This window comes from Sphaerodactylus townsendi, linkage group LG01 (genome assembly GCF_021028975.2).
Source record: "Sphaerodactylus townsendi isolate TG3544 linkage group LG01, MPM_Stown_v2.3, whole genome shotgun sequence".
NCBI classification, from domain to species: domain Eukaryota; kingdom Metazoa; phylum Chordata; class Lepidosauria; order Squamata; family Sphaerodactylidae; genus Sphaerodactylus; species Sphaerodactylus townsendi.
Window position 1 is genome coordinate 55,607,642 of NC_059425.1, and position 71,933 is coordinate 55,679,574.

At 43.3% G+C, this 71,933-nt stretch overlaps 1 protein-coding gene across 2 annotated transcripts; it reads right to left on the reverse strand.

Moving 5' to 3' along the window:
• Nucleotides 1–45,098: 45,098 nt before the first annotated feature.
• NEK2 (NIMA related kinase 2) lies at nucleotides 45,099–59,002 on the reverse strand. Of its 2 annotated transcripts, XM_048486822.1 has the most exons (9): nucleotides 58,826–59,002; nucleotides 57,220–57,437; nucleotides 54,032–54,272; nucleotides 51,503–51,585; nucleotides 51,215–51,341; nucleotides 50,372–50,600; nucleotides 49,767–49,821; nucleotides 49,623–49,693; nucleotides 45,099–45,454 (listed from the first exon to the last, which is right to left on the reverse strand). In XM_048486822.1, the coding sequence occupies exons 1-9, from the start codon at nucleotides 58,919–58,921 to the stop codon at nucleotides 45,219–45,221; spliced, it is 1,356 nt and encodes a 451-aa protein (XP_048342779.1). In that variant the 5' UTR covers nucleotides 58,922–59,002; the 3' UTR covers nucleotides 45,099–45,218. The 2 variants fall into 2 exon arrangements, with proteins under 2 accessions (XP_048342779.1, XP_048342869.1); XM_048486912.1 differs by lacking the exon at nucleotides 49,623–49,693 and having other exon boundaries at nucleotides 45,336–45,454.
• Between the last annotated feature and the right edge of the window lie 12,931 nt (nucleotides 59,003–71,933).

The window sequence follows — 71,933 nt, forward strand, 5'->3', positions numbered from 1 at the left end:
GATTGCATGATGGGAGAAATTTTTAAAAGAATGAACATTCCGTCAGCAGCAGTTAAGGCAGTTAAGCTGAGCCCTCAGACTAAGCAGGTGGAAAGAGAAGTCTCTCTATATACTTGCATGTATTTAGTTCAGTGGGGGTTGTTCACTGTTTAGCCAGAACTTGAATGTGAAACAAATGAACTGAAAGTAAAAGAGTTACTTAGTTTAATGTACATTGTAACCAACATAAGCTTCAGATACAGTATTTTTATTTTTATTGTTTCTTGAGGAATATTTTACCTCACAATAAATGATTTTTTAAAAAATTGGCTCTGAGTGCTTTACATTAACCAAATCAGAATCCATGCAGAAGCAGAGAGTTCCTCTTGCTCTACAACATCTCTCTGATTTCACACTTTAATGTCTAAAAAAGTAGAAGACAAAACAAAACAAAACATGCATTTGCATTTACTAGCAAAGTATACCACTCATTTTGCAAATAGTTTGGTGGCTTTGAGATGGGACTGGGAGGTAGGACTGGGAGGTAGGCAATTTGGCTACATTGTCTATCAGGAATGTGAGCTCAGTGTTCAGACAAGCTGTCAGCCAAATTATTGGTCTGACTGCTACACTACACCTTGATTAAATTTGCACAACAGTCAGGACAAGAATGGCAGATCCATGCATGGCAGTCAATGGAACAAAGGGTTGCCAACTTCCAGAAGGAGCCTGGAGATCCCCTGGAATTACAGCTGATCTTCAGACTACAGAGGTCAGTTGCCCTGGAGAAAATGCCAGAGTGGACTATGGTATTAAACCCAGTTGATGTCTCTCTGACCTCATCCCAAATCCTGTAATCCTAGACTCCACTCCCCAAATCTCCATGAATTTAATTACCTAAAAGTGGAAATCCTATTAAATATTCAAAATACTCTGGCTCTGGTATTATTGTGTTGGAAGGAAAAAGTGGCTAGGCCAGGTTTGATGCCCAAGGCAATTACTCTTGTTGCCAGACTCCTTCCATTCTAGAAGCATTCATAGAGGCATTGTCACCTTCACTCAGTACAGAATGAACACTGATTGCCTTCTGATCACAAGTTCTAATACTAACAGGCTGAAGATACCTTTGGCCATGTATGGTTTCCAACCTCCTGCTGATCCCTGCAGTTCTCTCAGAATTACAAATGTGCCACAGACTACACAGATCAGTTCACGCAGAGAAAACTGCAGCTTTGGAGGGTACTTTATAACATCAGGTTCCTGCTGAGCCCCCTCTCCTCTCCAAATTCCATTCTCCCCAGGCTTTGCCCCTCCACATCTCTAGGAATTTTCCAGCAGAGAATTAGCAACTTTACATGAGCAAGACTGCAGCCTGTATAGACATTCCAAGTCTACTTAAAACTTCTGTAAGCAAAGTTACAATCTTCAGGTGGTAGAGAAATATATAAAAAATACACCATGTAAAATAAACCTGGGTTCCTGCCTTAGAACCAGTTTCCAAAGTGCCCTGCGGAGAGTGAATATATTAAGCCAGTTTAAGACTGTAAGGCAAAAAAAACTTCAATAGATTAAAAAAAAGAGAGATGAGGATTGTCACTTTAAATATTACCCGTATGTCATTCAACAGCTACAGCAGAGGCATGACTTCAAAGTGAGTTCCACAGTCACATGGTAAGTTCCCAGGGTTTCATTGTTGCTGATTGAACTGCAATTCAGTGCAATGCCAACAGGGTTTCCACGTGATGGATTTCCTTGCATTTTCCCTGACCCAGGCCCACCACAATGCCTATTTGAAAGAATGGGGAGAAACACAAGATATAGATAAAGCTAATTAATTTATAGCAAATTTGTCAAGTTATTTGAAGTGCAATTGTAACATTGCATCCTTTTTATTTGGAAACAAATTACTTCATCATGCCTGCTAATAGTTGATCCTGAGGTCACAAGATCACTAAATGGATTACCTGTTCCAGTTGCACCTTAGAAGACTAATAGGAATCTTTCTGTTCACCACTTGTTAACCACCTTCTCATAAGCATGAAGACTAATTAAAGTACATTAAGGGATAACCGTTCATATAATTGTTACTGCTGCTGCTCGGGGACTTGACTACATGCTGGTGCCGAAACCCGGGAATCTCCAACCTCCGCCCACTTACTGTCACCTGGAATAGGCCCCCTCGGTGCACCGTCATCCGCTGGATCTGCTCATTATCCTTCGACTCCGCCTGCTCTAGGACCTCTCTCTCGTCCCACGAACCACCAGTAAAGTATGGGAGCTTTTGCCAAAGCACTGTCGTTATGCATAAGTAATGGCTCCACGAAGCTGAAAACGCTTTTGATCTAAAAGCACCAGAGTCCCAGTAAAGAAAAGGGATCTGCGCAAATTGGTTGGGGAGATTGATAGGCAATGTCCATGGTACCCAGAAAGGGGGACATTGAATCTTAAGGACTGGGAAAGCATCGGGCGCACTCTGCACGAGGAGCCTCGTGCGCCGATGCCACTGCTACTGACGTGGAGGCAATGCTATGTCGCCATCAGTCTGCAGGTCTGTGGTCTCTCTGCCATAGATGTCCCTCCTTTTGACCCTTCACCTACAATTTCACCCCCGGAATACTCACTCTCTACTAAGCCTGATGCCTGTCCTCCTCTTGTTTCGCTTGCTACCTTGCCTCATTCAAACTCTCCCGCTCGCACTCTCGCAGCCCGGCCGCCTCCTCCTCTTGCTCCGCCTTCTGCTCCGCTTCCCCCTTCCACTTCTGAAGCCACCGTGCCTCCGTCAGCGCCACGTAATGGCGTGAGTTTCAAAAGTCTAGCAGAGCGCATTAACCACGATCTGCTGAGGAAGGAAACACTGACGGAAGACGATGCCGACCTCCTCGCTCTGTGCCCCGTCCACTTCACTGATCATGTTGATGGCGATGGCAACATCCAGTGGGTTGTCGAGTATCGCCCCATAGGCTATAATGTTCTCACCAAACTCCGTAAAGCAATACGGGACGTGGGGATTACGAGCCTCTACGTGAGAGGCATGCTGGAAGCGGTCATGCGGAATCACCTAATGGTTCCAGAGGATTGGAAAACAACCTTCCACATGCTCTTGAACCCTGCGCAATATGTAGTCTGGGAAAGTCAGTTCCACCAGCAGTGCATAAGCAAGGGAGCAGCCGAAGCCTGCATCGCAAACACCCCGACCCTCTAATGGTATCTCTCTCACTTGCACCCAACCCCGTTCTCTCAGATTCCCCCACTAAATCCTCGTCACTCCAACTCAGTACAGCGACCCCATCCCCTCAGAAGCCGTTGGATTGGTCTTGCCTAAGGCCTCCGCCGCTGAGCAGGGGTTGTTTGTTATTCCAGGGGTCATTGACTCCACACACCAGGGAGCCATTCACATCCAGGTGTGGACAAACATCCCAAAGGAACTGCCCAGCGGAATCAGCTGCGCACAGCTGATCCTCTTGCCCCACGCACTGCCTGCTGCCGACTCAATAAAGGCCACGAGCCCAGGTAACCATCACAGCGCAGCCGGCACCACTGCAGTTTAGCTACTGTGGAGACGCTTCTATCGGTAGCTCCTGGCCCATATCTGGAGAGCTCACCATAGAAGGGATGTCCATTCAAGGGGCTAGTGGGACACAGGGCGCTCGTAAGCGTAACCATCATCAGAGCAGCCGAAAGTGGCCTGATCAGTGGCCAACCAAGCTTGCCCAAGAGACTCCTCTGGGATGGGGGAAAGCAGACCGCGGAGACGAAGCATCCGGCCCGCCACGGGTCAGCAGCGCCCAGGACTTGAGTGGCAGCTCACAGTCCGCCCCATTATCTTGGATATCCACGTTAACTTGTGGGGAAGGGATCTTATGAGCCAGGTCAAAACGACCTTAGTTTGGGATGGATAAGCCCACTCCCACCGCCCTTCCTCTCACATGGATCACCGAGACCCCCGTTTGGGTGGAACAATGGCCGCTGCCCAGAGAAAAGCTGGCTGCCATGCACCAGCTTGTAGGAGAACAGCTAGCAGCTGGCCACATTGAGATCTCCACCTCTGTCTTGGAGCTCTTGCTCCAAGATCCTCTTCTCTTTCCTCCTTCTTTCTCCTCCTAATGTTCAACCAGCAAAGGCGGGTGGGCCAGCTGGCTGGCTAGCCCTCCCTGGATTAAAATCTGGGCCCGTCTTGGTACCGCAGCACTTCCAAGACAGGCCCCAGGTTAAAAAGGGGCTGCTGCCATTATGCCCCTAATAACCAAACCTGTTTGGGTTATGGCTGCCCAGTGCATGGCAACTGTACCAGTACCATGTCTGAGGCCAGGCGCTTAGCCGAAACCACCCCTTAAGGAGTGGTTTCTGCGGGCGGCATTTCCCCAAGATGCTCAACTGCGATTCCAACATCTGAGCACCACCTTCAGGTCAGCCTCTGCAGTCACGGTAAGTACACCTGCCCTACGACGAAACTTCTTCCTGCCTTTTGTTCTAAGTACTGACCCCCATCTATGTAATTGCCTTCCCTAACAAATGCGTTTCCTACTGTACAAATGCCTCCAAAGTTCATTGTTCCGCAGAAATTAAGTATGCATACCCACAACCCCTTGAGGGCCCGCCTGCCCTCCCCGGGGGCTCGGACCATTGCCCTGGCGCGTCTTTATGACGTTCCTGAAGCCAACTCTCCATAGGAGTTGATTGCCCTTCGCCCTTCCTGTTCTTCAACTCTAGTGCTCTCAATAAATCAGCCAAAATCAAGCTAAGCGTTTATCGTTGAACGAGCCAACCGCGACCTTCAAGCAGAAATCCTAGTTTCAAAACAAACTAAAGAAAGGGGAGTAGGTGGCCCCCCCAACTTAGGTCTCCATCCAGCAGACCATAATCCAAAGTAATTATTCCACTATCAATCATTTAAACTTCGTTTCTCGCCTCTACCCTTCTGGCAAGGCAACAGGTCACCCCTGCGTGGAGAGGCACTTCAGGCAATCAGTAGCCTTCCCCATCACGCCTAGTGTCTATTGCCACCGCCTAGCTCCCAGACAGAGGCCTGGAAGGGCCCGCCCACCTCATAACCTGGGAAGGGGGTATGTTTCAGTCCTTCTCCCCTACAGGTCCCCTGTGGATTCCCAGCTCATCATAACCGCCAGCCTCCAAGGAGTGGCATCAGAAGGAAACCAACCTCCTATCCCTGAGATAGAGCGGATCTGCCTGGAGTGGACTCCTGCCCTGGCTGCCTCGGGACGGAATCTAAGCTGCCAGCGTACCAGAACGGGTCCGAGGACCCGGATGACCTTGGGGACGCTAAGGCAATGACCAGCCAGGCTCGGGAGTTGCTGTATCAGCTGGGCATGCCCCGAGACACCCGAGGATCTCATGCCATCTTGTGGTTATTACTTCGCAAAATTCCACAGTCACAATCATCTGCTTGCTTTTGCTGCTCTCCTTCTGCCGGTGACAATCGGTCACCCCTTCTACTGGATCTTTAATTCAAGCCAACATCTGGGGAGCGGTTCGCTGCAGCTGCCAACGCCTCGGCCCCTTCTGCTTGGGCCAGTATCTGGGGGTAGGAAGTTTGCTGAGTTCCTGCCTGCTTCCTGTCTGCAAAGCCCCCCTGGAGACTTCTAGAGGAGTCTTCGGCTCCTGGAGCTCCCTTCATGAATGCCTTCATCCATCAGGTATTCTATGCAGCTGCTGACTGGGGACCCGTTGTCTGACTCCCTCGCAGGCGCTCTCTCCCTCATCACCAAGCACTGTTGCCAACCACAGAAGTCCACCACTTTGTGCCCGCATCATCGACGCTTTTGGCGCGGAAAGAACAATTGCCGCCCGAGCCCCCTCTCACCGCTCGGCCAATTGAAACTGCACACACACGGAGGACATTCCCCTGCGTGTATGGGGAACATCCTGCTCCCCTAAAGGTTGGTTCTGGACTTGCGTAGGAAAGAACCTTCACAACTACATAACCCCTGCTTATCTTTCTGCCAGACTCTTTGCTGTCTTTAGCCTCTACCATCGCTCTTCTACCTCAGGCTCCACCTCCGAGCCTAAGCAAGAGCCACTCCTCTCGAATTCAAGCTTGCCGATGAGCGACTGCTGCCCTCTCCAAAGCAGAGTATCGCCTCCCTCGCTGACTTCCCTTGTGGGAGTCCCCTGACTTGCTTCCTACAACGCTAAGAGACTATCGGCCGCTTGGCCTACCTTTTAAGTCCATTAATTCCACCTCAGTTGCTCTGGATGCTCTAGCCTCCGAGCAGCAGGAACTCCGTCAAGCGACCTTAGATAATCGTGCCGCTATAGATTACTTGTTGTTATTATATCACCAAGGTTGTGAGAATGTAAATAATATGTGCTGTTTTAATCTTTCTGATAATTCCCATTTGATTCATATCAAAGTGCATGAGTTGCAAGATATTGTATCTAATCTGAAATATGATGTGTTGCCCCATTGGTGGTCAGCCCTTTGGAGCTGGCTGCCAGGGGGATGGTTAAGTACTATTGTACAATTCTTCATTGGTTTTGTTGTATGCCTTATTGTTGGATCTTGCTTTGTTCAATGTATATCTACCTTTGCTTGTAATGTGTGCAAGAAACCCTTTGACCTCCCCCTGCGTAGAAACCAGGTTCTTATGTTGCATAAACAGCTCAACCAGATTTAGCGAGTTCCTGAGGAGGTAAACACTCCCCTATATTGCCCCAGCTAATTCGGTCCCCGCTCTAAAACGTTAGAAATGGGGAGATGTAGGGGTGAGCCCCGCGAACCCAGCAGAACTCCTTGTAGAAAGGAGCTGCATGGAATGCCTCCCGGTGCCGGCATCTGTGTCCTTCTGGGCTTAGCACACTCCCCCCATCCTCCCAGTGACTCCCCACAAGGCAAGTGAGCTCAAGGCAGGTCATGAACTAGCCTGGACTCCACAGTCACCAGGTGTCCCAGACAAAGGGACAAAGGGGCTCTTGCCCCCAGGTATGGGATTAGACTCCAGGACGCTGAAGCGTTTCCTCCCAAAGCACGTAGGGCAACCCCATGATGTCATGTATCATAATGATATTCTCCCCACTCTCCCGCCTTCTCTCTCCCCGGCTCACACTGCCCCCCCCCTGGCTTTATTGTAAACCCTAATAAAAGGTGCCAGGGCCCAGCGCACGGCAGAGTTGCTGGATCCAAGGACCGCGCTTCCTGCTGCTGGCTCTCTCCACCGGATGATATCACCGCATCTCGCCTCTTCCTTGCGACCCCTGCGGGCCGACTTCACAGGTAACATTAAGTGATCTCAGCCTGTGGTGCCCAGTATGGCCGTGTTCTTCGAAAACAGAATATCTTTGTTCAAAAGTGGTTGCTACAACTCAGGCAGGGGATTGTGCTGCCGTAGCCGAGCACAGCACCTTTTATACATGAACATCAAAAGAGGGCACGGGGGCAGGTAAGGGGGCAGGTGAGGTGGTAGGCCCTTTACCTTGCAACAATAAAGAAACATCAACACATAAAAGAAAGGTACAGTTACAACTTTGTGAATCGAACCATGAGATCTCGCGATCAAGCGTCTTCCCACGAGACTTTACAAGAGCACAGAAACAGGGAGCGGAGAGTGTCCATTCATAAAACTGGGTGAGGCTGTTAACGCACCCAGGAATCTGGTTATCAGATGCGTGGCTTCCCTGGGTTATGCCTTGAGGCTCCCGCGCTTCAGTCCTACAACAAAAGAAAGTTCAAATGGTCCAATGATGGTCGTGGCACGTTCTTCAACGGCTGGGACATCTGGGGTGCTGTCATCAGACTCAATTTGTAATTCCAAAAGGGTCTTTGTTTTTGCTAGAGAGATTTACCAGGTGTTGGTCCAAACCGAAGTTCAGGACTAACTTCCTTGAGTCTTAATATCAGCTGCTACAAGCTATTGCTTTTACTAACAGATACAAATATCTAAAGTAACATTTCTAATTTAAACATTAGATGCAATCCTAAAGAACTTACAACATAATAAAGAGCACCCAGGAAGAAAACCATGTGAAAAATTGGCACAATCACATATACATGTCCTTTCCAGACCCTGTGGAGACTTCCGAGTAACACTGGTCTCTGCTCTGGTGCTTAGCCAGTGCAGTCTAGCGATAGGCTTAGGAAAATATTTTTATATTTTGCTGGCAGTAACATAATGAAACATTAATTATCACAAATACTCAACATAATCCATTGAGCTGTATGGTGTCTCACTAGAGCCAAATAAATTCCTGTTGGGGTGCTCCCTAGAGTTGCAAGAATAAAGGGTTTTTCAAGCTACAATACATTGCTGGAGGGCTGAGGGCTCCATTTTTTTTTGATGAGTCAAAAGTTGTACACACTTGATTTAGATAGCACCAGTCATTTATTCCTTCTCATTTAAGAGTGTATGGGTGTTCTCTCAAGTCTCAGTCCCACAAATCAACCCATGGAAGGTATAGAACTAATTATATGATACAAAATGGAAAATGTCAGGTTCAGAGCTCAGGAAATCAGAGCCCATAGAACTTTGCTTGAAGTGATTGAGGCAGTTCTTCACAACTCCGATTGTATTTTATTGATGTACAAATTATATTTTCCCTTTTCATGACCCCCATAGCCAGAAATTTTATAGTGAAGGGCCACAAGTACACAGGGTGTGGGAAAATTAATGTTGCCAGAACATCCAAAATCTAGAGACTCGTTGGGCAGGGCATAAGAATGGCATGGGCCCTTTTCGCACGGGCGGAATATGGCGGCCAGGGAACGCCAAAAATGCCGTCCCCAGGCCGCCATTCATACAGGGGGCACAGCTGCTGCGCAGCCGCGCTGCCCTCGCGCCGCCCGACCGGTGCGAAGCCGGCGTTTCCAAACCACGCTTCCCCAGCGTGGTTTTCTGGAAACGCCGGCTTGGAGCCGCTGCCGTGCGAACGGGGCCTGTCACCCCGTTCGCAGTCGTGCAGGGCAGGGGAGGCGTGTCCCCAGGCCCCAGCGACGCACCGGATGGCCACAGGAACGGTAAGTCGACTGGGCGACGGCCCCCAGCGGTGCCATCTTCCCAGTTCTTTCTGGGACCGTTCATGCAAACGGTCCCAGTGGCATCGGGTCGGCGTGGACTACGCCGACCCGGCCACTTCCGCCTCCATGCGGAAGCGGCCATGGTGTGGGAACTAATGACTTCAAATTTAAGTGTTGTATTATTACTAATACTTCTATATAAATCTACAAATAAACCACCAAGCATCTATCTGTAGGTATAGAACTAATTACTCATGGGCATGCAGTGGGCATAGATGCATGTAAAGTGCTGTCAAGTCACAGCTGACTTAGAGCAACTCCTGATGGGGATTTCAATGCAAATCATTAAGCAGAAGTGGTTTGCCATTGCCTTCCTCTGCAGAGTCTTCCTTGGAAGTTTTCCATCTGAGTACTTACCTGGCTTAACTTCCAAGATCTGATTAGATTGGGCAATAGCATTTCATATCCACAGAAGACATATACTGCTCTTAACTATATGATGTATTTCTGTACATAGAAGGATATCTGATCTGAGGGCAGAATACAGAGCTTGCATTGCTTTTTACCTAACTCATCTCTTGTGGTCGACGTTTTCACTTCTCCTACAAACCACTATGGCACATATACCTACAAACTAGGTATCCAGTGGCTTATTGCCCTATGTTGCTGCAGGAGAAAAAAGAACAGAAAGGGGTGAAGCAGAAACTGTGCAAATGGTTCAGAGGAAAACTCTGAGAGTTTCATTTAGAACTGAGCCCACTCTAACCAGTACCTAAAGAAAGAAGACAGCAGGATCTAGCTGGAACTATATTTAATTGGGCAGATATTATTGACCCTTTGTGTGACCCTTTTTTCTGACCAAAGAATATATTTTATGTTATTTAGCACAAAGTTTGTATTTTCTTCTAAGTCCTATCATTTTTGCTTTTCAGATAGCAAAAATTATGGTATGCTGGCTAAAGTAGAATCGGGTGGTTTTCTCTTAAGCACTAGGTATATTTGAATTTTTCTAAATATATTTCTAAATATTTGAATTTAGAAAACAGGGAGCCCATCCATGGAGCAGGGGGTAGTTTCTCCACAGTGTACCTCTGCTGCCCCCAAAGAGGTTCCCAGCATCACACACTGGAAGAAAACAGGGGGAAATGGAGGAAATCCCTCAACTGGACTGTAAGACCACTATGCAGCACTATGGACTGTGCCTCACTTTTAGCTGGCGTAAATCACCATAAGCACGAGGGGGCATTCCTGGGCTGAAAACCCTCAGGAAGTTGGCTTCACTCTGGAAACATCCTGGGACTACTTCCATTAGTGCTGGTGCAGCCTCCTGTGGCAGAGGAGCTCTGATGCACCAGCAGCATTTGTGCGTGGAGTTGTCCAGTACCCCAGCACTGATGTTAGTGTCCGTCTTGCTGTTGTAGGTGTCACTTACACTGTCTGGACTGGCAATGACACTGGGCCAGGGTCAAACTGATTCCACAGTCCTTTTGTCCCACCTTCCACAGATTGCACTGTTAAACATTTATAACTCTTAAATTGCATAAATATTTCAATTTTATATGCTAAGTAAGTTATAATGATGCCTTTTCTGCTGTTAAAGCAGTAAAAGAATAAAACCACATTAAGGGTCAAAATATTCAATTATGAAAAATATATAAATAATAAAAATTATACTGTAGAATATATTTTAGCTTTAAACATAACATCTTTTCTTTCATAAACTGTAATTGAAACCTACAATATATGAATAGGTCCTGCTGTTATTTATGATTAATCTGGCAGTTAAGTTGTTCGTTGTAATTTGAAAAAGTCTTTTCTGCATATTTAATTCATATATATTCTTATTTTTGAAAGTCAATCCATAATAGTCATAAAACAGTCTGGAACTTAAACATGCTTAGTTTTTGATCACTGAGGAAGGCCATTTGGTCGAAATGCACTTGTTCAGGGTTGAAAACTGTATGTTCATTTGTGTTCTATTTGTGTGGAAATGTGAGAATTCAGCCATAGTGTCCACCCTTCAGAACAGCCATTTGTGTAGAGCAGGGGTCCTCAAACTTTTTAAACAGGGGGCTAGTTCACTGTCCCTCAGACCGTTGGAGGGCCGGACTATAGTTTTAAAAAAACTATTAACAAATTCCTATACACACTGCACATATCTTATTTTGAAGTAAAAAAACAAAACGGGAACAAATACAATATTTAAAACAAAGAACAAGTAAAAATGTTTCTATGCATGTTTCAATGCATGTTTTTGCATAGGATCAGACTGTATTCTTTTCTAAGTGATCATGCATAAGATCACATAATATTGGCAACTTTCCATCAACAAACAACTTTCCATCAACAAACACTACAACCTTTCCTGTGAATAAGATTATTTCTTTAAAAATGAATTCTATGAACTATCAGTGAAAATACATATAATAGTATACAAGGACCACCCCCACCCACCCCAGTCCTGCCTACTCTCTAAATGCATTTGGGGGGTCCCAGAAAAGGTATCATGAGTATTATGGTATCTGTGGGGACCCCCTGCCATAGGCAAAGCCGTTCTCATTTGCAGGGTCTTACTTTGAAAGCACAAGCCATTCCAGACCCAGAACACTGAGGTCCCTTCCGCACACGCAAAATAATGCGTTTTCAAACCACTTTCACAACTGTTTGCAAGTGGATTTTGCCATTCCGCACAGCTTCAAAGAGCACTGAAAGCAGTTTGAAAGTGCATTATTCTGCATGTGCGGAATGAGCCAGATACTAAGGCCACAGTCTCTTGTTTCCCTTTGCGGGCTGGCATTGCAAACCCCCAGCAGTTGAGCTGACTGGTCCCAGAGGCCACCATTCCACACTGGGGGCTGTCACGCCAGGCAAAAAACAGGTTTCTCCAAATTTGTTCTGCATTTTCTTTTGTGTGCTGTAATGTCTTCAATGAAGCCCATGCAAGTCTACTGGCATTCCTGGGTTCCATTGCATCCAATGGGAATCTCTGTTGTTCGTTTTAACACATCTTTCCCGTGCCAGCTTGCCCCCCCTTTGCGCCCATGTGAGCTTTCAAGGGGCTTCCTCTCGAGCAAGCGCGTGCACTTGCAGCCTTGGAGACCTCGGTGCATGCAAATCTTTGTAAGGATCCTCTCAACTGCGAGCCCCACTGGAGGCGAGAGGTCTCTGTTCCTGGGGGGCTGCAATGCCCAGCACGCAGGAGGCAGCCCCCTGACATGGCAACTCCTGCAACCAGGTGCCTTGAAGGCGGCAGGCGGGTACACCCACCAGGTGATCCTCGCCAACCATAGCTGCAGCCATGACTACTGACCCTGCTCACTGTCGTCGTGTGCCGCTCCCAGCCTCAGTCATCCTGTCTGGCTTCAGTGTCCTCATTTGCCGCCTGCCAGTACCCAAAGCAGGGAGCAAAGGCCCCTGCCACCGGCCTCTCCCCGTCTCGCTCGCTCGCTCGGCTTGGACTGCGAACGTGCAACCCCTGTACGAGCGGTACAACTCATGCAAGCAGTCCAAGCCAAGCAAGCCCTTGCCTTAACCCTAACCCTAACTTATTATTTTTATTTAATTTATTCAGTCACAAATTGTTCCCAAAATTGTAACAAAAAACCAAAACATAAAACTGACCATAGCACTATTCTCGGACTGTGCCCTAGAACTCAACGTAACACTAAGGCAAGCTTGAGCCCCTGCCCTTTCCTTAACCCTAACCCTAACCAATTTTTTTAAATTTAATTTCTTTTTTGTTCCAATTTTGGGAACAATTTATGACTGAATAAATTAAATAAAAATAATAAGTTCAGGTTAGGTTTAAGACAAGGGCAGGGGCTCTGGCTTGCTTTAGTGTTATATTGAGTTCTAGGGCGCACTCCGAGAATAGGGTTATGGTCAGTTTCAGGGTTTTGCCGTAACCCTTGCCCGTGCTGGAAGCCCAACCCTAACTTATTATTTTTATTTAATTTATTCAGCCAAAAATTGTTCCCAAAATTAGAACAACAACCCTAAACCTAAAACTGACCATAGCACTATTCTCGGACTGCGCCCCTGAACTCAATGTAACACAAAGGCAAGCCTGAGCCCCTGCCCTTGTCTTAACCCTAATCCTAATTTATTATTTTTATTTAATTTATTCAGTCAAAAATTGTTCCACAAAAAAAGGAAAGAACCCAAAACCTAAAACTGACCATCGCGCTAATATTGGACTCCATCCTAGAACTCAACATAACACTAAGGCAAGACTGAGTCGCTCCCCTTGCCTTAACACCAACCCTTATAATGGCGTTACAACGGCGTTGTCACAGCATTGTCACAGCGTTGTAACAGCATTGTAATGGCGTTGTAACGGCATTTTAGCGGCATTATAACGGCGTTACAAAAACCCGAAACATAAAACTGACCATAGCCCTACCTTGCCTTAACCCTAACCCTTATAATGGCGTTGCAACGGCGTTGCCACGTCGTTACAACGGCGTTGCAACGGCGTTACAAAAACACAAAACATAAAACTGACCATAGCCCTATTCTCGTACAATGCCGCAGAACTCAACGTAACACTAAGGCAATCCTGAACCGCTGCCCTTGCCTTAACCCTAACTAATTATTTTTATTTAATTTATTCAGTCATAAATTGTTCCCAAAATTGTAACAAATCCCTGAAACGTGAAACTGGCCATAGCACTATTCTCGGACAGTGCCCTAGAACTCCAGGTGCCTTAACCCTAACTTTTATAACGGCGTTACAACGGCATTACAAAATCCTGTATTTTTATTTAATTCATTCAGTCAAAAATTGTTCCACAAAAAAAGGAAAGAACCCGAAACCTAAAACAGACCATCGCGCTAATATTGGACTCCGCCTTAGAACTCAACGTAACACTAAGGCAAGCCTGAGCCGCTCCCCTTGCCTTAACCCTAACCCTTATAACGGCGTTGTAACGGCATTGTAACAGTGTTGTAATGGCGTTGTAACAGCGTTGTAACGACTTTACAATTGGCATTATAATGGCGTTGCAACAGCGGTACAAAAACCCGAAACATAAAACTGACCATAGCCCTATTCTCGGACAATGCCGTAGAACTCAACGTAACACTAATGCAATCCTGAACCGCTGCCCTTGCCTTAACCATAACCCTAACTCATTATTTTTATTAATTTATTCAGTCATAAATTCTTCCCAAAAGTGTAACAAATCCCTGAAACGTGAAACTGACCATAGCCCTATTCTCAGACTGCGCCCTAGAACTCCAGGTACAACAAAGAATGAGCACCTGCCCTTGCCTTAACCCTAACTCTTATACCGGCCTTAACCCTAACTTTTATACCGGCGTTACAACAGTGCTGTAACGGAGTTGTAACGATGTTACAATGGGGTTGAAACAATGTTACAACAACGTTACAAAATCCCGAAACCTAAAACTAACAATAGCCCCATTCTCGGACTGCACCCTAGAACTATACGTAACACTAAGGCAATAGTGACCCGCTGCCCTTGCCTTAACCCTAACCCTAACTGATTATTTTTATTTAATTTATTCAGTCATAAATTGTTCCCAAAATTGTAACAAAACCCTGAAATGTGAAACTGACCATAGCCCCATTCTCGGACTGCGCCCTAGAACTATACGTAACACTAAGGCAATACTGACCCGCTGCCCTTGCCTTAACCCTAACCCTAACTTATTATTTTTATTTAATTTATTCAGTCACAAATTGTTCCCAAAATTGTAATTAAATCCCGAAACAAGAAACTGACCATAGCCCTATTCTCTGATTGCGCCCTAGAACTTCACATAACACTAAGGTAAGCCTGAGCCCATGCCCTTGCCTTAACCCTAACCCTAACCAATTTTTTATTTAATTTCTTTTTGTTCCAATTTTGGGAACAATTTATGACTGAATAAATTAAATAAAAATAATAAGTTCAGGTTAGGTTTAAGACAAGGACAGGGGATCTAGCTTGCTTTAGTGTTATATTGAGTTCTAGGGCGCACTCCAAGAATAGGGTTATGGTCAGTTTCAGGGTTTTGTCATAACCCTTGACCTTGCTTGAAGCCCAACCCTAACTTATTATTTTTATTTAATTTATTCAGCCAAAAATTGTTCCCAAAATTAGAACAACAACCCTAAACCTAAAACTGACCATAGCACTATTCTCGGACTGCGCCCCTGAACTCAATGTAACACAAAGGCAAGCCTGAGCCCCTGCCCTTGTCTTAACCCTAATCCTAATTTATTATTTTTATTTAATTTATTCAGTCAAAAATTGTTCCACAAAAAAAGGAAAGAACCCAAAACCTAAAACTGACCATCGCGCTAATATTGGACTCCATCCTAGAACTCAACATAACACTAAGGCAAGACTGAGTCGCTCCCCTTGCCTTAACACCAACCCTTATAATGGCGTTACAACGGCGTTGTCACAGCATTGTCACAGCGTTGTAACAGCATTGTAATGGCGTTGTAATGGCATTTTAGCGGCATTATAACGGCGTTACAAAAACCCGAAACATAAAACTGACCATAGCCCTATTCTCGAACTGCGCCCTAGAACTCAACGTAACACTAAGGAAAGCCTGAGCCTCTCCTCATGCCTTAACCCTAACTTTTATAATGCCGTTGTAACGCCGTTACAATGCCGTTACAACACCATTAAACACCATTACAATGCCGTTACAACGCTGTTTCAACGCCATTACAACGGTGTTGCAACGTCGTTACAAAAACCCGAAACATAAAACTAACCCTGATTACTTTTTATTTAATTTATTCAGTCATAAATTGTTCCCAAAATTGTAACCAAAACCCAAAACATGAAACTGACCACAGCCCTATTCTCGGACTGCGCCCTAGAACTCCACGTAACACTAAGGCAAGCCTGAGCCCCTGCCCTTGCCTTAACCCTAACCCTAACTTATTTATTTTTTAAAATTTATTCAGTCAAAAATTGTTCCCCAAAAAAGGAATGAACCTGAAACCTAAAACTGACCATCACGCTAATATTGGACTCTGCCCTAGTGTGCAACATAACACTAGTGTGCAACATAACACCATCGTATCTTCGAGACCGCATCACCCCGTACGTCCCTACGCGGCCTCTCCGATCGGCGGAGGCCAATTTACTGGTGGTCCCTGGCCCCTTGGCGATGCAGCTGGCCTCCACACGGGCCAGGACCTTTACGGCCTTGGCCCCGGCCTGGTGGAATGCTCTTCCTCCAGCTGTCCGGGCCCTGCGGGACCTTGGAGAGTTCTGCAGGGCCTGTAAGACGGAGCTGTTCCGCCGGGCCTTTGGAGGAACCAGCCGCTAATGGTGCCCCTTCCTTGGCCCTTAACATCTGGGCCGCTAATCACCTAATGAGACTCGCCATGCCTCCCTTTACCGTGGGGAGGGAGGGATTTTATATTATTGGAATGCTGGACGCCACCTTATATCTTGAATTTAAATTTAAATTTAAGCCTTGAGTTATATATTTGGTAAACGCATTGGGAAATTTTATCGCTGCTTTTAAATGTTTATTTAACTATATTGTATTTTAAATGTTGTACACCACCCAGAGCCCTTCGGGGATGGGGCAGTATAATAATAATAATAATAATAATAATAATAATAATAATAATAATAATGAAAGCCTGAGCCGCTCGCCTTGCCTTAACCCTAACCCTTATAACTACGTTACAGCGGCATTACAACGGCGTTACAAAAACCCGAAACATAAAACTGACCATAGTCCTATTCTCGGACTGCGCCCTAGAACTCAATGTAACACTAAGGAAATCCTGAATCGCTGCCCTTGCCTTAACCCTAACCCAGTTTATTATTTTTATTTAATTAATTCAGTCATAAAATGTTCCCAAAATTGTAACAAAAACCCGAAATGTGAAACTGACCATACCCCATTCTTGGACTCTGTCCTAGAACTCTACGTAACACTGTAGGGGAATGGATATTTCTAGTCTGGAGATCAGTTTCATTTCCAAGAGAACTCCAGCCCCCACCTGGAGGTTGACAAACCTACATTGATCCCTGTTAGAAAAGCCAGCTTGCTTCTTACTGATGACTATGCTTAACAGGAATTTATCCCAATGACACATTTCTAAAAAATCAAAGACCTGACAATACCACTTAGGTCACTCTGGCTGAAGTCATGCAACTCTGGCCCAACCATCATTTAGCCTGGGTGTGGGACACAGGGCAGAAACTGAGATCAGGGCTGGGACAGGGTTTAGCTTCTTGACTAAGTCCAATACTATGGCAGAGTTACTTTTGTATTGGACTGTCCATCTTCCCTATTTTGGTAAATTGCATAATGGTTCCACAATGTTTTCACTACACTTTGAAAGTGGAGTTGCCAAAAAATTGTCAGCAGAAAGGGCTGGGTACTAAGTCAGTAAGCTGGCTAGGAAGTAATTTCTGAAAAAGAATCATTTAGTGTGAAACGCAGAGGGAGGGCTGTATGGGTGTTAAGTCCTAATCCTAATGGCCAAGGCAGACATGGTGGTTGTTGCCAGGAGTTAGCTGAGAGAGTGTTACACAGAAGGACTTTAAATAAATCTGAGGAGATCCTGTGCTAAGCTGTTTGTTTATTTTTGCTGCAAAAAGGGGCTTACTAACGATTTAGCAGCTGCAATTCCCTGGAGGTCCTTCTTTAAAAATTGTATAATAAAGTGAAAACTTAGCACGGATAAATTTGGATTAAAGCTCTAGAAGGGAGAGTAGCTCATTAGAAATATATCCTACATTTCCCAAAAAGCTTTGCAGTTTGACTTAATAAAGTCACACTGAAAGTCACCTTTGATTTCTGCTGAGTCATGTTGCTGATCAAGGCTGGCAGGAGACTAGAAAAGGGCCCCTAAGGCAGATGCAAATACCACATCCTACCATTTTAACATACCAGCCAACATGGATCTGCACTTTTCCTCCATATCTCTTTTGTCATTACTAGCAGCAAAGCCCATTGCGGGGGAGGTGCAATGGACCCTAGCAAAGACTGGGGGAGAAAGTATTTCCCTCTGCAGTGGACTTTAGTGGGACCATAGCAGCCACCAGCACCACCCCTCTCCCAGCACACCACCTGCCACCTACCTTGTGTTGGGTCTGTGGCTTGGAGGTGGGAGAGGTTGGAAAGGTGTGGGTTGGGGCAGTGGCGTAGCTAGGGAAAATGGAGCCCGGGGCAAATCTGAGTTTTGCGCTCCCCATATGGGGCAGCGTCCCTCCCGCATCACGACCAAACAACATTTTTTGCACCAGGTCATCTCAAAGTCACCATCACATTATAGAACATGCCCCAACACACAAATCTGAACACACCCAGGGCTCCCTAGTTTAAACAACATTGAAAGTGATGCTGTTTTGGGGTAGATTCCCCACCCACCCGCCAAACAGCATCATTTTCAATGTTGGTTATTGTGGGTTTTCTGGGCTGCATGGCTGTGGTCTGGTAGATCTTGTTCCTAATGTTTCACCTGCATCTGTGGCTGGTATCTTCAGAGGTGTATCACAGAGAGAAATCTGTTATACACTGTGTCCAGACTTCTCTTATAACAGACTTTTCTCTGTGATACACCTCTGAAGATGCCAGCCACAGATGCAGGTGAAATGTTAGGAACAAGATCTACCAGACCACAGCCACACAGCCTGTAAAACACACAACAACCAGTTGAATCTGATTGTGAAAGTCTTCAACAATACTTTCAGGGTTTTTTTAATCTAGGGAGCCCAGATTCTCCCTTTAAATCCACTCCAAAGGGGGTGGATTTAAAGAAAGAACCTGGGGAAAATTTGAGGGTGCCTGTCAGGGGAGCGATGTTTAAGCTAACAGTACCAAAATTTTAGGCTATCTTCAGGAGACTCTCCTGATGAAACCACCCAGGTTTAGTGAGGTTTGGTTCAGGGGGTCCAAAGTTATGGACCCTCAAAAGGATAGCCCCATAACTTTGGACCCCCTGAACCAACCTTCACCAAACCTGGGTGATATCAGCAGGAGACTACCCTGATGATACCACCTAGTTTTAGTGAAGTTTGATTCAGAGGGTCCAAAGTTGTGGACCCTCAAAATGGTAGCCCCATCTTCTATTAGCTCCCATTGGAAACAATAGAGGATGGGGTCACCCCCTTTGGAGGTCCCCAACTTTGGACCCCCTGAACCAAACTTCACCAAACTTGGCTGGTATCATCAGGAGAGTCACCTGATGATTCCCTGAAATTTTGATGCTGCTAGCCTAAAAAATGCACCCCCTGCAGACAGGCCAAAAATGAAAAAAAAACACTAAAAATAGAAAAACCCACAAATGAACCTGCAATTTTTGCACCCACCACAAGGTGGCGCCCGGGCACTTGTCCCCGGATGTCCCCATAGTAGCTACACCTCTGGGTTGGGGTAAGTGGGGATGGTCAGGATTGGGGGAGGACGGAAAGGAGCACTTTGGGGTTGGGGAGGGAGGAAAGGTGAGGCTTGGGATGCAGGAGGGTGTGGACAAATGAGGCTTGTGGTGAGGAAGGGTGGAAAGGTGAGGTCAGAGGTGGGACCCAACTAGTTCTCACCACTTCTCTAGAAGTGGTAACTATTTTTTTCTGAGTGCTGAGAAGGGGTTACTAAAGCAACCTCCCTACCCAATAGGGACTGGAGGTGCGTGTGGGCGGCGGCGCCACTGTTTGAATCCCACCACCATCGGAACCTGTTATTAAAATTTTTGGATCCCACCACTGGGTGAGGCTTAGGGTTGGAAGGTGGGACTTGGGGTGGGTAGAAGGGGAAAAGAGGAGGCTTGAAGTGGGGAATGTAGTGGAAAGGTGATGGTTGGGTGGGGGAGTATGAATTGGGGAAGGTTGGGGTGGAGGGAGGGTTGAAAGGGTGACTTGGGGTATGGGGAGGGTTGGAAAGTAATGATTGGGCTCGGGGAGAGTTGGAAGGTAAGTATTGGGGTGGGGGAGTATGGAAAGGTGAGATTTGGGGTGGGAGAGGGTAGAATAGGGATGCTTGTGTTTGGGGATGCGGGGTAGGAGAGGTGGTTGTCTTAACTCTGCCCATTAACTCACTCTTAAAGGCACACATCTCATCATACCCAGTACTCACAAGATCACTAGCTTTCTTAAAACCCTTTAAACTGCTGTTGTATCAATACTGCTGTTATTGCTGTTATATCTATATTGTAGCCCATTTCCAAAACTAATGTGCTCAAAATAAAAAAGGCAAAGCAGTTCCCTGGGCCATACTCTGTTGAAGAAGGGGAACCTGTCCTAGAACTGATATTCTTTCTCCCCATCCCCCCACGCCCCCCCCCACATATACTGCTGCTGCCGCGGGAGGAGAGACAGACTTGTTATTGCAATATTCCTGCATCAGATCTATCATTATTTCAATATATCTAATATGGCACAAATGCTTGAAGTTGAAATAAAGTTTTTAAAAGCCCTCCCAATCATTGGGGAGGGTGCAAGTACAGCTGGGGAGGTGGGATGGAGTAAAAAAAAGCCTGAAACAAATAATAACTCAGGGCCATTTGTTTCCTCTTCCCTGTAAAGCAGGGGAGAAGGTTGCTTTTTGCCCACTCTCACAAACAGCAGAGATTATGTGATCTGCTCCACAGTGAATGTGAGGGGTGGGGGAGGTGTCCGTTGCTGAAGCTCTGCCCTACGAAGAATCTTCCTTCATTGTGGGGCAGAGCACCCGTGTATAATCGACCTGAGATTTGGAGCATCACTGCTCTAATCCTGGGCCTCAAGGACCAAAGGTCTGATTCACCTTCATATTGCATAATATTTGTCTGCCACAAATGTGAGCTCTTCCCCTGTTATAACTTCAACTACCTCCAATAAAAACAGTACAGGGCCAGCTCTTCACAGACTTGTGATTCTTGAGGGTCCGGGATGACTTATCCTTGTCCCAGCAGCCCTAACATGGACATATAATAGTGCCCGTAAAGTCTTGCAGCCTGGCTAAGTAAAATCTAAATTATAAAATTATAACCAGTAATACCCCGTTTGCAATAAGATCCTGAATAACTGAACACCATCTTTAATCTAATTTTTTCAGAATTGATACAAGTCCCTCTGTATCACTTGCCAGTATAAGTATCCCTGTTTGTCTTTTATGCAAGAAGAACTGCTAGCCATTTATTAACCTGGAAATACCAATAATATCAGCAGAGCCTTTTGTTTGGCAAAGAGCTTAAATTGCTATTCTCTGAAGCAACCCTTGTCCCTGATTTTTTCATGCAGTAACAGGCAGGATGCACTATAGTTGTGTTTGGAGGTGGAAATAGTTGTGAACATTGTAATTTCTACAACTTTTAAGAAATATACATAGTGCTTTGTTCATTTTGCCCATCTTCAAAACAAGACGGAGTTTTTAACTACTACTGTTTTAAAGATTCTTTGACCTGGCCTAATATAATCAGATCTCAGAAGTTAAGCAGGGTCATCCCTGGTTAGTGTTTGTATAAGAGACCACAGAGGAATACCAAGGTTATTATGCAGAGTCAGGCAGGGACAAACCACCTCTTAATGTCTCTTGCCTTGAGAACCGTACAAGGATTGCCATAAGACCGCTGCAACATAACGACAAAAAAAAATTACTGATCGAGAACTGAGTAGGAGAGAAAGTGGGATGCTGCACAATGCCTTGAAGCCTTACATCCAGGTAAAGGTAAACACTCAAACCACAGTATAACTCAGAGTTCAGTCAATTGATTTCATTGAACTTAAACATGCCTAACTGTTGGACTGTTGCCACAAACTGCTGGATCACATGGTTTCTCTCATGCTATATAATAGGCAAGAATTGTGGTCAGTTGCTTTTCATTAAATTTATTTAAAACTGAACAAACTGTTTACAGCATCACTCAATAGCTCCAGATTTATACTTACAAGTTTTAATTGATCAAATAATGGACCACAGAATTTCAATTGTGAGGTCCCACTTATTTATTTTGCATTTGTTTTGTTATATTTATACCTTTCTTTTTCAAAAGCAACACTCAGAAAGTCTAACGAATACGAAGGTAAAATCAGGCTAATGGAAACAGACTTGTTCATTCTGTCTTTCAATGCATAATGACCGGACATAGTCTAAAAGAGTCAGCACATGTGCCTAATCAAAAGCTACCCAATACCATGTGATATCAGACAAGGCAAACCAGTGGCTGTTGTGTGGACTGTGATATTGGAGCAGATGAGCCATTTTCTACCAGATAGCATAGCCAGCGGACTGTCAACATACCAGTACTGTTGAAGCATCACTTAGTGCCAACATAAAATTTTCTGCTGTAATCAGGAAATGTGTTGGTGTTGGACAACCTATCCTGCAGCATGAGTATATCTAATTCTCAACATGACCTCATTTGTGGACACTTAAATCCAGAGATTGAATCCATTAACAGTCAACAAAGACCTTTCAATTGTGGTTGCAAAGTGGATTGTATCTGACCTTGGCTGCACACCATTGTTGTCTCCAGACCTGACTGACAACAGACCAGCTTTTGACCTTGATTCTTGGATTCTCCTGGTTGCTGTAGGCATTCCTGGCATTTGACTCCTGGCCTGATTGACTTCTCTTTGGACTCTCCCACGGACTTGGTAACCTTGGACTTTATTCTTTGCTAAACTGCCAGCAGCCCAGGCCCACTCTGAGCATCCTCAGTACTGCTTGTTGCTGTAGCAGCATACCAGACCTGCCTAGCCTGCACAATGACTCAGATGGCAGGGGAAAAGATACATCTTTTAATGTTTTAATGAAAGAGTACATTATATTCTGATTATCATAACCTTTAGAGATATCTTATTTTCTTTTCCTTCTTTTAGATAGTCTAATGGTCAGTGGAAAAGAAAAGTAGCACTGCTTTTTGTTCTTTATTGTCATATTATTGAGCAAGGGCTCACACAGTGCATCACAGTTTTGCTTTATTTAATTATTCCTGAGGTTTACCTGTAGTTATACCTATCAACCCTTTGAAAAAAATCTATATCGAATGAGGGAAACATAATGGGAGATTGGAGGGTAGGGATGGGAGGAAGAAGGGGAAGATAAGAAGAGGAGGGACCAGATGGGGAGGAGTTTTGAAGCAGGAGAACAGAGACTGAGAGGGAACTTCAGTGAGTGAGAGAGAAACGAGGAGAGCAGAGGAGCTCGAGGCTCCAGAGGGGGAGGAGATTAAAGTGGGGATGTGCAGGGATGTGCAGACGAACAGGGCAAGGGATGTGCAGAAGAACAGGTGAGGAGGGAACCCAGGGCTGGCGTTAGCCCTCTCCCCAGTGGCTAGCCTGTGTCTGCTTCCGGCTGCTAGGCTGCCTTGTCAGCAACTCCGCTCTAGCGGGAAGATGCTGACTCATCCTGTGGCTTCGGAGTCTCTCTGGTATAAGCAGCCCCCAAGAGAGCCGGCCGAGGATGAGAGGAACAGCAATTGTGAAGGGGTAAGAGGGTCGGCACAAGAACCCCCTGGAAAGGGAGTGGAGGAGGTGTGGCACCACAGTTGTAGAATCCTTCCTACATATGAAATATCAGTTTTCTTGAGTAGACCAGGCTTCATGCTGCAAACACAAGCAGAACATTGGAAGACTAAATTGTGAGGGTGAGGACTATTCTGGGGAGGGGGGTGGTAAGAAAGAGACAAGGAAGAGGAGCCCTGGTGTGGAGGGGAGATGCCCAGAACTTTCTTCAGCTAAAAAGGAATTCTCTCTATTACTGAGTGACCTCACCTCATTAGTCTGCTGCTCCTCTTGCCATACATGCAAAGCGTGTCTTAACAGCAGAACCTTCTCTCAAAAATAATAGTGGAGGAGGTCAAACAGGGACTCCACATGCCAGCTGAGGATTATGATACCAGCATGGAAGACTATTGTCCTACATCATACATGGCCATAACCTTTTTATTTTCACCTGATGTGTGTGGCAATAATTACCCAGAAGCCACAACAAGTGTTTCATAAAGGAGTTTCAGTATGCTCTTACTGGATACCATAATTCATGACTATTGTCACCTCAGTATTTTTCTCTTCCACTACTATTTTTGATTGCAGCATAACATATTTGCCAAACTAATTATCCAGGTATCCCTTTCATGTATTTGTATTTCATCACTCAGAAAGTCCTTGTCTGTAATCATCTACCATTCTCTGGTAATGATTTACTGTCTTTCTTATGGATTTGACTATATTAACATCAGAATCTCTTTCAATAGTAATTAGCTCTCATGTTTGCAAATTTTCCAGATGTTCAGGGATGTTATTAAAGTATTTAGGTTACCACTTAACACAAATGGTCAGGAGAATGCCAATGTATGCTACACTTAGCCATCAGTCTAGTTCATTTCCTCATGCTTCAGCTTATGTTGTTAAAATGCCACATTTGTTGATTCAGGAAACATTAGGGGAGATATAGTACAAAACCTTTCTGGGGATTGCTAGGAGAGGTTTCTTTGAGACATTACAAAGCAATAGCCAATCAACACAGTGTAGAAGCAGGCTACGTCATCCAACTAGCAGAATTACTTTCCATGGTTTGATTTTAAAGAAACATTATGTTTGGATTCCAAAGTGACTCCACTGCTCTAAGAATGTTACATTTGTCTTCACATGAAGGCAATTAGGTTTCATACATCATGAATGAGAGATTAGAGGGTTGAGACTCTGACCTCCTTAACAGTATTCAAAATATCTTTGTTACATATTTGGTATTACATCATTTAGGATTGCCAAATCTGGGTTAGGACACTCCTGGAGATTTGAGGTTGAGACTAGGGACAGTGGAGTGAGGAAGGGAGGGACCTCGGTAGAATATAATAACACAGAAGCCACCCTCTACAGTGGGCATTTTCTCCAGGGGAATTGATATCTAGCATCTGGAGACCAGGATGTAGGTAAGGGGGGTTCTTGGGTTCAACCCCCCCATTCATGTCTGAAGCTCCGCCCCCCTGTTTGTGGGTTTTAAAAACATTTTAGTGTTTTTTTGGTTTGTGGCCTGCAGGGGGCGCATTGTTTAGGCTAGCAGGGATTGTTTGGGGGACTCTCCTGATGATATTACCCAGGTTTGGTGAGGTTTGGTTCAGGGGGTCCAAAGTTATGGACTCCCAAAGAGGATGCCCCATCCTCCATTGTTTCCAATGGGAGCTAATAGAAGATGGGGGTTACACCTTTGAGGGTCCATAACTTTGGACACCCTGACCCAAACTTCACCAAACATGGCAGGTATCATCAGGAGAGTCTCTTATTGATACCACCCAGGTTTTGTGAAGTTTGGTCCAGGGGGTCCAAAGCTAGGAACTCCCAAAGGGGGTGACCCATCCTCCATTGTTTCCAATGGGAGCTAATAGGAGATGGGGGCTACGCTTATGAGGGTCCATAACTTTGGACACCTTGAACTAAATTTCACCAAACCTGGTAGGTATAATCAGGAGAGTCTCTTACTGATACCACCCAGGTTTTGTGAAGTTTGGTCCAGGGGGTCCAAATCTATGGACTTCCAAAGGGGGTGCCCCATCCCCCATTGTTTCCAATGGGAGGTAATAGGAGATGGGGTCCTTTGAGGGACTCCCTGAACCAAACTTCACCAAACCTGGGTGGTATCATTAGGAGAGTCTCCTAAAGATACCCTGAAAGTTTGGTGCTGCTATTTTAACAATTGCACCCCTGACAGCAGGCACCCCCAAATTTCCCCAGATTCTCCTTTTAAATCCACCCCCTTCGGCATGGATTTAAAGGGAGAATATGAGGTCCTCAGTTTAGAAGAAGAAGAAGAGTTGGGATTTATAACCTCCCTTTCTCTCCTGTAGGAGACTCAAAGAAGCTTACAATCTCCTTGACCTTCCCCCCTCACAAGAAACACCCTGTGAGGTGGGGCGGGCTGAGAGAGCTCCGAAAAGCTGTGACTAGCTCAAGGTCACCCAGCTGGCCTGTGTGGGAGTGCACAGGCTAATCTGAATTCGCTCTACGTGGGCCTTCCCTTGCGTCTGATCCGGAAATTAAAACTGGTCCAGAATACGGCGGCTCGTCTGCTCACAGGGGGTGCCGCCAGAGACCACATCTTACCTGTGCTGCGCCATCTGCATTGGCTACCAGTTGAATTCCGAATCATTTTCAAGGTGCTGGTGTTAACCTTTAAGGCTCCAGCAGCTCTGGGGCTCCTCCTGCATCAAGTGCTGGACCTGCTCTGCCCCATATGTCCCTAACAATCGGCCTCTGCGCTCAGCGGAGGCCAATTTACTCGGTGATCCCTGGCTCCTCAATGATGCGGCTGGCCTCCACCCTGGCTAGAGCTTTTACAGCCCTGGCCTCCTGCCTGAAGTGGAACGGCCTCCTCCAGTTGTGCTGGGTCCCCAAGGGGATCTTAATGAGTTCCACAGGGCCTGCAAGATTGAGCTGTTCAACCGGGCCTTTGAGGAGGCCGGCCACTGACGCCCCCCCCCATAACATCGATGGATCCTGCAGCCCCTCCCTTCCCTCTCTTAGGGGATTTTATAGTAGTTCGCCATCTGTTGTACTCGGACGCTGCATTTTAATGGGGTTTGGTTTTAATGTGTATAGAGCCATATTTATTTATTTATTTAATTCTGGTATTTATTGATTTTATTTTGTGCTCTATTTGTATATCTTGTTGTTCACTGCCCTGAGCTGTATACAAGTATAATGAATGAATGAATGAATGAATGAATGAATGAATGAATGAATGAATGAATGAATGAATGAATGAATGAATGAATGAATGAATGAATGAATGAATTCCCCAGATAAGCCTCCACAGCTCAAGCGACAGAGCAGGGAATCAAACCCGGTTCCTCCAGATTAGAATGCACCTGCTCTTAACCACTACGCCACATTGAAAGTGATGCTGTTTCACAGTGGGGGATAATCCACCCCAAAACAGTATCACTTTCAATGTTGTTTAACTGGGGACCCCAGATTCTCCCTTTAAGGTGGATTTAAATGGAGAATTTGGGCTCTCTAGTTTAAACACCACTGAAAGTGATGCTGTTTGGGGGTGGATTCCAGCATCACAGCGGCTGCCCGGGGGGGGAGGGGCGCAAAACCCAGATTTTGCACTGGGCTCCATTTTATTTATTTTATTTTATTTATTTATTTTTTAGGCTTATATACCGCCCAACCCCCAAAGGGCTCTCTATGCCTCTGCCCAGAGTGGAGGGCAGAAGGAACTGCCAGCTGCTGGCTGGGAGCCCAGCTGGTGGGAGGCAGGGGAGGGCAGGGCTTGGGGAGTCTGCCGTCCCCGGCCTTGGAGAGCTGCTTTTATAAGCGCTAGGTTGGGGCAGGGCTTGAGAAGGCGTGGCCATGCCCTAGGGGCGGGTGGGGGTGTGGGGCCCCCAACCCCCCCCAAAATATATATACCTACGTCCCTGTCTGGAGATCAATTATAATTCCAGATTATTTCCTACCCTCAACTGTAACCTGGCAACCCTACTCTTTTAGGCAACCTACACACAATCTGGATGCTCTGTGGGATGTTGCATTGTGAAATTCAGATTCTGTGGACGATCCAGACTTAAAACTGAACCTTGGGGCATGGAAAATTGGTTTCCTTTAGCTATCCAGAGAAGCTACATTTGCTAGTCAGAAGTGGTAATCAGTTCTGAAGATACATACCAGAGACAAAGTTCCACACATAACTGTTGGATTTTACAGCACAGAGAAGTGGCTAACACTCCAACTAAAAGGGTAAAATGTAAATGTTTATTAGAAACTACATTTAGGATAGGAAAGAGGGAAAGATGCCATGCTGCTATCTTGCTAGCTAGCTAGGAAGAGTCTCTGCTACTAAGGAGCAAATAACTGCTCTGGAGGGTGAATTTGATGGCATTGTACCCCACTGAGGTTCTTCCCCTTCCCAAACCCCAGATTCCTCAGGCTCTACTGATAAAATTGGAAGGTATTTTCCTATTCAGAGCTGGCAACCCTATTAGAAACAGAGTGTCTAATACATGGAAATGTTCACTGATTTCTGAATATTGTGATTTTTGTATGTGTAAGGGTCATTATGAGTCAGAAGTGTGTTGATGGTACTTAACACCCTCATATGTATCAGATGTGTCTATTCTTATGTATAGCAAATGATCTGTTTTGTCTTAACTTCATTTATCATCTGCCTTTCTTGCTGAGACTCAATGTATATTATACAATTCAAAACTATTCATTAAGAATAGTATAATATACACAGTAAACAATACAGTAAAATAAATGTAAAATTTGAGAAAAATATACTGAAACACTGTAGTACATACACTAATACAGAATGTGAGGACTGGAGAACAGTACAGTAAAACTATAATATATACAGTAAACAATGCAATGAAGTTAGATTACAAAATTAGAGATCAATGCAATAATACAATATAATATATACTGTGAATAATGCTGTGCAAAAATTGCCTAAAATTTAATTTGATCACGCCCTCCTCCCAAATTAATGCAAAATGAGAATCCACTCACGCCATCAGAAGATGCTGTTTTGTGGCTCTAGTCTACAAAATCCCATTGAAGAAAGTTTTGTTAGTCTTTAAGTTGCCAGAAGATTGCAGTTTGTTTTTAATGGCGATATAGGTGTGGTTGAGAAGGAAAGACAGGATAAACCACTTAAATTGATGCTGTAGCGCATTTCTAAAATGGTGGCTGCAATGTCACAGGAGTAACATAATTATTTCACATTGAGGCTACCCTGTTTCTCTGAAAATACGACATCCCCTGAGAATAAGACGTAGTAGAGGTTTTGCTGAAGTGCTAAATATAAAACATCCCCCAAAAGTAAAATGTAGCAAAGTTTTTGTTTGGAATCATGCCCGTTGAACAGAACACCAGAGCATGCAGCTGTGGAGCAGAAAAATAAGACATCCCCTGAAAATAAGACATAGCGCATCTTTGGGAGCAAAAATTAATATAAGACTCTGTCTTATTTTCGGAGAAACACAGTATCTTACCTACAACAGTACTCACAGGGTAAATGTACCCTCATTCCACCCCTGCAAAAAATCAGGGCAATTCTCCTTTAGTGCAGTGGTTCTCAGACTGTGAGTAGGCCCAGGATTTTGCAAGCCTAGGAGGAACAGGAGAATTTGGGAGAGGAGGTTCTTTGGGTTTAAAAGCAAGGAGAGGGGAAATAAAGTGGAATTGCATTGAAAGTATGTTTTTCATCCAGCTGTGAAGGACCAGATCTATTGTACTTGTGTAGCCTTGTTCAGCAGAGGCGTAGTAAGGGGAGAAAGCACCCAGTGCACTGATGCATCCTCCACTCCCGTCACACCCTGGAACACCCCCACCATGTCCCGAAACGCGTCCTCGTCACACCCCCACAGGGGGGCACGCCCGGTGCGTCGCACACACCCTGCCCCCCTTGGAGCTATGCCTCTGTTGTTCAGCAACAAGGATCTTTGAGTTGTCCCCTCCCTTGGTATGGTTTGCTATGCCATGGTTGGTCTTGGGTTTTTTTAGTAGTTGCCCCATCACTGTCTGCCAGATTATGCTCCTACAAAACTGTAGAGAGATGTTGAGGGCACCTGGGGGTTAATGTTTGTCTACAACAGATGACTCTTGCCATTCTATGCATTAATGTAATTTTAGCTTTTGAGGGGCTGGGAGGTAACTAGGTGCTTTAATTCCATATTGGAGAAAAGATGGGATAAAAGTTTTTAAATAAACAAATATAAACTTTCAGCAGCCAAAATATTTAGGCCACTGCCACACTTTTAGAAAGTGGCTGTTCTGCTGGCTTACCAATGTTGTCGAGTCTTTACAGAGTCTGGCTCAAGTCCAGCTTCTGTGTCCCAGTCAAATTCTAACAGCTCCCAAGAGAGTAAAAAGAAAGATATCCAATGTTTATTTCTCAAGAGACAGGAGTCATTACATTGGGTTTTCTTCCCTTCCTGATTTTCTGTTAACTTGAAATCCTGTAAATGCAAAACCAAACAAAAAAGGGGGGAAATGCCTCTTCTTGGTAATCCCTCAGGCAGGTGATTAACTCTAGTGATTTTGCTGAAAGATATGACACAACACAGGGATGGAAGGAGGAACAGGGAGTGGGCAAAATGCGCAAAGATTTCTTTTTTTCAAAACCATCTAAAAGTGGATGAATAGTGTATGTATTTGTCAGTGTTGTGGAGGGAATTAAGATTTAATATATGCAGGGTTTTGATGAGGAATTTTATTTACTTTCTGTTTAGGATCATAACATCTTCCATGCATTGGAAAGACAAATGCTGATGTGTGTTCAGCTGTTCCTCCTTTCTTTTCCTATAGAAAAAAAAGCAGATTTTTTAAAAAGTTACATTTTTAGGGAAATTCTAGAATTCCAATATTTGGCCTTGGGCTGTTCTTTTGGGGGCAGGGAGTATTTGCTAATAAAAATTCTCAGATCTTCTCCAATTTGGATTTCAGTTTATCTATGACTCAGTCGTGCATGGGAGGCATCAGAAGCACAATCTTGGTCTTTTTTGCATAGATAGATTCACTTTGGTTTTCCTGATCAATGTTGATAGTATTTTCCTGTGGACTGTGAACGCTATTTACCATTCTGGGGTAGTTTGTCCCATCTGTCTGTTGAAATCATGCAAGAATTGGTCAGGGTCCCACTGATGAAGATCAAAAGCATTAGCATATCTTAAAGACCAACAACATTTTTATCCAGCTTCGCTTTTTCTGGATTTGCTTTTTCTGGATTCGAGCCCTCATTTCAGGTGAAATGAGATTAGCTGAGAGTTTTTCCCCCTCAGTCTTTGAAGGAAGCTGTGATAATATCATTATTTTAAAAGTCCTCTCTTAAACACATTTAGATCACTTTCTAATCTACCATTTTTATGCAAGGCTGTTGAGAGGGTTGCTCCAGGATTTCCAGTGTAATGTTTCTGGGTCCCAAATTGGGTTCCAAATTTTTAAGTTCAGATTTTTCTGCAGACCGAAGGGGTACCCTAGAAAAAGGGGTGCCCAACAGAAAAACCTGTTCGGGATTTGTGTTTCCCTATCCTCAGATTTAAGTATCTGCAGGAAGGAGACGCACTTCAGAATTAGACATAGAGAACATCCAAAAAGTACAAATTCTGTCACAACATCCTGGATGACACATCTGGTTTCAGGCCTGATTTGGGGACAGCCCTGATAGCGTTGGTGGATGGAATTACTGGACCTCTCAGATATACTTGATCAGTCACAATTGTTGAAATATCTGGTATGGAGGGTGGAAATGGCTTTAGGCATTTCTGTCACACCTTCCTCAGAAAGTGGTTGTGGGAAAATGATCAGTCTGCTTAATGGTACAACTTATACTCTGTATGCGGAAGATCTCAGGTTCAGTCCCTGGCTTCAGTGAAAAGGGGTCTCCCATAATAGAACTGCAAGTTGTCTTGGACTGCTACTCTTATCCTGTAGGGCTCTAAAAAGATGGGGGGCAATGGCATAGCACCAATGGGACAGGGGAGCACGTTGCCCTGGGTGGAGCTGTGGCGGAGGTGTGACCGGCCAATGGAGGGTGTGGAGGGGGCATTCCAGGGCGGGAGCCGCAGGGACACAGGGTGTGCATGCGCCCTGGGTGCAGTTTCCCCTCGCTCCACCTCTGGGCACATACCTCATGTTTCAACAAGCTGAAATCAGTAGGACTGAAACATGCTTCACTATTGCTGGATTATGCCCATAGTTTTAAAAAAATAAATTGCAGGTTAATGCCCTAAAAAGCCACAAAAGCTGTGCACACATTAATCAGATCACTTTCTTCCTGCCTAAGTCTCACAGTAAACAATCAGGAGACATTGAGGGAGCAGAAAATCCTGAGTTTCTATAGCCAGGAGTAGACCAACAGATAATGATATCAGAAGGGACAGTGACTGAAAGCAATTTAAACATACAGCAGTCTTTAACCCTAGTTCTGGAACCAGCAAAGGTCATGTGAAGTATTAATTCCATAAAATACTATGAAGTGCCATTTCCATAAGATGGTTGCATATAAGGGATTGTCTTTGGGTTGCCAGCTCCAGGCAGGGAAATTCCTGAATATTTGGGGGCAGAGCCTGGGGCGCTTGGGGCAGAGTTTGAGGAGAAGAAGGAGCTCAGTATGGATGTGATATCCTTGAGTCCATCCTCTGAAGCAGCCATTTTCTCCAGGGTAGTTGGTCTCTGTAGAATGGAAATCAGTTGCAATTCTGGGAGAACTGCAGCCCCCACCTAGAGATTGGCAATTCTAAAAGGTCTGGAAACTGTAAATTCTATCACTGTGCTCCCAACCAGTATTTAAAGATTACTGAGAGAATAAATGAAGCAGATAGACAGAAAATTAGGTTAAGTTACCCCTTCAGGGAGATTGAATGAGTGGACAATTAGATCAACTATTTGGGGTCATGTAGCCCTTCAGCAATCAAAATTAATTTCCACCAAACAATGCTGATGTTAGAAATCTCAGGTTCCTGCTTGCAAAAGACTATAGGGCTGCAAATTAATTTGCATGCTCATCATCTCATGCTTATGAACAACAAGCAACCCAGGAAAACAACTGGAACCCACAAAACACTTCCATTTACTATCATATGCAAAAGGCAAAAAGATGCTTGGTGTACATTTGGGCTGCTTGGTAAAACAGCCTGCACAAAAAGCCACACTAAGTTCTTCTTCACTTCATTATGATCTGAATGCTAGCCTGAATTGCCAGGAATTGTGATGAGCGTCACAGAAATTCTCAAGAGTGCCCTTTAGCCTTTAGTACTCTGTTGTGCCAGATAATGCAAAATCTTGGCTAGTTATCTCAGAAACTTTTCAGCCTTGCTTGGGTGGTTGAAAAGACAATTACATGAAAACCAGTGGAAACAATAAATGGCATGAAAATTAACCTATCAGGTATTCTGTGGTTATAAAAATTAATAATTAATATATGGCAGGATTTTAACATGACCTGAACCAACCTTGATGAGATTCAATTAAATAGGGTCCAGTTTAACTGCTACATGTTGTTAGGGTTAAGGGTTGTGTTAACAGTGTCTTGTTGGGTGGGAGGCTTTCCATCCACAGAGTGCAACTTTCTCACCCCCTTCCCATCACAGCCCAAAGGACATGGGGGAGGGGTACATTTTGTACTGCAATGGGAGAGGAAAGGTGAGAATGTTATACTCTGCAACTTTCCACTCAAGGAAATGTTTTGCTTATATTTCCCACTAGACCAAAATTCCACCTGGGGCCAAGTCCCACACTTTTAATGCTGAGCTGTGCAGGAATTATGATGGCTATAAAATTAAGGAGTCCATCTGTCATGATCCCCTCCAACCAACTCAGTGGTTTCCACAGAGTCCTCAGCAAAGAGTCCAAGGAGCCAAGGATGGTGGCTGAATATGGTCAGAGGGTCCAGGAAGTGCCCAGCACTGCAAAGGCCTCCGCTTACAATGAGCTACCCATACCAGAGGCCACCTTGCCAGAGTCTATAAGAGAAACCTTGCCATTGGCCTCTGAGGCAGTCACCAAGGTTCTGCTGTTCAGGACTCGAACCCATGCCTGTACTCCCAGAGAGCCAGCCTGGGGTAGTGGTTAACAGCAAGGGGACTCTAATCTGGAGAACTGGGTTGGATTCCCCACTCCTCCATATGAGCAGCATCTTATCCGATGAACTGAATTTGTTTCCTTGCTCCTCCACATGCAGCCTGCTGGGTGACCTTGGGCTAGTCACAGTTCTCTTTGAACTCCTAGGCCTCACCTACCTCACAAAGTGTCTGTTGTGGGGAGAGGAAGGGAAAGGAATTTGTAGGCCACTTAGAGTCTTCTTACAGAAGAGAAAGGCAGGGTATAAATCCAAACTCTCTTTTCCCCCAAGGATCCCCTCCCACCAGTGGTGTTCCTGCCTAGGGACAGGAGGTACCCTATGTCCCCGGGCGCCCCCATTTGGTCACGTGGGGGGGGGCGCCAACATTTCAGGGTCGTTTGTGTATTTTTAAAATTTTAAAGTGTTTTTTCACGTTCCGGCCTGCAGGGGGCGCAATTTTAAGGCTAGCGGCACGAAAATTTCAGGGTATCATCTAGAGACTGTCCTGATGATACCACCCAAATTTGGTGATGTTTGGTTCAAAGGCAACAAAGTTATGGACCCCCAAAGGGGGTGCCCCCATCCCCATTGTTTTCAATGGGAGCTAACTGAGATGGGGGCTACCCATTTGAGGGACCATAACTTTGGTCCCCCTAAACATAACTTCACCAAACTTGGGTGGCGTCATAAGAATAGTTACCAGATGATACCCTGAAAATCTGGTGTCACTAGCTTTAAAAATACACCCCTTCCAGGCACCCCAAGAAATTTGCCCAAGATTCTTTGTTTTGCAGTGACTTTGCGCCATTGTAGCTAATGGGGAATTTCTGAGTGTGTAGGCAGGCTGCACATTTTTGAAGATAGAGGCACCAGACTTTCAGGGTGGCTCCAGGAGGGCCTCCTGGTAATAGCATCCAGGTTTGGAGACCTTTGCTTCTGGGGGTTCAATTTTATGGGCCCCCAAAAGGCTTATTTTGTTTCCCCACTCCTGCACATGAAAGCCTGTGGGCTGAGTTCTCTCAGAACTTTCTCAACTCCTCCCCCCACTCCAGAAGCAAAGCTCACCAAGCTTGGATGCTATTACTCAATGCCTCTTGGAGCCACCTTGAAAGTCTGGCGCCTCTATCTTCAAAAATGTGCAGCCAGCGCTTACACACTCAGACATTCCCCAGAATCTGCCAGGCTCTTCAGCAAGTTCTGTGGTGGGAAAAATTACTTTTCCCACCATAGACTTCAATGGGGCTTTCTGTTATGCCCAGATGGCTCTGTGGTAGAGGTTTCAACAGGAGGCACTGTGGTAGGGTTGGGATCTTGCTCTGGGTGGGGGCATTTCCTGTAGCTGCTGGTGTGAGTCTCCTGAAAGGAACCAGCCAAATTTGCTAAAATGTGTGTGGAAGAGGAAAATGCTGTGGGCACCGAGTTGAAGGTGAACCTGATGCCCACAGCATTCGGCCATCACAGGCAAACTTTAGCAAAGTTGGCTGGTTCCTTTCAGGAGACTCACACCAGCAGCCCTGCAGGAAATAAGTGCCCCCGCCCAGAGAAAGACCACTACCACAGTGCCTCCTGTTGAAACCTCTACCACAGACCTGGGCATAACAGAAAGCCCCATTGAAGTCTATGGTGGGAAAAATAATTTTTCCCACCACAGAACTTGCTGAAAAGCCTGGCAGATTCTGGGGAATGTCTGAGTGTGTAAGCAGTGACCACACATTTTTGAAGATAGAGGCACCAGACTTTCAAGGTGGCTCCAAGAGACCTTGAGTAATAGCATCCAAGCTTGGTGAGCTTTGCTTTTGGGGGTGGGTGGGGGCACTGAGAAGTTCTCTCAGAACTTTTCAGTGCCCCCACCCACCCCCAAAAGCAAAGCTTCATGTGCAGGAGCAGGGAAACAAAATAAGCCTTTTGGGGGCCCATAAAATTGGACCCTCAGAAGCAAAGGTCTCTAAACCTGGATGCTATTACCAGGAGGGCTTCCTGGAGCCACCTTGAATGTCTGGTGCCTCTATCTTCAAAAATGTGCAGCCTGCCTCAGAAATTCCTCATTAGCTACAATGGAGCAATCACTGCAAAACAAAGAATCTTGGGCAAATTTCTTGGGGTGCCTGGAAGGGGTGTATTTTTAAAGCTAGTGACACCACATTTTCAGGGTATCATCTGGTAACTATTCTTATGATTCCACCCAAGTTTGGTGAAGTTATGTTTAGGGGGACCAAAGTTATGGTCCCTCAAGGGTAGCCCCCATCTCAGTTAGCTCCCATTGAAAACAATGGGGATGGGGGCATTCCATTTGGGCGTCCATAACTTTGCTGCTCCTGAACCAAACATCGCCAAACTCAGGTGTTATCATCAGGGCAATCTCTAGATGATGCCCTGAAATCATGGTGCCACTAGCTTTAAAAATGTGCTCCCTGCAGGTTGAAAAAACACCAAAAATACCCCCCAAAAACCCAAATACATTGCATTCACATTTGTTCATATTTGGGCAGGACATAATCGGACAATTTTTGTCCGAATGTGCCCAAATTTGCCCAGATTCCAGCCAAATCTGCTATTTGTTTCATCTGAATCTCCAACCCTCAAAAGTGATGCTGTTTCAGGGTGGGGGAGGAATTCACCCCAAACAGCATCACTTTCCAGATTTTGTGTTTAACCGTGGTCAGACCTCTCAGATTCTCCTCTTTAAGGTAGATTTAAAGAGAAGCGAATCTGAGCTCCCTAGTTTTAAACACCATTGAAAGTGATGCTGTTTCTTGAGGGATGGATTCCACTGGAGGTGTTTTTTGTGAGGAGATGATGCTGACATTTGTTTTTTGGTAAATGTTTTGCTGGGGGGTGATTTGTGAGAGGATTTACATGGCTTTACTTGCACTGGTTTCTTGGAGTTGTTTCTCAGGCTAACAACCTACCTCATAGGGTTGTTGTGATTAGGAAATTAGGAAAAGAGTTGGTGGGGAGAGAGTAGGAGGTGTGAGCTGGTGCAGAAAATCATTGTTTGGTCATGGTGGGGGAGGGTGGCCGCCCATACGCCAGACAGCGGGGGGGGAAGGCGCAAAACTCAGGTTTTGTCCCCGGGCGCCAGTTTGCCTAGGTACGCCCCTGCCTCCCACTCCACAAAAACAGTGGCAGCAGAAGGCCTGGGCTGAAGAGGTATAGAAGAGGCAAAGTGCCAGACTAGCTGCATACAATCCAGCTGTTGAGCTAGAACAGTGCTCTGGTGGCGATAGTTCCTTGCAGGATGCTGGCTGGCCAGAGCATAGCACACTCAGAAACTCCAGCACCTGCATGCCATGTGGTCAGTTGTCTCTCAGCTTATTTAGGATGAGGCCTGAGAAGACAGTCTTGCTGGATCACAAGGTAGAAGCTCCATTTTCCAAGCTCCAGCCCCAAACATCTGTTCCAAGCCTCAGGGCTTGTTGGCTTCAAGCCCAAGAGTAAGGTACGACTTCTGGGGAAACTTGACTGGGCAAGGTTCCCCAGAGAGTAGGACAACATCAGAGAGATAACCCAACAGAGTTTAGTCATGATAAATGCTAGAATTAGGGTCGCCGACTCCAGGCTGAAAACATTCGGAAGATTTGGGGGCAGAGAATGGGGTTTGTGGAGGGACTTCAGTGGGATATAGTACTATAGAGACCATTCTCCAAAGCTGATCTCTGTAATCTGAAGACCTCCTGTAATTCTGAGAGATTTCTGGGCCCCATCTGGGGCTCCCAGAATTCAATGCGTATTTGCCTGGAAGCAGAGTAGGGTTCATTCCCAAATAACTGTGCATAATATGAGTGCAAATCAAAGGAACAGGATGGGTCAGGCAGTTCACTTTATGCACATTTACTCTGAAGTAAGCATTGCAAAAGGCAATGGAACATTTCCAAGGAGGATTATAGCCACAACTAATTGTTTCTAGATCATGCTTCTAAGCAGCACAAGATTTCATAAGGAAAAACAGGTGGTTGCGACATGTTTGTGTCACAACTCCTGTCCTGAGGATACCCCTCGGGGAGGTGGGGGGCTCCTTGTAGTGGGTGATTTGATCATTAGGAATGTAGAGAGTTGGGTTTGTGAGAGGCGTGATGACCGCATGGTGACTTGCCTGCCTGAGATGCGAAAGGTTCTGCTGCGATGTCACGCTTAGTCTAAGATGGAGGCTTTTAGACAGTGCTGGGGGGGTGGAGTGTCAGCAGTTGCAGTGGTCCCATATTGGCACCAACACCGACATTGGGAAATGTAGCCGGGAGGTTCACTAGGAAGCTAAATTTAGGCTGCTAGGAAACAGGTTGAAGTCCAAGGACCTCAAGGCGTGGCATTCTCAGAAATGCTACCCGTTCCACGCGAGAGGCTGAGCTAGGCAAAGCGAGGAGATACAGGGAGTCTCAATAAGTGGATGAGAAAGGTGGTGTGTAAGACAGAGGGTTTCAGATTTGTCGAGAGACACTGTAGGGGAACCTTTGTTGGGACAAGGCGAGGCCACCTGGTAACAAGCGGAGGACGGAGCTTCATCTTAACCAAAGAGGAACCAGGCTGCTGGCGCTCAACATATAAAAAAGGTGGCAAGAACAGCTTTTAAAACTGATCACTGGGGAAAGCTCGACCCAGGAGCTACAGAGGTGACTTCGGTTGAATACAGTATCTATGGGGATACGGCAGGCAGAGAGGGAGGTTTTTTTCTAAATCAACCACATACAAGCGAGGAACATAGCAATGTGCATGTGACAAGGGATAGTAGTCTGCAAAAAGAAAGACTCTGAGGGTAAAAGCACATAAATCCCAGGTTAAGGACAGAGACAGAGGTATACAGGTGTCTCTATGCTAATAGTAGGAAACATTCGAAAGCCTAAAATGGGGGGAGCTAGGAAAGTACAAGAGTTTTTGAAGGAGGACTTCTTGATAAGTGAGTGGGCATTACAGAGACATGGTGGAATGAGGAGAACCAGTGGGATGCCATACCAGGTTACAGGCTCTATAGAAAGGAATAGGACAGGGCGCATTGGGGGGGTGGAGTTTTGCCCTTTACATCAAAGAGAGCATAGTGCTTATCACATAAAATAGACAATGCAAGGGGAGCTGGTTCCCCTACAAGAATCACTGTGGATATCAATACCAGGGGTGTTGAAAGGGACAGTTTAATATTAGGGAATATATTATCAGTCCCCCAGACCAAAGTGCACAGAGGAAGGATTCTGAGATGGAAAAAAGAAATTAGAGAGGCCAACAAAACAAAAATGTGAAGTGGTAATGGGTGATTTTAACTGTATCCCCATATAAACTGGAAAAAATGCATGTTCAAGGTCCATAGGTAATGTGAGAGAGCATTCCTGGATATGCTAAATGACTGTAACTAGAGCAGATGGTTGTGGAACCAACCAGGGAGAGTAGGAGTGATCCTCTAGATCTAATTCTATAGCTGGGACCCAGGACCTGAGTGCAGGGAGAGTCAGTGTTATTTGAGCCGATAGAGAACAGCGACCCTACAATGCTGTCAGATTCAGTATCTCAGCATGCTAACAAGTGGCAACTACTTTCTATGTAGTTACATCTATCCTTCAGAAAGGGAAATTTCTCTCAAAGAGATGAGGGATAGGTGCACAGGAAACTGAAAGGGAGGAAAATCAAAGAGAGAGTCAAACCAAACTGTCCAGGATGCTTGGAGGTTATTTAAAAACACAGTAATAAAAGCTCAGCTGGAATGTGTTCCACAGAGTTAGAAAAGAGCAGCACCCAGTCAAAGAAAGCCACCTCATGGTTAACACCAAGAGAGGTTTATGAGAATTATCCAGAGAAAAAAAAAAAAATGTACTTTTAGAAAAATGGAAGTCCAGTTTGACTAGTATGAAGAGAATATGAGAGGGAACACAAATGGTGGCAAAAGAGAAGCAAGTTAGCTGTAAGGGGAGGCAAAAAAAAAGGATTACTTGAGGAACGCATGGCTGCACGAACATCAAGACCAGCAAACAAACAGTTCTTCTTCAAGTACATCAAAAGCAGGGAAGCCAGCAAAGGAAGCGGTGAGCCCGTTAGATGACAAAAGGAAACAAAGGGTGTGCTAAAAGATGGCAGGAAACTGGGTTGCAGAGAAGCTGAATGAATCTCTTTGCATCTGTCTTCACCCAAGAGGGAGGTGAGGAATTTCATTCCTGCACCTGAACCAAGCTTCTTAGGAGGCCCGAGATCCGAGGAATCTAAGCCCGAAGATGATGGTGAGACAAAGGAAGAAGTTCTGGCAGCCATTGATAAACTAAATGTTACCAAATCCCCTAGGCCCAGATTGCATTCACCCAAGAGTTCTTAAAGAGATGCCTCAGAAAAAGCATGAAATTGCTGATCTTCTCACTTTAATATGCAACTTATCCCTGAAATCAGGCTCCATCCCTGAAGACTGGAAGATGGCCAATGTCACACCAATCTTTAAGAAAGGATCTAGGGGGACCCGGGAAATTACAGGCCAATCAGTTTGACATCTGTTCCTGGTAAATTAGTAGAATCTATCATTAAAGATAAAATTATAAAACATGTCGAAAAGCAAGACCTGCTGAGAAAGAGTCAGCATGGCTTTTGCAGAGGCAAATCCTGTCTTACAAACTTACTAGAGTTCTTTGAGGGTGTAAACAGGCATGTGGACAGGGGTGAACCGGTGGACATTGTCTACTTGGATTTCCAAAAGGCTTTTGGCAAAGTTCCTCACCAGAGACTGTTGAGAAAACTCAGCAATGAAGGAATAAGAGGGGAAGTCCTCCTATGGATTAAAAACTGGTTGAGAAACAGGAAACAAAGAGTGGGTGTAAATGGGAAGTTCTCACAATGGAGAGATGTCTGGAGTGGTGTCCCCAAGGATCCGTTTTGGGACCAGTGCTCTTTAACCTATTCATAAATGACCTGGAAGTAGGGGTGGGTAGCATGGTGGCCAAGTTTGCAGATGATACCAAATTATGTAGGGTGGTGAGAACCGCAAAGGATTGCGAAGAGCTCCAAGCGGACCTTGATAAATTAGGTGAGTGGGCCCAGAAATGGCAAATGCAGTTCAATGTAGCAAAATGTAAAGTGATGCACATAGGGGCAAAAAATCCAAACTTCACATACACGCTACAGGGGTCAGTGCTATCAGTCACAGACCAGGAAAGGGATTTAGGCGTCTTAGTTGATAGTTCCATGGGAATGTCAACTCAATGCATGGCAGCTGTAAAAGGCAAACTCTATGCTGGTGATCATTAGGAAAGGAATTGAGAATAAAACTGCAAAGATTGTCATGCCCTTATATAAAGCAGTGGTGCGACCGCGCTTGGAGTACTGTGTCCAGTTCTGGTCGCCGCATCTCAAAAAGGATATTGAGGAGATAGAAAAAGTGCAGAGAAGGGCAACAAGGATGATTGAGGGACTGGAGCACCTTCCCTATGAGGAGAGGCTGCAGCGTTTGGGACTCTTTAGTTTGGAGAGGAGGCGGCTGAGGGGGGATATGATTGAAGTCTATAAAATTATGCATGGGGTAGAAAATGTTGACAGAGAGAAATTTTTCTCTTTCTCACAATACTAGAACCAGGGGGCATTCATTGAAAATGCTGGGAAGAATTAGGACTAATAAAGGAAACACTTCTTCACGCAACGTGTGATTGGTGTTTGGAATATGCTGCCACAGGAGGTGGTGATGGCCACTAACCTGGATAGCTTTAAAAGGGGCTTGGACAGATTTATGGAGGAGAAGTCGATTTATGGCTACCAATCTTGATCCTCCTTGATCTGAGATTGCAAATGCCTTAACAGACCAGGTGATCGGGAGCTACAGCCGCAGAAGGCCATTGCGTTCACATCCTACATGTGAGCTCCCAAAGGCACCTGGTGGGCCACTGCGAGTAGCAGAGAGCTGGACTAGATGGACTTTGGTCTGATCCAGCTGGCTTGTTCTTATGTCCTTAGACTTCACTTTGCTCTTCACGATTTGGGCTTGTAAACAGGTGTGCCAAATGCTAAAGGTGCAAACTCGAAGGCATGCCATAATCCAACAAAAATGATGCCTTTTGAGGCCTGGGTCTACTGGGTTGTACCATTTCTGAACATAATTGAGGGATTTTAGGATGGAATGTTCTGAACTCTTCTCTCTACACTCACATGCAGAAGCAATTTTAATGACACGATTCAGTTTTCTTAAAAAGCAGTACTGGTATTTATGGTCTGATCCTGACCTGGATGGCTGGCCCAGGCTATGCAGTCTCATCAGATATTTGAAGTGAAGCAGGGCCTTCCCTGATTAGTACTTGGCTGAGAGACTGTCAAGATTGTCCAGGGTCGCCATTCACAGGCAAGCAATAGCTAATTTCCTCTGAATGTCTCTTGCCTTGAAAATCCTAGTGTCATCTTAAACTGCTTGTGACTTGACAGCACTTTTCACCAACACTTTTATGGTCTGCTTGTATCCTAAGAACTGTTTTATGAACATCATTGCAAGCTACCAAGTATTGGTTTGTGCTATTTTTATGTCCTGGCTTATCTGTATGCTGTTGATTATGATTTTTATTGTACAGTATTGGTTTTTAACCTTATCAACTGCATTGAGATGGTCTCTGGAGAGATGGTCTAAATAAATAATCATGTGTGTTTACTCAAATTTGTCTCAGATTTGAATTGTCTAGTAAATGTAGTTAGAGCTGCAGCCTAAATCTCTCGGTAGCAGGTGCAACTTAATGTAGGGTCTACGCATTCACCCAGATGCAAAACAGTGTACTGTTTAATATATTGTCGAAGGCTTTCACGGCCAGAATCACTGGGGTGCTGCGTGGTTTCCGGGCTGTATGGCCGTGTTCTAGCAGAATTCTCTCCTGATGTTTCGCCTACATCTGTGGCTGGCATCTTCAGAGGATCTGTTTGCTCACAACTATTCCGTGACATCTTCATCTGCTGATTTACTCTGCAAGATTCAATTCTGCTGTTTCTTTCCATACACAAATTACCCTCTATCCCAACCAGTAGATGTTAGTGAATATGTTGGGAGTTGCAACATTTCTATAACAAGTTAAATTTGACTCATTCCATTAATTCATATATTTAACAAAAACACCTGTGGTAAATTTACTTACATAGTTTGCAGGGTAAGTGAATACACTGGCTGATCAAATAGTGATACATCAGAGCAATCCTTGCCATGGGTATAGAAGTTACAAAGTACAAAGAGTCCCTCTTTGTCCAATACTAGAGTTTACATGGAAAGTCTGCTATAACATGACAAGATTTTTTTGGATGTGTCATTAACTCATGATTTTCATAATTTGTATGTATATTAACCCATGTGTTCATATGTCGTTTCATAACCTATGTAAAGTTCAATCGCTGGCCAAGCATAGTACCAAAAGTTCAGGACTGACTTTTCACAAGACAATGTAGCTGATGAAATAACATTTATTTAATTATGAACACTTCTATTATTAGCTCTACAAACTTTGAGAGTTTTAATGCAAATTATCAAGATAAACCCTAGCTTACTTTACTTGATAACCTTTAAATAATTCATATGTTGCAATTGATAAGTCACCTGTTAGATTTAGTTTTTGTTCCTGCCACCTTTTCTGTAAAAAATGCCATAAAAGGGCCCAGTCAGGCATTCTTTCTTTTCATGGATTCTAGTCAAAGGAGACCTTATATTGCTAAATTCATCTTGCATACTGGGCTTCCTATTTTACATAGCTTGACATTTAATTTGTCTTCATCTTAGAGAAACAAGACATAATCATTATGTTTTTCAAAAATGATAAATCTGATTTTTATCGCATGATTTTTTTCTGGGCTCATGATGTTAATTGCACCTATTTTAGATAAGTTTTTGCCTAATAAAAGAGGTATGCTTTATTTTAAATAAAACCATTAACTTAAAGTTCTGTGTTCTGCTGGCAAAAGAACTGTCCTCTGACTGATAGTTCATTGTGCTGCAAAGGTTATATCAGTGGACCTAATTGGGGTACATGGCATTGTATTCAGCCTAATAAACAGAATTCAATGTAGATCTTCTAAACTGGTCAAGAATAAAACAGTTCATCTCAAATGGTGCATCTGATCATTGTAAACCACTGTCTCATCATTAAGGCAGAGTGCTTCCCTCTGAAATCTTCAGGTGCAGGACAAACCATGCAAGCCCTTTAAAAAAAATTGTTACATACCAGAAAGTCAGATCCAGAATAGTGCCCCAATGCTACTTCTTGCTTGATCTTTTTAACATAAAGCAGCTATTCTTCAAATGCAAAGAATATAGCATGTTGCTAGGTTAAAAATAAAATATATGGGATTTTTAATAAGTAGAAAAGGTATTTTGAATGGTGGGGGGGTTTGCTATGTCACTACTCTGGATTAGATATTGCCTCTGTGGAACTGACAGCCAAGGGGAGTGTTTAAGACAGAGCTTTTGTTAACCATTGCACCATAAGCCTCTTTTGAGCCAGGGTTTCCTCTTTTTATTAAAATGTAAGGCTGACTTTCCCAAACAGTTCATAAACAATGTGTGACGCAGTTTGGGATTAAGATGTGAATCAGACAGCACAAAGCATGAACCTTAAGAAGGTCCTCAGACAAAGGCTGTGATCCTATTGTGAAATATTCCACATACTTAGGGCCAGGCAGCAAGAAACTTAAAAGCCGCCGAGGTTTACTTCAAGAGACCTGGCAAAGCCAAAGAGCAAGACAAACTTTAATTCATGTGTTTGGTTTTCTTTAGGAACCCGGTGAGAAGAACAAGGATCAACACTAACTGGGATTGAGGAACAAGTCAGTTTGAATACAGGTGCCCTTTACCTACTGCCAGGTGACAGAAAAGGTGCACCACCTACAGGTCATTAGAAAACAGCAGCCTTACAAACCATTTCAACAATTCTAGATTTACTAAAAAATAAAACTCAAAGGCATACCCCCCCTCCAAACTCCCCCCCCCCCCCCAGTCATACAAATACATTCACATTTCTGCTTTCTGTGCTTTGTTACCATCCCCAGAGATTTGTGTCTGGCACTCTCTGAAATCTTCACAAATTTTCATAGGGGAGATTGTCAAAGTAGGTGGTCGCCAAACAAATAGTTCTTCCTTATTTTGTTTCTAAAGCCAGTTAATTTATGCAGAAAGATTTCTGAATGAGCTGCCTTTTAACAATAAATTGCTGATAAATTGTTGGCTGAATGTTTATGCTGTTCAATTTTGACTTCCATTCAGCCCCACCTTATCATCAACTGATAGGGTGAGTGAAGAACAGTACTTATATAGCAACAGTTAGATACACGAAACCCTAGCTTTTTTCTGAACAGGGTTTTCCCATTATGCAGTGTGTTGCTAGTTCAGAGAACTCTATCATGGCAGTAATCCAGAACTTTGTAACAGGGAAGAGATAGATATTGTGCACACTGCAGTATTATGCTGATAAAGCACTTAGAGAAGATACGCAATGAGTTTAAACAAGCAGAACACACACATTTCAGAGCTGAAGAACAAATATTTGGCATTCTGTGCATTACTCCAACTGACAGAATCAGTTTATCACACATTCTTGCTCCACACTCATAGCAAAAATCACATCACAATCACAACATTTAGGCTGCTCCCAACTCCTCTTTGCATATTTAATGTTGGGACTAAATAGCTCTGTTCATGCAATACCAGGAAGCAGAGGACCAAAGACTGCAAGCTGACATGTAAACAAGACAGACGACACTCTGATTTTTACAGTTAAAACATTTTAACAAACTTTTCTAAAATCAACTTACACAGGTTTTCCAGAGACATACTTAAAATACCATTACAATATCACAATTTTGTACAATGACGCAAGACACCGTTTCAACGCATCCCAAGGAGCTGCCGGCTTTTCAGCTGATAATGTTTCTCCAGTTCACCCAGAGCTTGGGCTCGCAGGTTGGCAGCATAGAGACGCTTCTTGAGATTAGGTAATTTGTTTTGTGAGGAACAGAAATGTTCCAGGCTGTCATTCGACTGAGCATTTTCTTTACTTTCCTCACCAAACTGCACCTTCTTTTTTCTTGTAGGGAAATTTGGCAACACATCATAATTGTCATCTTAAAAGACAGAAGAAAAATGCTTATCAGTACTGAAAAAATAACTTCCCAACCTCTGGTTTACTCTGTCCCCCTTGAAGTGGAAAACTTTTAAAATTAACTACAGAGGAATGTCCTGCTGCTGGTGATGGGATATTCCCAGTGTTACATCAGGCAATTTAAATGTGCGATCCCCGCTCTTTCTTTTAAATGCTCTGTGCATCAGGATACATGTACAAGAATCAAAGAAAAGGAAGTATTTCTGTAAAGGTTCATTGAAGATGCTGTGCCTTATTTCTAGCATTAAATATGTCAAAAGACTCATTAATCTCATAAGGCTGAGAAAAAGCCTCATTAAAAAGAAACCTACATCACCATTTTAGTTTTAACTGCTCCAAGAGAATGACAGTTAATGCTTTCTCAGTTTGTAAAGTTAAACTTGTGTTTCTGTTACTGTCCTGGACAAGAATGTGCTGCAGTTAGTACTGCATGCTATGGTTAAAAAAAGTTACCAAAGATCATTTCAATAAGTGGCAATTGTGAAATCAGTGGTTAACCATAGTATTTTGCAACGGAAATTAGGGTTCCATCCCAAATCCTTTCATATTCCTGGGATGCCTGTGTGTATATATATATGCAAATATTATAATGCCTTTCTCCACAATATGTAAACTCTCAGTCGGTTACAGTAATGGGATTGTATCTAGATCTTGGACACTGGTTCACTTAGAGATCACAACTACTATTCCACAGAGGAGGTGATTATAGAGCTTGTTTTCTAAAGAACCAAAACACAAGGAATTGTTTGCTGTTAGCTCTACTCGCCCAAGGGCTGTTAGCTTTACTGTTAGCTTTACTCGCCCAAGGGCTGCTCTGTGGTATAGAAAGGCAAGCTGTAGTACTGCAATCAATGAGTTGATCATGACCTGGGTTTGATCCTGACAGAAGTCGGTTTCAAGTAACTGGCTCAAGGTTGACTCAGCCTTCCATCCTTCTGAGGTAAGTAAAACAAGTACCTAGCTTCCTGGGCAAAATGTAGATGACTGGGGAAGACCATGGCAAACCACCCTGTAAACATAGTCTGCCTAGTAAACGTCATGATGTGACATCACCCCACGTGATGTCACATCACCCCATCAGTAATGTCTTGGTGCTTGCAGAGGGGGCTACCTTTATAGCTAAAGCAACATTACTTCATTATTTTATTTTGATTGTATGAAGAGGCTTAAGCAATGGAGCTAAAAAGGATGAGAAACAGAAACATGAATGTTCTGATGATCTTTGCAACAGCATCTCAAACTCCAGGTTGTTGCAACCACCCAAATAAGTGTGGAGATTTTGCTTCAATTGATTCGAGTAGGTGATTTTATAGTAGTATTTAGAGAACTGTTTTAGCCTACAAGTAGCAGGAGCCTTGCAGCCCTTTAAAAACCAACAAAGTGTTTATTGTAGAATAAGCTTTTATTGACTACGGGCCACTTCAGATGCTAGTGGCAGATGCTCATGGTGTGACCTACTATCAATCCTCAGACACTCACCTACATGTTCATTGTCCAAGACAACAGGTAGCAATTGCTATCACTCTGTGTGTAATTCACAAAAACTCATTTTGAATAAAATGGCCTTAGTCTTTAAGATGCCACTGAACTTTGGTTTTATTTACCATCTGTGAAAAACACCCTTCTTTTCTGTTCATAAATCAAAAGAACAAAGGGCTCCAATCTTACAAATGTGGTAAATCTGTAGATGCCAATGGGAGAATGTGTCCCTTTCCTAGCAGTGTTGCCAGCCTAAAATCAGTCTCTATCAAAAGAATTTAAGGAAGGTACAGCCTTCGGAAGTATCAGTCAGGAAATGTAGCCTCATATTCCAATCCCTGGACTTGCATTACAGGTTTATTGCAGCACAAACTTTTCAGAGCTATAATAGAATCAGTTGATCTAAGGTACCATAAGACTTTTTGGACACAGCTGATTAATACAACTGTCGCACAGGAATGTTTCACTACAGCTTTTGTGCAATTAATCAAAGCTAGGAAGCTTTCAGTTACAGTCCAGTGTTACAATGTCCCATGCTGTAAATAGGGTGCTATTGCAAAAAAGAAGAAGAACTAATGTGGTATAGTGTTTAGAATGTTGCACTAGGATTTAGATCCCCACTCTGATCTTGGGCCAGTCACACACTCTACACCTAACTTACCTTTTCAGGGCTGTTGTAAGGACAGAATTGAGGAGATAAAAATGTCCTTGCCAGCTGTTTTGGATCCCCATTGGTGATAAAGCATGGTATAAAGATATACATACAATGGTACAGAAATGAAACTTTTCTATAGCATGAAATGCAGGATTTTTGAACTAAAATAGCCAATACAGCTGCTCTATGTTGTCAAAGAGGTGGTTTGCCATTGCCTGCCTATCTCTGCATAGTCTGAGAGAGTTCTGAGAAAACTGACTGGCCCAAGATCACCCAGCAGGCTTCATGTGAAGGAGTAGCGAACCCAGTTCTTCAATTCTGAGTCTGCCGCTCTTAACCACTGTACGACACTGGCCCTTCTGCCATCACTATTGATGTCGATTTACCTGATGAAACAGCAAGAGTGCAACAACACTGGGATTCATAGTCAGGTTCAGTTTCATGTTACAAGGACTTATTTTATCCAAACTGATTTATAGAAGGTAGCACACCATGTGACTTCCATCAGTGAACAGATTGCCTGCTCTATCTACGTATGACTTATAGAGCTCAAATTCCAGAGAGTTACACTAGTCAGCAGAATCATTTTAGCAATGTCTTTCCTTATTTTTATTTATTTTATTTATATTTTAGATTTATAGGCCGCCTCTTCCCCGGAGGGCAATAGTAGCACAGTACAAACTAGTAAGGAGAGCCAGCATGGTATAGGGAGTCAAACTGGGACTGGGAAACCCAGGTTCAAATCCTCACTTCTCACTGAAGCTTGGCCCAGACACGTACTCAGCCCTGAGCCAGTATTTGGGTATGGAGGAGGCAATGGCAAACAACCTCCAGACATCTTTTGCCTTGAAAACCACACCTTGATCACCACCAGACAGATGTGACTTGACAGCAAAACAGAAAAAACTGGCAAAAGTACAGCAAATCCCATGCAGGTGCAAGAAGAACCATACTACTAATATGGCACTTTTAAGGAGGTTTTGGACTCCTGTTTCTTGAGCACCAACAATGTTGCATGAAAAGCTGCTCTTCAGTGACAGGTTTGCTACAAGGATCTTGCTTCAAATAAGGACAAAAGTCCACCCCGCTAGTTGGATCCCAGCTTACAAAGCAGGTAAACAGTCAAGTTGCAATGCTTTAAAGTAAACTGTGTAATACCATTAAAGACTAGCTACAGTCAAGGTAGATTATTGCCAATTTGTTTCTCATTCAATATTCCAGCATTGTTACGTTTGGCTGCAAACAGAATTTCTATCTGAAATGGCCTCCAAAACAGACAATATAGACATTGTCTAGTTCACAGAAGTCTTTTGGTTTATGCAGCCATTTGTGAGCTAAGTGGTAAATAAAACATAGTTTATTAAGGACTATCATCAAAGGTCAAATTACAGTCTACTCCAAAGGTAAAATACAAACAGTAACATACACAGGTCTAAGGTTAGAAGGGACTAGTCGATCAACAAGCTAATGTCAATGCATGACATTAGGTCTTCTGCTAAAACTTCAATACAAGTGTAATTACAACTGGACTTGGCAGCCAACAATACAGGCAAATATAAGCCAAGTTTGATGGTGTAGGATGTTCAGGTTTTTGTTTGCCAGAATCTTGATCAAGGTCACAAGATTATATTCACAGAATATGTTTTGTTTTATATGTTGTAAACATCAGAGGCCTCCTTAGTCGCTTGGCTCAGTCTACTACACAGACAGAGAGGCTTTTTACCACCCTGAAGTGACCACCACTCACTACTGGTGAAGGACCATTACCCAAACAAAGCAGGTGTTCTACCCCCTTTGTATAAGCTCTATATTAATCCCATGCTGGGCTGCTGCTAGTCTGGAATAAAAGTGGCATGGAGAGATGATAAATTCAGGAAGGCCATAAGGATATCCACAATAGGGGCAATATTACTGCGGTCAGAATTTATATGAAAGCTGAAAGATTCTGCATTCTTGGTTTAGTAGTGCTGCAGTCTCCTCCAATTTCTTCTCCTACCTGGACTATTTGTTGGAAGCCAAAGTTGATGGTCTTTCAACAGGTTGTAATTCTTCATCAAGTTTTCAGCCCTGTTTAGAATAGAGTTGATCAGTGACAGCAAAACTTCTATAACAATAGGACACTTAATTTTTAAGAACATACCTAGAAAGTTTATCTTCTGCAAGTCTCTCCCGAACACACAGCTCCCGCTCTCTCTCTGGAAGATGGAGACAAGAAACTTCAGATTGATGTTAGCATCTAGCAAGCTTTCTCCTTGATCAAAATAGACTAACAGGTATTGGGTTGAGTGGGTAGCACAGCACTGTTACGGGTGGAACTAAACACTTTCCCAAGGAAAATGCAACATATATTTCTTGTATTTTGAGAAGTCCTAAGATGCCAGGAAATAGCACTCACACAAGCCCAACCTTATTATACAATAGGCTGGAGAAATATGTCTTTTCCAGGTGACACATACAGGCATGTCATGTATGTGTGGTATTTGTGCTTAGCCACAATGGCTAAATGGGAGATGATTCAACTTAATATTTAGGTATCTGTACTGTGAAATTCCAAGGAAAATTGATACCGTTCATTCTTTGTTTTCATTAATTTATTATTCTGATAATTCAAGCTAGGTTACCAAGAAATGTACCACTTTTCCTGGGTCTGTTTAAACTCATGACACTAAAGGGATTCACAAGATACAGCCTGTCTCTGGACCCAGAACCCTCCCATGCATCCTGTTGCAAGATTAGTCCTCTTACGTTCCAATCTGTGCTCTCTCTCTTTTATTGCTCTCTCCTTCTCTTGCAGCTGTTCCTCCTTCAGTTTCAGCTCACTTAATGGAGTTCCCGAATGGTGCAGTTTTTCTACCCTTTCTTGCTCTCCTGATCTTCGCCCTCGTCTCTCCAAGTTTTTCCCTTGCTCCTCTGACACCAAGTCTGCTATCACAGGGTTCTGCAGAATTTCTTCAATTGAAGGCCGACAGTAATCCTTGAAGCAAGAAATGTTCATGATATGCAATGCTCAACTTTCACATTTAAAGGGCAGAATAGAGGATGCAAATTCTGGGATCCAAGAAATTTCACACATCCATCCATCCATCCCCTGGGCTTTAGTATGCACTAGAACTACCTGCATGGTTAAGAGCAGGTGAACTCTAATCTGGAGAACCGGGTTTGATTCCCTACTCCTCTGCATGAGTGGCAGACTCTTATCTGATTTGTTTCCTGGCTCCTACATATGAAGCATGCTGGGCGACCTTAGGCTAATCACAGTTCTCTCAGAACTCTCTCAGCCCCACCTATCTCACAAGGTGTTTGTGGTGGGAAGAGGACTTTGTAAGCCACCTTGGGTCTCCTTATAGGAGAGAAAGGCAGGGTATAAATCCAAACATTTCTCCTGTTCCAACTGCAGCCACTTGTGGCATGAAACATTGCTCTGGAAGGCCCTCAAGGTTCTCAAATAATGCATATGGAATTACAGGGGGACCTTCGAGTACAAAAATTCTGCATATCAACTAAAAGTGAAGAAGTGTGTTTGGAAGTGTATATTCTATGTGCATCTTCTTAACTTGGCCCTTCATACTTCTGAGAAGTCAGCTTTACCTTTAAGTTGAGCATCTTTGTGAGGAGATCATTCAGATGATCCGAATAACGGTATGGAATTCGTCTGAACTTTCCTTCCCTTATTTTTTCTGCCAGCTCTTTTTGGCTGAAGGCTGTAAATGGAGGCCTGGACAAAGTGAAAAGTGTTATTCAATTTAACATCAAGGAACCACTTGAAAGAGACACTGCTCAGTTCTGGAACATTATGGTACCCGACTTTTATTTCGAGAGCTTGACTGTACCAAAAAGTAGCCATCTTCAAGTACCTATCTACAGAATTGTACTTACGACAGTGCACACAACTCATATAGCAAACATCCTAGAGACCAGATGTCAGATTTCTCATTGTAGGACATGTGATTTATTTGTTCCTAAAAAAAACACACAAAAAAATCAATTTAGAATCTTAAGAGTAAATGCATAGTAATATACAAGTTAGACAGCACACCCACCATAGTAACTGGTAGTATGAAATCATGACCGCATTTTATATAGAAGCAGTTCTTCAAAAGCGCTTGTAAGTTCAAACATTCAAAAGTCATACATTTGTCAATGCAGTTAGATTTTTTTGTTAACTGCCTGCCTCTGAAGCATTGCTGCTTCTTGTTTTGCCATCAGTAGTGCTAAAGAGAAAATCTACTGTAACTGTAAGCATAGCAGCCCCAAGACAAAGGGTGAATCCCCACTGAGAAATTAAAGGTGGATGCATCCAGGTTTCAAAAGAAACAGTACCTTTTCATGACACATTCTCCCTCTCCACTCCACTGAAGACCTTGATGTCTATCAAGGATTCAACCAATTGGCTATTGGGTCGCCCCTGATTGAAAATTCATATTCTTATTTTTGTTTTTATAGTGCTATGTAGGCACATATGAACAATATTTACAAATCACTGTCTGGTAGCAACGTTATTCCGTTATTCAAGGATTCAACCAATTGGCTATTGGGTCACCCCTGATTGAAAATTCATATTCTTATTTTTGTTTTTATAGTGCTATGTAGGCACATATGAACAATATTTATACATCACTGTCTGGTAGCAACGTTATTCTGTTGCTACATAGTCACGCCCAGCACACAGCAAAAAAAAAAAGGCTGTGCATGCTCACCACACAGCCCACTGTGCTCTGATTGGTTGGAAGGCTCCAAGGGCAGGAACAATAAGATGTGTCTGTCCCATTTCTCCCCACCGAACTTGCTTCGGTGCTTGATTGGCTAAAAGGTGCACTTCAATGCAGGTTCTGAAAAAACGCGTGATGAGAGTGGAGAATGTGCACCAGAATCTTGATGAAGCCGTGTTTGGCACTTGAGCGGTGGGGAGTTCTGATTAAAAGTGTATTTATCATGTGAGTATCACACAATTAATCACCCATGGGGAATCGCCCATGAGTTAAGATTTGCTAGATTTGAGTCCAGTAGCATCTTAGAAACTGCAAGTTTTTCGGATTATGAGCTTTCAAGAGTCAAAGCTCTCTTTATCAGATACCGGAACACAGGGACGTAGGTATAGATTTCTTATGGGGTGGGTTCAGGGGGAGAGGCCACGCCCCCACCCACCCCTGGGGTCATGGCCATGTCTCCCCAAGCCCCACCCCCATCCTCAGTGCTTATAAAAGCAGCTCTCCGAGGCCAGGGATGGCAGACTCCCCCCACCCACCCCATTGGCTGGACTCCCAGCCAGCAGTCCCTTCTGCCCTCTCCTCCAGGCAGAGGTGCACCTAGGGAAAATGGAGCCCGGTGCAAAATCTGAGTTTTGCGCCTCCCCCCCACCCACCCCCCACCATAGGCAGCTGCTGTGATGCTGGAATCCACTCCCAAACAGCATCATTTTCAACAGTGTTTAAACTAGGGAGCCCAGATTCTCCTTTTAAATCCACCCTAAAGGGAGAATCTGGGGTCCCCAGTTAAAACAACATTGAAAGTGATGCTGTTTTCGCATGGATTATCCCCCACCTTGAAACAGTATCACTTTCAATGTTTAAACTGGGGAACTCAGATTCTCCCTTTAAATCCATGCCGAAGAGGGTGGATTTAAAAGGAGAATCTAGGGAAATTTGGGGGGTGCCTGCAGTCAGAGGTGCAACTGTTAAGCTAGCAGCACCAAAATTTCAGGGTATCTTTAGGAGACTCTCCTGGTGATACCATCCAGGTTTGGTGAAGTTTGGTTCAGGGGGTCCAAAGTTATGGACCGTCAAAGGTATAGCCCCCATCTCCTATTAGCTACAATGGGGGATGGAGCACCCCCTTTGGGAGTCCATAACTTTGGACCCCCTAAACCAAACCTCACCAAACTTGTGTGGTATCATCAGGAGAGTTCCCCCAAAAATCCCTGAAATTTTGGTGCTGCTAGCTTAAAACCTGTGCTCCCTGCAGGCCAAAAACTGAAAAAACACTTTAAAATACCAAAAACCCACAAATGGGGAGCAGAGCATTGGACTTGTAATGGGCGGGGTTTAAACCCAGGAAACCCCCCCCCCCCCTTACCAGAACAGGTTGAGATTTGTTTCCCTTGGAAGGGGAAAGAGAAACTGACTCTTGGTCAAATTTAAGAAACACTGCCAATGCTTAAAAACATACCAATAGCTTAATAAAACAGCAATAGAGCCGGTATGGTATAATTAATAGAGATTGGGATTAGGAAGAACCATTTAGAAATATCCTTTTGCCATGAAGCTCATTGAGTGACCTTGGACAAATATCAGCTTCAGCTACCTCACAGGACTGTTGAAAGGATAATGCAGAAACCACCATGTTTGCCACCCCTACTAATTTGAAAGAATGATGATGGAATAAAACGCAACTGAGACAGATACTTACTGGAGACATGTAGTAGGGTGTACCAACAAATGTTTTTGCAAAACTGGTGTCATGGTTTAATATTCTGGCTAGTCCAAAGTCTCCAAGTTTCACATTTTTCTTGTGATCAAGGAAAATATTAGCTGGTTTTAGGTCCCGATGTAGAATAGTACGACCACTGTTACTCCGCCTGTGACATTCCTTCAAAGCTAAGGCCAATTGCATGAGAACTCGAAGAACAAAGTTTTCATCTAAATAATGTCTTTGAAAAGAGAATTGAGTGGATTAATTTCAGTACTTGAAGCCAAAGTCTATTCTACGGAACTCAAACTATTTTCCAAATTCCCATTATTCTAGCGACATCACGAAACAGAACTGAGTATGGGGCTATGCACAGCGAAACAGGCTCAACCTTCTACTACTGGGTATACCAAGGCTAAAGAGAAGTTTTTATTAAGAAAAATGTATGCTGCTTCTCCAGAAATCTGCCTGAGTCAGCTTAGGAAAGAAAAATAATAAACAAAATATTCAAGATATTAAAATCCAGAATTCAAAACCCAGCCCAGAATAAAAACATAGACCATTAAGACAGACACTCCATAGTTTTAAATAATAGTTTTTAGACTAAAATAGGGCTTCAAACAAGTCAATCCCTTGACTGTCTTAGATAACAGAATTGTTTTGATGTTGTGCTTGTAAGAAAGCAATGTAGGTACTAGGCGAGCCTCTAGGGAACAGTCAGCAATACATCAGCATGGTGCCACTACTGGAAAAGACTCTCCTCTGGTTGCTATGTACCTTGTCTGTGAAGACAGGGACATAAACAGCAGGACTTGTGAGGCCAATTTGGAATTGCAGAGTTGGAAGGGACCATATAGGCCATCTAATCCAACCCCCTGCTCAATGTAGGATCCACCTAAGCATCCTGGACAAGTATTCACCCAACTACTGCTTGAACACTGCCAGTGAGGGGGACAACATACTGGTGTCCAAATATACCCTTTCAATATTCTTCTATGAAGAGAATGGTCGTTGTTCATTCTTAGGGAGTAAAGCAAAACACTGTGCTCAAAAAAAATTTTTTCTGTGAAGCCAAACTTGCTCTCACCTCTCAATACTAAGCCTGGCAAGAATCCTGCTGGAATAGCCAGCATGAAGGTCTACTGGCAGATTGCAGAGAGCTGCACTTTACCCTCTAGGTGCAGCTACAGTATTCAAGCACTCCATCAGCACATGCCTATAGACTTTTTTCTAGTTAAAAACATAGCACTAGTAGTTTAATTGCATTCTAGCATCTTTGATCCTTAATCGGGAAATCTCCCCAAGCTTGAGGCCTACATATTTTTAATAAACGGAATATGCAATATCAAAACAAAGGAATTCTTACTTAACAAGATATCATTAATAAATGGAATATGTAATACTAAAACAGAATTGCTGCTTAACTATTTTGTTTCATATAAAGATGTTAGTTCAGTCAGTTGGGATACAGAAGTGAGAAAATTGTATGCTTCTGAATTTGAATATAGTCCGAAACAAATATGATAATGATCATTCATTTTTATGCACCATCTTTGTCAAAAGCATTATTGAACATAGTATTTTGATACAAGAGCATTTATGCCAAAATGTATTTTACTTTCAAATGGATGGGGAAAGCAGGACTAAGTAGGCACTAGGATCCAGGCAGAGCAGTCTACAACAAAGAAGGTCTGGCAGCTTTGTGCTATGATGGAGGAATATGCAGTCTACTAAAATCTTTATGTGAAATACAGTATGAATATAAAGAAATAAAGTGCTGAGAGCTACAGCATTTTGACCATTTAACAATTCTAAATTGAGAGGCCTACTATCAGAATATCAAAGGTGAACAATAAGCAATATTACTAAGGCAGAGTAAATGCTATTGGAGTCAAAGATGCAATGCAAGGACATTCCTTGTTCGGTTTTGTGCTTTTAATATTCACATTTAACAGTAATGCATATACCATGCTGTTAACAGCCCCTTGTCTCATTGGCCTTTTTGGCTATCAAATGCAGATAAAGGCACAGCACTGGCAAGTGTCAAGGTGAAGACCTGCTGCATTTCCTCATGCTGTTTTGCTGCAATAGTTAACAATACATGGATATTGTCAGCCTGAAGAAGACAGGATATAAAAATGTATAGCTATTTACAAAGGTTGGTTCTACACTAAGCACATGTAGTAGTTATGGTATGTACAATGAAGGCAACCAGAAGCTCCAGTCCAGACAAAGTTGGCATCAGTATACTGTTCTCTAATCCTTTCCCTGCTTTGGTTCAGGTTTTTTTCCCAGGACCTGATTTTTTTCTTGAGTTTTGGGTAAGATGTACAATCACTACGTTGTGCTACTGTTCTGCCATGTTCTCAGAACAATGTGCATTTGGACAGACTGACAGAAAGACCTCAGTTGTTAGCCTCTGAACGGCTCACTGCAGGCACCATTTTCTCCTAAGTTTTGTTGGTGCTATCATACCACTGAGAACTGCCTGCACTTCTCCTACTATCATTAGGCAGTATTTTTGGTGTCATGATGTAGCAGCAAACGAGTTGGCTCAAATGAGGAAAAAAATGGAGGTTAGCTTCAACAATATCTGTGAACAAAACAAGAAGCAGATTCATGACCTTAATGCAACAGAACCTCTGTGTGGGCAGGAAAATCTGAGAGGTAAATTATTTTGGTATCTACTTATGTGGATCTTCCACTGTAATTCTATATGATGCCAACACTGGAATAGCAATAACTTGTTTGCTGGGAACTACCCCAGTGTGAAATCACGTGAAGTTGAACTTGCCAGAATGTGTATACCTGGTGAAAATCTGTAGGTACTAAAGTAGTAGTAAATACCGTTAATATAATAATGTAAAACAGCCTTATTTTTTCACTCTTAATATTTCATTGCTCATTGGATGAATTATATTTTCTGTAGTTCAGCATTATAGATCTGTTAAATCCAGTTTATGAAATGTTTCACTGTTTCACTGGTCTTTATATTGTGTAAGCCAGTTTTACTGCATTATCCATAAGCACAAAACTGTTTTTAGAATTCTAACCAAATCTTAATGAGAAAAGGAAACAAAATAAAGTAAATAACAAGTTATAAATTAATCACTAAGAATGCTAAGAAGAGATTTAGCTTAGACCGTTTGGCAAATAATGGCAAAATAATTCAAAGAGGTTTTACATGCCTTTCTTTGGTACACTTAGCTATCAGTGTAGCCAAGTCTCCTCCTTCACAGTATTCCATTACTATATAAAGAGTTGTGTTTGTTCTGTCAATTATGCGATCATAATAGCGGACAATGTTTGGGTGTTTAAGCTCACGCAGTAAGTTCACTTCAGAAACAAGCATTTGTTTCTCCGATTCTGTCATAGACCCATAGTCAAGTTCTTTCCAAACTAACACCTGAAAAAAGTAAAATAAGCCATCTCAATTTGGTAGATGTATTAAGAACTTTTGTGTAATTGCACAGTAACTTCCCCTAACACACACTTCCAGAATTAATCTCAAACAAGACAATTTCTAAATCAGAAATTCTGCACTGTATAGCTCCAGAACCTCTAAGAGTAAATTAATCTGGGTTTCACGCACCTCCTAGAATATAAGAAGAAGAGTTGGATTTATACCCCCCTTTCTCTCCTGCAAGGAGACTCAAAGGGGCTTACACACTCCTTTCCCTTCCCCCCTCACAACAAACACCCTGTGAGGTGGGTGGGGCTGAGAGAGCTCAGAAGAACTGTGACTAGCCCAAGGTCATCCAGCTGGCGTGTGTTGGAGTGCACAGGCTAACCTGAATTCCCCAGATAAACCTCCACAGCTCAGGCGGCAGAGCAGGGAATCAAACCCAGTACCTCCATCTTAGAGTACACCTGCTCTTAACCACTACGCCACTGCTGCAAGGTGTTGCAGACTCTACAGTTGCTGGTACAGAATCCAACACAGCGAAGACACTGGAACATTTGTTACCTCCTCACAATATCTGAGAGAGCAACTCTGTCTCATCGTGCAGAGGGTGAGAAGAAAAGTAGAAATAGGACCAACAGTAACAACTGATAAGCATGGGAGGAGGGAACACAAACAGCCTTTTGAACAGTATCTCATTTGAGTTGTTTTTATCCTCCAAGGATAACATATTCTTTAACTGCCAGTGGTCTGTTAGAATAAGAGATATTAAGACAGAAGCCAAGACTCATATGCTTTGTGTTTAAAAAGTTTCCCATTCAAACAAGCAGAAGATTGGCTTATCCAAAGGAGAATAAAAGAAAAGCAGGTGTGAGGTACACTCAGCTTGTGTTCAAAGACCAGTCTCTGGTAATGAAGACAGACTCTGGAGCCAAATTAAATCCCATGTAGTTCAGAAGTTAGGGCCAAATTCACACATATACCTTTAACTACCATAAGCTCTCCTGAGTCAAAGCTCAGTGCACCAAATGCCTAAAACGCCCATCCATAGAGTAGAAGCTGATGCACGTTGCTTGACCTATATAGGATAGCTGCTTTGGAGGGACACTTTGTGTGTATGGGGAACTTAGAATGAAAGCGTATACTAAAAAAAAAACATGTTAAGCCTTTAAGGTGCCAATGGACACCCGTTTAGTTTTGTTACAACAGACAAATGTAATGAAACCTCTGAAACAGTTCAGCCAGGAAACTCCAGTGTGCATATATTGCATGTCTGAATGGAGTGGTGGCCACTAGTTGGCCACGCAGAACTCGGTTTCGAGATCTCGCACACGTGGTCCATGCATCCCTGATGCCCTGGGGGCCACCAAACATACTTCTACGCCACTTACCCTGCCGTCCGCCTTCCGACGCACTTTCTGACATCGACCGTAAGAACCAGTGCCTATGGCGAAGAGCACCTCGTAATCCTCGGGGCGACTCGGCATCCCCAGTCCTCAACAACAAAGCCCCCCTAGTGAAGTAAACACAGAACGCCCCTTCCATCCGCCGCACAAACGTTTAAATGAGCCGCGCCTGCAGCTGATTCGCTGGTCATCGAGGCCACGCCGTTGCACGCCTTTGCGCTTTCTGATTGGTCCTTCTAGACATCTGCCGACAGCGCCCCCTTCAAGGCGTGATGCTTCCTTGCACGCGCCGTACTCAGGAGCCAGGGGCGACGGTTAACGATCAACGGCTGTTTCGGCCCGCCGCTAGGCAACCGTCGATCCTGGCTCCTGAGGGCAGCGCGTGCGAGGGAGCGCCACGCCCTGAAGGGGACGCTGACAGCATATGTTTGTCAAAAGTGTGTCGTAGTGGGAAGTCAGGCAATATACGCCTGTAGGGTCTCCATTCTGCGGCATGGGTGTCCTCGGCATCCGTGTAGCCAGCTTCCAATTGAGCTACCCCGGCATGTTTAGACGGTTCCTTTCTGCTTGATCCCTGCTGACCGTGATATTGTTGAAATAGTTCTCTGGGGTTGTTTTCAAACAGCGACAAGAACGTTACTGGGTACTGGCGGGTGGAACGAATCCGTGCCCAGGGTCAGTGTTCACGACACAAAAGAGAGCATCTCTGACACAGACCTTGCTTTTAGTGGGGAAAACAACCGTGTGACGAAATAGCCTCTAAACCCGCGTTCCCCACTTATGCTTTATTTTCTGTTTAATTCCATTACTTTTGCCCTGCCCACGGTGGCCGACCAACGGAACCCAACGTCTTTTTAAAATCCCACCGAGGCTCTGGCTCTGTGGCGGAGACAGCGAAAACGTCTTATTTACTTGACGCTGTGGTTGACTCCCCCTGTTGACGGGGAGGTCTCAGTCTTGACTGGGGATGCTCGTGGCTGAGTGCAGGATGCTGGCGGGCTCCTTTCGGTATTCGGGGCCAGCCTCCCTAACCTCTCCCTCCGGCATTTTGCAGATTAAAACAGAAACAGTTCTCTGCAACTTCGGGCTTCACGATCTGAGCCCTATAACTCCTGCCTGTATACTCCCCACCACCCGAAAAGCTTGTCTCTGCACAGGCTTCTGATGAAGGTGTGACTAATCTTGTTTAACAGATCGTTGAATTTCATAATGGGCACGATTGGAATTATTAAACTGCTGCAAATCACGGGCTGGATCAGTGGGTGTGGGAAGCTGGAGAAAAAAAGAGCCCATAGGTGCATGCTAGTCGCCCTGAGCCTGACTCAGGGGAAACTTGCACGGGGCATAGTCAGTCAAAAGTCACAATTATGCCCCTATTCAGATATTTAATGTCTAAAATCCAGGGCGAACAGGCTGAAAGCTGAAGAAATCTGCACTTTTCATTTTTTTAGAAAGCTTCCACAATCTCACTCACCCCAGCTTTATTACCCGAACAGTAACTGCCCCTATAAACTAGGGAGCTGTAATGCCAGCATTACTAATGTTGGTATGTGGAATGGTCTGGTTGTCTCAGATACTAAGCAGAGCACTACTTTTTTGAGACACCACCAAGGAAGACTCTGCAGAGGAAAGAATTGGCTAACCACCTCTGCTTCGCTTGCCCCTTGCTGTGGTTGTTGTAAGTCAGTTGCCACTTGATGGCATATACCAGTATACATATATTCCTGCTTTATTGCACTCTTTGTCCTATGTATTAGACTGTTTTTATTGCACAGCTGTCCAGTTGTATACCATAATCCTGTTTTATTTGTTTGTTGTACTACACTATCATTTTTGAATTCTTTTCAAGTTGTTTTAACTACTGTACGTGTTGTACTGTCTTTATTACATTGCATTTTAATTCTGTAATCCACGTGAAGTCTCAGTGACAAAACTGGATTATAAATGAAGGAAGGAAAGAAATACAACCCTGAAGTGTGAAGGATTAAACAACACATCATGCTGCAGTTTCCTGATTAGAACTCCAGATGTGGCGGAAGGTTATCCAGACTGAAGCCACTAGGAAAGGTGGACATTCTTGCTGCTTTCCATCCCGGGGGCGGGGAGTGGGAGTAACTTCTTCCCCAATGCATGCCATCTGTAAAGACTGGTTAATTTTCGGGGTAGTAGCCACCACCCAAAAAGAAACCAAAAAGTAGATTCTGAAAGGATCAGCACTGTGTTAATAGAATTCCCCTCACTCAATATTTTTCTATTTCACCCTTGTCTCAAACAGGGAAATCCAGATATCATTATGTTTTGGATTGCATGTCGTAAATTATCTTACAACTTAATCTTAAGTATTACTATTAGAAAGCAAACAAAAATTAAAGGTGGTATTGGTCCCTGAAAAGAAGTTCCCACATAACAATAATGCTTTTTTGTTGAGACAAAATAGGTGGATGACATGATAAAGGACTGTCTCACCTCTTATTCCCTTTGATCTTAACGGTGGCTACCGTTTCCACCTGGAATGCTGGTTTCCCTGCTCTGGAAATTCCGCAGCCCTGGCCTAGTAAGGAAAACTGGCTGTGGTCCAGTGGGGGAGGGAAAAGTGAACCAGTGATGCAGTAGGACTGGGAGACCTCGATTCACCCTTGGCCCTGAAGCTTTCTGGGTGGCCTTGTGCCTGCCACTCTCTTTCAGCCTCACCTTTCTCACGTTGTTGTGAGGATACAGTTATGGAGAGAGAGGCTGCTCCCACATAAACTGCAGCTGAGCTGTTGGGGAGCATCCATGCTACATTGCCCCCTATACATCCACTTTCCATATTTTCCCCCATTTTGCCTCAGCATTTTCCAGACTTGATTTGGTATGATCTTTTTGAAAAGATCACAGTAAAAGCATGAGTGTATGCCATGTGGACAAGAAGGTACACATTTGATATAGTACTTTCACGGTTTAAAGTGCTTCACATACTTTCATTCATTCATTCATTCATTTTTAGATTTATACCCTGCTTATCCCCATAGGGCTCAGGGTGGCAAACAACATAATATAACAGTATACATTAAATAGAATACAAACTTGTAAAATAACATACACAAAACTAAAATAAAAAAGTTTCAGATGGCGACTTAACACATCAAACCTAGCATTAGTCAGTTACAACAACAGCAGTACTATATCAATACATTAACAATTCAATACATTAGCAATATATCAACAATACAGCAACAATAAATCAATATCTCAGCACAGTATATGAATATATGCAGTTGTGAATCTTAGCTTTCTAGGAAGTAGGAGTGAAACAAACAAATATTTTTTAAAATTCATTTTTGAGTTTTGGCGCCCCCTGCAGGCGTGCGTCCGGTGTGACGCACACCCGCCATCCCCTGGTGGCTATGCCACTGGTAGGAATTGAACGGTAGAGACAATGCTGGAATGCAGTAGTCTGTCAACAACATCATTGGGATTACCTGTTTAAAGTGAGTGAATAAGTAGGGCTGCCAAGAGCTTGGAGAAAAAAAATATCCTAGTCCTTTAAAGATGCTTAATGTGAATGTCTGGAAATGGTATAGAAGTAAATAACATCCCATTAAGCTTCTATTAAAAGGACAGGGCATTCTTTTATGCAAGCAGGTGGCAACCCTATGGACGATTGATCTATATTCTAGATCTGTGTGGAAGCAACCATACCCTCCATCAGCCCCCAGTCTCTAATCTCACATAGAGCAGGAAATGTACTGAATATATGAGTGATCTGAAATGTGAACCTTTTCAACAAGAGAGGCTTCCCACATAGTGGGCCAAATTCTGTTGACGTGTGCTATTCCTGTTACATCCCAAAGCCCTTCAGGGTCAATCCTGCTCAAGCTTGACAGGAGTGAACACTTTGTTGCTCTATATGCAATTGCCAAGCCTCTTTCAGCCCTAATAGCTTAGGATTTTCCCCTTCATTGTGTATGATTATTGGTCTTGGAATCCATTAAAGCTGCTCCAGCCCCATTTTCACCCCCATCATCCCATTGGCTTTAAGTCCTTTTCCATCTATTAGCCTTCTACATAAATCCTCAGAGCAGGAATTGTTTTATTTCCTTTCTTTAAATAACTATGTTTAAATTACAAAATATTTTGAAAGCCCTGTGGAAGTCTTATTCATGTTGGAGGAAGAAAACATGGATTGGATGATAATTTTCTGCAGTGATCCTGTTTACTATAATTTTACTCTAATCCATGACAGAAAATGAAGATCAGAATTCATTGGTTCCTTTCAAGAGATCAGAGAAATTTACTGAGCTTTCCTATAGCTGTTTCAAAGCATTCAACAAGAATAAACCTTGTCAAGTAAGAAGATGTGAAGTGAATGTTAGATTTTTGCAATGGTCTTATAGTGATTTTATTCAGAATTTCTAAAATGGAATGGTTTGGGAGATTACAAAATTAGTACATCAAATATAAATTAAAAGTGTTTTGTCTGAATGAAAACTTGTTTGGAGACCAACTATATAAATAAAAGAATACTAACTGGACTACAATGATCTTATTTATTTCTTTTTTTAGGTTGTGTAACAATGATAGTTCTGGATATTGTCTACAATTGTAATCCCATAGGAATTTTAAAGAATATTTTGAAGGGGGGGACGACATTATGGTCTGCCAAGACATTTTGTACTGCCATTTGGAAACAGTCCCTAAAGATCAATCAGTGAATTCCAATTATTCTGAAGGAATCAATGGATTCCATTAGTCATTCTTGGCCACTCACACTCGTGTTCATCTGAATAGTTAAATAGTTCCATCCCACTGGCTTCAACAAAACCAAAGTGATTTAAACCGTAGTTCCATAGATTGATTTGTAGATTTGATTATCTGACATTTTACTAGCTATGAAAATTAAGTTGGTTGCAATGATATAAAATGACCACTGGGTGGCACTTTGTCTCCATTTCTAGGATTAAATTAGGCAAGGACAGCCAGCTCTTGCAGCACTTTCAGTACTGAAACATTTAATGGGGCATAAACTCTCATATATCAGATGCCTGAAGCTGGTAGATATATGTGTATGTTTAAAGAAGTGCAGAGAAAATAACAGTTTGGTATCAAAACCGTAAACAAAAGTGCACTGATTGATTCACGCATCTTCCTTGAATCTGAAGAGAAAAGTTGGGAAAGAAATGTTTTGCATAAATAAATTCGGATTAGTCAGATTAGTGGAACCCATTACAACAGCAATCATGAGTGATACTGATAAAACTCTTTCTAGCCATCCTACGATAACACTATGCTGGTCATTAATAAATAATGAACTAGACAGGAAATTGACAACTGGACAGGGGAAAAGTAACCTGCCCTTTTATTAGAGATTTACTGAATGGAAATAGTTTCCATGGCATGAAGGTAAATAGCATTTTCTGGTAAGTGCTTGCAAATTAAACTTACATTAAAGGGATCTTTTTGGGGACCAGTTTAAAAATTGGCAATTCTATAAGGACAAAAAAGGAAGAATTGTGTAGCTCACAGTTTGTTATTCTCCTGTCACACTGTAGTTGTTTTTTTAATTACTTTTTAACATTTTGTAGGCATATAAGTGGTCCAAACTGAAATACTGATGATGATTAGTGGTTTTTTAAATGTATTTTTCAAAACATAAATGTTCTATCATGTTTGCTGTTAATTCCATTTTCAATGTAACAGTTTGGAGAGTGTAGGGAGAGTGAAATTAGCAAAAAAAAGAGCAGCTGCATATAATTGCCAACCTCAAGGTGGGGTCTGGATTTCTCCCAGGATTACAATTTATCTCCAGAATCAGTTTCCCTGGAGGAAATGGCAGCTTGGAAGGTGAACTGTGTGGCATCACATCCCCACCACTCCTTCCCTCCCCAGACTCCATCCTTCCCAGGCACCAAATACTTCCAAATCTCCAGAAATTTCCCAAGGTGGAGATGGCAAGCCTGGCTCTATGTGCCATTCTAGACAAGGGTTGTCACCTCATATCAACAAGTTTTTCAGAAAATGTGGAAGTATTTCCAAATTGTAGCCTTGAACTCATCACTCAGAAAATTGTGCATATTCTGGTCTAGAACATCTTGGATTCATCTGCTCTTCTAGACAACTCCCCTTTCCACGTGGCCCTTACTACTGTTGGTGGAAAGTACTGCCAAGTGACAACTGATGTATGGTGACCCAACAGGATTTTCAAGCCAAGAGACATTCAGAGGTGGTTTACCATTGCCTGCCCTTAACACAAGCCAGGATTTACCAGAATGTCTGAATTAGCAAAAGTGCTTGTTCTCCAGCCCTGAATCAGAAACCATGTTGATTTCAAGAAGCTGAACTCCATAATAAGCATCTTTTACATTGCAGTTTGGTTTATGTTAAAAGATATGGAACTGGGATTTTGTTATTTTATTTTAGAAGACCTGCTATGATTAAATAAAAACCCACCTTCAATCTTATTTGGGAAAGCTCTGTTGAATACACTTGGATGTTCTGAGAAAACTTGTGCAGGATTGTGCTATATTTATATCTAAATCCATTACCTACTAGTGTGATCCAAGTGTGGCCTGGAAGCCAAGTTTTGCCAGATTAAGGCATTTGTGGATCAGTTATGATAAAGTTATGTGTCCATTTTGAGTCAACTTTAAAAAACCCATTAACATTAACATGTGAGGCTTGACATTGTAATTCCTTTGCTCATTATTTTTTCTGTCAGACCAGAGGTCACATATGTAAGTTTGCCACCTGAACAGAAGAAAAGTGTCTTGTCACTTTTTTTAATGAGAAGAAATAGATAGTGGAAGATTTTCATGACATGGAGGTAAATAAGCCCTTCAGGGATAGGGCAGTCTGTTATATGACGACAATGATGATGATGATGATGATGATGTCACATGATAACTGTTTATAGATTAAAGTAAGATTAAAAGGTCAGCTAAATGAACCAGTTAGCAACACTAAACATACATGGGCAGAAATCCTAAATACTCTGTCTTGGGCGGGCAGGACAGGAGATATTGACTTCCAGAAACTCTTTATGTTGAAACACTATTGCATGATCACAACAATCTGTTCTGGACTTTCTAAACATAGCCTCTTTTAAAATTCACAAAGGGCAACACAACATTCATATTATCTTTGCAGCTGTTACAAGTGACTGAATGATAAAGCAAAGAATGGCTCTTTTGGTGCAGCTTAATGAGAGAGAAAGCTGAATGACTCATCAGCAATTCTGGTTATAATGACCTTACAGTAAGGATCCTTTTACATTATTAGGTGCACGAATAGGTAATGATGAAGACAATACTTAAAATATCTTGGTTTCAAACTTCTCCTATGCAGCACAGTCCTAAAACTAATGGGTAGCCCAATCCAGAGCCTTGGGATGACCAAGGATGGTGCTGCTGCAGTTCCACCATGCTGCCTTCACTTTTGGGCAGTGTGGGGAAGCAAAAAACAAACAACCCCCCTCCCCCTGCACCCTCTGCAGAAAGCACATCATTGGACTCCATGGACTTCCACTCCCAAAGGGATGGTGTAAGTCACAGGCCCAGGCCACGGTGTACCTGGAGGGAAAACCAAGGTGAAAGCCAATTAAAATTTGCTCTGTCCCTGGCCACATCTCCAGAATGCCCCTGCTATGCTGTTTGGGTCTCTGGCAATGCAGGAATACTGACTTAGCACTTTATGCCATTTCCAGGTGTTTCAGAGGGCTGCAGTGGCTGGCCACTGGCAGATTTTCTCCTCTGCCAGGGTAGGTGCCCAGGAAGGGCAAATCTGCTAGTACAGCCCTATACCTCCTCCATATTGGGCCATAAGTATAACGGAACTCTGCCAACTGACTTTATGCCTAGTAATTGTGCTTAGTTAGGATTGTCACTTTTGACTTATAAAAAGGTGACAGAATGTCACTAAGTCCTCCAAGTTGTTTACCTCCATTTTTATTTAAATCTGGTTACTGAAATGTCAGCTTTAAAAACTAGTCATTATTAAAGTGTAAGTTTTAAACTTATTTTCTCAGGATGAAGTCATGTGCTTGGCAGGACTGCCAGTTTTTCAAACCACCAAAAGCTACCCTTTTGGACAACAGATGAATATATAAATGTTAGTGAGCAGTGATGTTTAGCACCATGCTTTGAAAAGCATCATGTGCTGATGTTCTTCATGCTGCAGTTAAATGTATAAGAGCAGGATTAGCTGTTTTCCCCTCCTCCTGGCAACCCTAATGTTACACAATATACCTATTGGAGTAAAGTACATACAGAGCAATATATGCACATGCAATTAAACAATGTCACCCACAATTCCTGCTTAGAAGGGTTGTTTGATATAGGGATTTCTTTATGCATTAAGCCAACAGGAGTGTGTTGTGTGTTGGGGTGGAAGTCTAATAGGGGAGGATAATTTTTTTAAAGTTTATATTCAAAGCAGTCTAATTTTCAGCTCTTTGAAGCCTATCAAAACCTATAATTCATAAAGAAGGAAGGAAGGAAGAGTTATGGATATACTATACTGAAAAGGCTCAAAAACAGCTTTTAGAAATAACATAATAAAATGGTTATGAACAGGCCCAGAAAGGCAAACAAGGCAGCCATTTTTCTAACAATCAGTATGCCAGTATTATATGCTTATTCACTGGCCCGTTTTGTTCCTTCTCACCCTCTTTATTGTTTCAAGGTACAATCATCTGACCCTGCTCAAAGGTTCCCAAGCAACACATGCAGTAAAATAATCCTATGTAAACTAGTGGAGTCAGTTTAAATAAAAAAAGGTTTTGCAACCAGATACTTGTTTAGAAACAACAGTAGGTTAACAATAACATCTGCTTCCTTAGATGTGCAGTCCCTGCTACCTCCAGCCTCAGTCTGTTGATTTGAAGGTCAGAACAGAAGCTATATACATGCAACTCTGCTTGTGCAGGGTGGGTTCCTAGTTTCTCAGAAACTCTGTGTGCATACAGCTCTTATTCTGACTTCCTGTTGAACACGAGGAAATCAGGATCCCAAGCAGCACATGGAATCAATGTTGATGTGACTGTCTGTGAAATAAGCATATGAAGTTCAGACCACTGATCCAGATAGCTCAGTACTCTTGACACAGACTGGCGATTGCCCTGTAGTATTTCCAGCAGAAAAAACAGTCTTTTCCAGCTAAAGTTACCATCTACAGGTGGGACTGGAGAGCTCCTGGAATCAATCTACTCTCCAGACCACACATCAGTAAGAACACTCCTAAGTATCGCTGCTAGTAGAGGAATGCAAGTTTAACACCTTGTTGTAAAGGCTGCATTCTTGCATGGAGAACAAGAGAAGGACAACTACATGGAGCAGCCTCCTGGTTTCAGTCAGAAAAGCGAAGAGAGGCTTGTATGTTTCTTTTTAAATTCATACCATCAATATTTATTACAGTCATAGACCAAAAGGTATCAAATATAAAATATAAGATCCACAACATACATTTCCAGACCAAATATACAAAATAAAATTGAGGTGATCAATTACCAGAAACTGATTGTTTAAACCCTAATGTAAGCTCAGATTAAAAACTAGAAAATATTTAAACAAGGTATAAGTTAGAAATCTAGTCTACATACCCTTATTGCCCTACTTGTCCACACCTTTTAATAACATATGCGCTGAATTTTGCCACCACTCCGGTAATATTAGGATTAGCATCTTCTAGTAGTCTTTTCATGGCGCATTCCTCAGGGCCAAGAAAAATTGTTGTTGGAGAGGCTTGTATGCAAACTACAGATTAGTATCTATGGGCTCAAACAATCAGCTAAAGCTTGGAACACAAAACTGAATGAGACGTTATTTCAAGCAACCTTCTAAGAAGCAAACACAATCCTTGATTATACACCAAACACAAAAATGGCAACTGGAATAATATACTTGCTTATGTTGATGACCTGATTGTAGCATATGAAAATCTAGATTACAAGAAATAGTGAATCATCTGAACAAAAATTGAAATCAAGCAACTATATGACAACACACATTACCTAGACATCCAAGTACAGAGGGAAGTTTTCTCATCAACCAAGAGCGAAAGATTAAAGAACTGATAAAATTCCTGAGCATGAAAGAAGCCAATTCAGTACCAACTCCCATGGAAGTGAGCTATATAAAGCAACAAGACAACACCCAAGAGCTACCTGCAAACAATTGGGTAAGCTACTTTACATTAGCACACTGGGTAGACCAGACATTAGCTCAGCAATAGAAAGAAAGACTATGTAGAAAGACTGCATCACCTAATAAAAAAGATTGGAACGCAATGAAGAGACTTGTGAGGTAACTGAAGGGCACTGCTCTCTATATGTTTAATTTGCCAGCCAATGAAAGCCCTAAACTGGTGGCATAAATAGACGCAGAGTGGGAAGTAGAAGATAGGAAAGGAAAAGAATCCACCAATGGTCACTTTTTTTCTGTGGCGCAGGAGCCATAAGCTAGACAAGTGAGAAAGAGGACATAATAGCATTATCCAGCACAGAAGCTGAACAGGTTTCAGCAGCACAGGGTTGTCAAGAACTACAGTGGCTAGGCCAGCTACTGACGGACGTAGGGATAGATGTATCACAGCTCACAGAAGGATATGAGGGTAATCAAACCTGTATATTTCTGTTTAAGCAAGAAGATATAAACGTGAGCACCAAACACACAGACTTAAATTATCTCCTGGTAAGAAAAGTTATCAAGGGAATGTACTATCCAAGAGGAGAAATGATCGTAGAAATTCTTACCAAGCCGTTCCCTAGAATTTGATTTGACGATCTAAGAAAGAAGATGAATCTGATAGACTGAGTCAGGTGGCATTGAGAGGAGATGTTAGAGGTGAAGGACTTTGCACTGTCTCTTAACCTCAGACTTCAGAGGACTTAACTAGTAAGTCAGTGAGATGGGGTGGGGTTCAAGACTCTAGGCATCTTCTCTCTGCTGCTCTTGATAAAGAAACTTTAATGCATATATTGCTACTATCAGGGAATCTTCCTTTTACACTCCCCCACCAATTCTCCACCTTGCAACCATGAGAGCAGTTCTGTATCACCCTCTATCCTAGTTGGACTAGATTAGGAAACTATGGCCATTTATGCTCTAGTGATATGATTCGCATTGAGTGTACATTCTCTTTGGGTTGAATTGTCTGTAATGCATGTTTTCCCTCTCTCAAACTCATCGCATTTCAGATAAGAGTATCTCCACAGTTTCTGAAACCTCTGAAAGAATTATTTTTTCCTCTCTTTTCACAAGGAAAGCAAAGGGACACGGTATGCAATTGGCTTGCTTTGAATTTTCTTACTCTTCCCTGCCTTCCTTCATCTACTCAACAGCAGTTCTTTGCAGAAGTTGTTAATGCTAGATAGTAGACTACTGTGAGTTTTCATTTTGATTTTGTTTATTGTATATTATTTAAATGCCAATAAAGAACGATGAAGAAGATGAAGAAAAAAATGTTTTAACACTACTGATCTATTGCTGGAGCAACAGACCATGAAATCTATATGAAATATACATGGTCGAGCAAAATAACACTAGACCCAAGACGGCACTTACGCACACACACGTAAAAGGCAGCAGAGAGCAACCTCCCCAGCTGGAGGTTGCGCAGAGAGAACTGGTGGGTAAAATGGCAACTTGGCTCAGCTGGTGACACTTTGCAGCAGGAGAATCCTGTTTAAACAAAATACTTGGGGAAAGCCACTGCAAAGCTGATGACCGGGGTGGGGGGGGCACTGCATGCATAAATAGGCTATATTTATACTCACCAAAAATGGAGTTCCTACAATCAGTGGAATATATTAGTTTGACTAGATGAAAGGCTCATTTTGTCCATGGAACACACAGACTGGTTAGGTTTTGCTGGGCACAATAGCCTTTGTACATTCTGCTAAAATATCAGACCCAGAATCTAACAGGTTGAGGGACCCAGATTTTGAATCCAACAGCTGGGGCTTAAACCTTCTGCATATCAAGCAGATGCTCCACCCACTGAGCCACGCCCCCTCCCTCTGTTACTATCTGCATGTTCCAAATTTCTCATGCACGTCCCAGTTTAGAGTAAGGCTATGTGGGGATGGGAGAGAGGATTTAATCCTCAGTTGCAACTGGGCTCCCTGCCCTGAAAGAGGAAAAAAAAAAGCATTTGAAAAGGGAAAAGACCTGTCCTTTTAAAAGCTGTCTTTTTCATTTACAATGCCAATAATAGCCTGCAGAGTCCAGTTTCAATTAGGGAAAGAGAACAGGGATCATTGGGTTAATTTTCCTCTTCCTCTGTGGCTACACACAGACACCACTTGCCTTTTACAAACAGGTATGGCTCTGTGATCTTCATTATGACCATTGTGGTGTTGAGCATAATCTTAGCTCCTCCACATGAAACCTGCTGGCTGACCTTGGGCCAGTTACAGCTCTCTCAGCCCAAGTGGAGGAAGCCACCTCCAAATGTTTCTTGCCTTGAAAACCCTATGGGGTCGCCATAACAGCTGTGACTTGATGGTGCAAGTGCGCACACATATATGGTCTTAGGAATTTTACACCTGCTTTTATAACAAGACTTAAATTACATATGATAAATTACATATGAATCATAGAGTTGGATGAGACTCTTGCATGTTTCTAGAGCATGTTGCATGTTTCTAGAGCAAGGCCAGCTATGTGTTACTGGAACATGCTTACTGACTCCAGGCATATCTTGGTTTCAGCCATTTGACCTTTCTAGCTCTACAGAGTTGAACTGGTACATGCTGGGCCTCACCTGACTTGACCTATCTCTTGTTCCATATGAAAAGTCAATGTTACAACTGTGCATTAAGGCATTTTTCAGCCAGCTCCTCAATCCATGCAATATGACTAATTAATTTAAGCATCACCCTTTGCAAAAGATCACATTAGTTGCATGACCTCTCCAGAGATCATGATTCGCAGCTTGCATGCAGGAATTGGAGGCCCCTGAGGAAATTGAATTAGCAAACGCTAGCGGAGCCTATCAGCTGGGGACTTTCCACACTCATGAGTATTACGAACTCAGTGCCTGGGGGATCACAGAGAGTTAGGCAACTTCATCACCAGATTGTACAATATGGATACTTCCTTAGGGATGAACAGAAAAT

Coding starts and splice junctions, on each gene's coding strand:
- NEK2 (XM_048486822.1), bottom strand. CDS start 58,921: ATGCCGAGTCGCCCCGAGGATTACGAGGTGCTCTTCGCCATAGGCACT. Junction 51,342..51,502: donor TATGAGTTGTGTGCACTGTC/GTAAGTACAATT, acceptor CACTTTGTCCAG/GCCTCCATTTACAGCCTTCA. Junction 49,694..49,766: donor GCAGAAGATAAACTTTCTAG/GTATGTTCTTAA, acceptor TATTCTAAACAG/GGCTGAAAACTTGATGAAGA.